Source organism: Manacus candei, unplaced genomic scaffold (assembly GCF_025592945.1).
Source record: "Manacus candei isolate 608988 ecotype Guabito, Panama unplaced genomic scaffold, ASM2559294v1 h1tg000015l, whole genome shotgun sequence".
In the NCBI taxonomy this organism is placed as follows: Eukaryota; Metazoa; Chordata; class Aves; order Passeriformes; family Pipridae; genus Manacus; species Manacus candei.
Genome location: NW_026138063.1, coordinates 12,660,925 through 12,723,479, shown reverse-complemented (window position 1 = coordinate 12,723,479; position 62,555 = coordinate 12,660,925). Strand labels below are relative to the sequence as shown.

At 55.4% G+C, this 62,555-nt stretch overlaps 3 protein-coding genes across 3 annotated transcripts; 2 read left to right on the top strand and 1 right to left on the bottom strand.

The window, feature by feature from the left end:
* The first annotated feature begins 2,583 nt into the window (after positions 1 to 2,583).
* On the top strand, positions 2,584 to 4,356 carry LOC127468304 (leucine-rich repeat-containing protein 15-like). The gene is made up of 2 exons (XM_051781306.1): positions 2,584 to 3,909; positions 4,222 to 4,356. The coding sequence occupies exons 1-2, from the start codon at positions 2,584 to 2,586 to the stop codon at positions 4,354 to 4,356; spliced, it is 1,461 nt and encodes a 486-aa protein (XP_051637266.1).
* Positions 4,357 to 6,779: 2,423 nt separating this feature from the next.
* LOC127468303 (uncharacterized) lies at positions 6,780 to 23,233 on the top strand. Its single transcript, XM_051781305.1, has 3 exons — positions 6,780 to 7,033; positions 7,798 to 9,423; positions 13,494 to 23,233. The coding sequence occupies exons 1-3, from the start codon at positions 6,794 to 6,796 to the stop codon at positions 16,161 to 16,163; spliced, it is 4,536 nt and encodes a 1,511-aa protein (XP_051637265.1). The 5' UTR covers positions 6,780 to 6,793; the 3' UTR covers positions 16,164 to 23,233.
* Positions 23,234 to 45,419: 22,186 nt separating this feature from the next.
* On the bottom strand, positions 45,420 to 47,403 carry HES1 (hes family bHLH transcription factor 1). Its single transcript, XM_051781386.1, has 4 exons — positions 47,191 to 47,403; positions 47,016 to 47,111; positions 46,847 to 46,934; positions 45,420 to 46,158 (listed from the first exon to the last, which is right to left on the bottom strand). The coding sequence occupies exons 1-4, from the start codon at positions 47,296 to 47,298 to the stop codon at positions 45,674 to 45,676; spliced, it is 777 nt and encodes a 258-aa protein (XP_051637346.1). The 5' UTR covers positions 47,299 to 47,403; the 3' UTR covers positions 45,420 to 45,673.
* Between the last annotated feature and the right edge of the window lie 15,152 nt (positions 47,404 to 62,555).

The following is a 62,555-nucleotide window of genomic DNA, read 5'->3' as shown; positions in this document are numbered from 1 at the left end:
ACCAAGGGCACCCTGGTGTACCCAAAGGGGGGTGGAGGGGGCAGGGTAGGGGTGGCATCAGGTGCCCCTGAAGAAGTGGATGGGATGGCTTGGATGCTTCCCAAACACCCCTGTGTGCCAGGCTCCATCACCTGCGTGTCAGGACTGCTGAGGGTCCAGAGCAGCGGCAGCTCCTGGGAGATGGCAGTGTGTGCTGCTCTGGAGTTGCAGGGATGCCTGCAATGGGTGTTCCTCAGTGCCCAAGTGTTCCTCATGGCTACTGGGAAGTGCTCTGGCTTAGCCTGAAGGCTCTCTGAAGCAGCCTGACCCCTGGTTGGCACCTGCATAGCCACTGGTCCTGGCGTGGTGCCTGTTTCCTGGCAAGGCTGGTTGAGGTGCTCACAGGACAGAGCCTGGAGTGTGTGCTCGTGGGTGCCTGGCCTGTTTGCATCTGTGGCTGTAGGGGAAATGAGAGCTGTGACATGGGCAGAGTCGGTATACTGGGGGTCTGCCTGGACAGGAGGTCCTGTCCAGCAGCCCTGGACAGGAGGTCCTGACACTTGCAGGGGCCATAGATGGGGAGACAAATTCTGTGTTTGTGCTGAGGTTATGCCATAGAGCAGCCCTGGTGTGAAGTGTGCCAGTGAAGGCACACAGCTGTCCCACTGGGGACCAGGGGGGTTCCTGGGGCCAAGCTGCTACACTGGCTGACATGAGCAGCATGTTCATGGGGCCATCTTCTTGTCTTCAAACAAGAGCACGGGGGTTCAGGAGAGGGAAACTCCATCCTTGAGATGCTTGCTCTGCCGAGGAAATAGGAGTTGGAAGCAGCTCTGCTCCAGCGCTTTCCCTAACCTCGACACTGCCCCTGTGCTGATTCATTGATTTGGACGGGTTATATACTGGGAGGGGAAGCGTGAACCACACTCAGCTCTCTTGCCAGCACGGGGCTGTGCTCACTCGGCGTTCGTGGCTGCAGGACACTCGGGTAAGTCTCCTCTCTGCTATTGCCTCTGTGAGCAGCCCCGGGTCTGGGGGACTCTCAGGGCAGCTCCGAGGGTTGGTGGTGCATTGGTGGGATCTGCATGTTCAGCACCTTTTGTTTTGATGGAGATGTTTATCTTGCAAGGCTTCTCCAAAAAAAAGTGAGACCACTTACACGCTGTGGGAGCTGAGAGAGTTACATGGGCAATGTATCCCAAAAAATTATCAATAGAGAAAATTAAGGGAGGCAAAGTAACATTTTGGGGGGCTAATGTTAGGAGCAGTGTGATGCTGAGGGGCTGAGCAGTAGGGAATATTTGGCCTCTTGGTCTGCAATTTTTTTGTCCCTAGAAGAAAAAGGGAGATCAATTGTTTCCAGCTGCCTTTCCTGAAGGTCTCTCCAGTATGGATGCTCTCTGCGCTGCATTACCAGGGAGTGACATGAGCTGGGCTTTTGATGTGCTGAGCCTTTGGGGAAGTTTATAAATGGCTCACTATAAACAAAGCTGTTCTTGGATGCAGATTGTTTCCATATGGGAAACATAAACTGCTGGCTTATGGAGGGTTCCTCCCTGCCTGAGAGCAAGCATGTTCCTTGGAGGGAGTGTAGGGAGGGGGGCAGGGGCTGTGCTCCAGCACCCCAGGGTGCTGTGCCAGCTGGGGCACTGTGGCCACACCCCTGTGCTGCTGGACTTGCCTGTTTGGCTGAGCTGTGCTCAGGTTTTCCCCCCTCCCTTGTGCCCTCAAAACTGTTAGAGGGGGGCTGCCCCATGCCAGCCTGGCACAAGGCTGCTGCTTTAATCTAGGAAGGGAGGAGAGGGTGTCCATGGTGTCTGTGCTTATGGGGGAATGGATAACTTCACTGTAAAGCTCTTGCTTCTCTGGGCACCACCCCTGGGACCAGCCTGCAAAAGGTGCCCACAACAGACACCCTGCTCTCATGGCAAAAATCAGCCAGGGCTCAGACCTTCTGCTGGGAATGGGGTGAAGACAGGGCCACCTCTGTACCCAGCCTGCGCTGGGGAGCTGGCAAGGGTCCTGTTGACCCGAGCTCCTGCAGGACTGGAGCTAAAGCGTGCCTGGGCAGTGGGGGCTGGCACTGCTCTTGGCTCTGCAAAAGACGCTCAGGGCCGCTTGCTGCCAAGGCAGAGCTGGAAGGGTGCTCGTGGATGCCGGGGGGAGCACCCAGCACCCTGGGTGCTGTGTGGCTGTGGGTGCCCCAGGCTGGCTCTGGTCAAGGTCTGGGCTGTTTGGCCATGCCAGGAGGCAGTGCTGCTGGCAGCAGCTCATCACACTCTGTAAAACAGGAAACCATGCTCCCGGCTGCCAGAGGAGCCAAGAGAGGTGGGATGCCAGGGATGCCGCTAATAGCTGTGGTATGGCAGCCAGGCACTGTGGCCCCCAGCTCTGTCTCACTTTGCACTCCTGCCTGGGCTGTGCCAAGGCCTGCCCCCAACCTTCCTTGCCTGCCCTCCTCTGCCTCATTGCCATGCTGGGGACAGAATGGCCACAGACTTGGTGGCCTTTTGCAGGGAGAAAGCAGCACCCACCCCTGGCAGTGGCCCTGGGAGCTGGAAAATTGCAGGGGCTGAACCCCCCACCTTTGTTTTTGCAGGCCCAATGGAGCAGGGAGACTGGCAGCGGTGGCTGCTGCTGCTGGTGGGCATCCAGCTGGCCAGTGGCCAGTGCCCAGAGCAGTGTCAGTGCGTCCGCAGCGCCCAGGTGGAATGCTCTGGTGCTGGCATCACCACGGTCCCCAGCCCCATCCCTGCGAATGCCATGACCCTTCAGATCATCAACACGCGCATTACCGAGCTGGGTGAGGCCTCCTTCGGCAACGCCTCCCTGCTCATCGGGCTGCGCATCGAGAAGAACAACCTGTCCCACATAAGCCCTGGGGCCTTCCAGCACCTGCCCGACCTGCGCTACCTCAGCCTGGCCAGCAACAAGCTGCAGGAGCTCCCTGTGCAGGTCTTCGAGCCTCTGGACAAGCTGGAGTCTCTACTTCTCTCCAGTAACCAGATCCTCCAGGTTGAGCCTTCCCACTTCACCCACCTAAGCAACCTCAAGGAGCTGCAGCTGCACGGGAACAACCTGCAGGAGCTGCAGGAGGGGGTGTTCGACCAGCTCACCAGCCTCACCAAGCTCAACCTGGCCAGGAACAACATCGACCGCCTGCCGCCCCGGGCCTTCGAGCGGCTGGCACGGCTGCAGGTGCTGCGGCTCTACGAGAACCGGCTCCGGCAGATCCCAGCGGGCACCTTTGATGGGCTGCCAGAGCTGCAGGAGCTGGGGCTGCACCAGAACCAGCTGGAGACACTGTCCCCGGAGCTCTTCGTGCACAACACCAATCTGCAGAAGCTCTACCTCTCCAATAACCTTCTCACCACTCTGCCGAGTGGCATCTTCTTGCCCCTGCACTCCCTTGCCAAGATCACCCTGCATGTCAACCGCCTGCAGGACATCTCCCCCAGTGCCTTTGGGCCCATGCCCAACCTGCGGGAGCTGTGGCTCTACGAGAATGAGCTTTCCAGCCTCCCCACTGGCGTCTTCAGCAATCTCACCCAGCTGCAGCTCCTGGTTCTCAGCAAGAACCGGCTGCGTTCGGTGGCACCGGGGGCTTTCCAGGGCTTGGGGGAGCTGCTGGAGCTGTCGCTGCACTCCAATGCGCTGCGCCGCCTGGATGCCCGGGTGCTGGAGGGGCTGCCCAAACTGCAGAACCTCTCCCTGCACCACAACCAGCTGCAGGCACTGCCGCGGAGCCTCTTCCGGGCCACCCCTGGGCTGCAACGCCTGCAGCTGCATTTCAATGCCCTGGAGTACCTGCCCGCCGGCATCTTCTCCCCCCTGACTACCCTGCGAGAGGTGAGGCTGCACAACAACTCCTGGCGCTGTGACAAGGGCATCCTGCCCCTGCAGGGCTGGCTGGAGGACAATCCCCACAAGGTGGGTGAGACACCCCCGCTGTGTGCCCAGCCTCCTGCCCTGCTGGGCACCCCCATCGCTGAGCTGCCACGGGACCAGTTCCTCGACACTCAGTCCCCCACTGCCTCCTCCCATCCCAGCACCCACCTTCCTGCTCACAGCTCTGAGGCAGCATCGCCAGAGGGCGCCTGGACGGAGCCCCCGGCGGGGCTGCCGATCTCCCCACGGGAGGAGGAGGAGAGGGAGACGGAGGGAAAGAAGGAGGAGGAGAAGGAGGAAAAGAAGGAGGAAGAGGAGGAGGAGAGAGGGCAGTGGGGGCTGACACGCATACAGAGTGGAGTGGTGGTGGCAGTCATCGTGCTGGTGTGTGTGGCCCTGCTTGCTGCTCTGGTGGCACTGGTGGTCTATGGCTGTAGGAAGAAGAGCCAGGTCGTGCTTATGAGGATGAAGGCACCGAATGAAGCCTGAGTGTCCGGCAGACCCTAAGGGGAGAGGTGCTCATGGGGCATCCCCTCTCTGTGGGGCCAAGGGACATGACAGTGGCTCTGCATCAGCTGCCCTTGCTGACTGGGATGGGACAGCATCACCCTGTATGCTGCATGTACCGACCACTGTCCTCCTCTGCTTTGCCCTGCCCCTGCTCTGCAGCAGGGCATCCCCCTGGGTGATCTCCTGTGGCTGCCCTCTATTTCCAGTCCTTCTTGCCTCCAGTGCATCCTCTGTGCTCATTCCTTGCCCAAGATCTGGCAGCTAGGGTGTGAGGTGCTGAGAGGGATCCCTTGAGCCAGGAGCCACAGCCTGGTAATGATGGTGCTTACCCCAAATAACAGGACTTCCCCATCCTTCAGCTTGCATCCTTCCCTGCAGTGCTGCTGCTCTCGTGTTTCCTGCTAACCTCACCCCTGCCCAGCCCCTCTTCCCCATCCTCTGCCCCTGTCATGCCTTCCCCTTGCCCCTGCCTGGACAGGCAGTGTGAGCCATCAGGCCGTGCCGAGCGAGCACCTTCGCCCCGGGAGAGCTCCGTGTCCTTGTGCTGCGCCGTCACTCGCCTGTGCCCGGGCAGGGTTCCCCGCGGGGCAGGGCTGCTGCCAGACTGATACACCCTGAGTGTCTCAGCCGCGTCCCAGCTGCCCTCCCTGCCTGCAGGCAGGGCATGCCAGAGCACAGCCAGCATCCTCTCCTGCTCCCGGCATCCTCCTGCTCCCCTCCTGCGCTTCCAGCCAGGAGAGTCACGGGGCAGTGTGCTGGCATCAGTGGGGTAGGGGCAGCCCCCCAGCCCTCACTGCACGCTGGTGCTGACCGTGCCATGGCCCTGCCTCAGGCCCATGAGGTGCTGGGGGGCCTGGCACTGGCCCCACTGCAGAGGGAGTGAGAGAAGTGGGACAGTGGGTGTGAAGTGTCTGCAGGGCCTGGGAGAGACTCGTGCTTATGTCCCTGGGCACCTGGAGCATGTTTGGGCTGCTCCTGCTGCAGCCCATCCCTGGTCCTCGATACTTCATGCATCCTCCACCAGCTAGTGAGCAGCCTGTTCCTCTTGTGCTTGGTAAAGCTTCTTCACACTCTTATTCCTCTCTTGAGTGCCCTGCCTGTATGTGCCCAGTCTCCCTGCCTGTTCACAGCCCTTGGGCAGTGGGAATGCTGGCAGCACACAGTGGAGGGGTCAGCAAGCACTAGCTGCTCTGCAATTCATAAATGGGTGCCACACCATGCCCGCCCAGCACCTGCATCCAGTGAACACCCAGCCTTCTCCAGCTGTAGCATAGCCACAGAGGAGTCCAGCTCACCTCCATGTGTGCTGCAGTGGCACCAGGTTGCCTGAGGATTGCTGCCATGGGACAAGGGTCACACTCAGTGGCCACCCCATAGTGCTGGTTGCTCACAGTACCTCAGGAGGCAGTGCTGGCACAAGCAGCTTCACGCTGGTGCACAGGACTGTGTCATGGGGCCATTGGGTGCTGATGTGTGACCTTTCCATTAAAGTACTTTTGTCCACCCTCAGTGCCAAGAACTGTTTATTCACTCCTTCATGGTGTACAGCAGGGGAATGGCCCAACAAGGACAGGGGCTGTGCTTGATTTCCACTCCTAAGAGGTTTTTGTAGTGTTGAGAGAAAGCCCGTACAGGCTGGTGGGGCTGGGAGAGGATTAGTGGATTGCTGTTGCAGAGTCCTTGCTGGTCCCTGGACTCCAGCCTGGGGTGAGGGACTAAGAAGGGCTCAGCCATCCAGCAGCAGCAGATGGCTCTTGAAGTGAGCTGAGACCACAGGAGCTTCTCAATGGAGACACTGACTGCGTCCTGTGCAATCCACTGCTGGGGTGGGGAGGAGCTTGCTTGGCTCCCTTCAGAGCTGGCTGCTGCTGGGCTGTGTCAGCTGAGTTTTTCTGTGTATCACTGTCTGCTCCATCAGGCCAGCAGTAAAGTGACACCCCCCCTCCTGACCCTCCACGGTGCTGCCACCCTGCCCTGTTCCAATACAGGCCCTTGCAATGCAGCCCTTACGGTACTGTGTGCTGCTTCCCCAGGCAGGTTGAAATTCCTAGTGAGTGCAGCTGGTCCATGGGTCCCCTGCCATCCCATTGCTGGCTGGGATGCAAAACACCTGTTGTCACCATGATGGTCCCACAGTGGTCCCCTCCCCACAGAATCATGGAATCATTAAGGTTGGAAAAGACATTAACATCATAAAGTCCAACCTTCATTTGCCTTGCTAAGCTGTGCCTAGTCCCCTCTCTTGTGACACAGATGCTTCTAGCATCATTTCCCAGTGAGATTAATAAAGTCCTGGGGCTCTCCTAGGGGGTTTCTGGAAGCAAGCCTGCTGACCTCAGTGTGGAACTGGAGCCACCCTTGCCACTATCCCTGGGCCAGTGGATGTCCAGGGCCAAGACCCCACTTCCTTGCCAGGATGCTCACGGGCGGCTGCCTCTGGCCTCACCTCCAGTCCTCCGGGGTTGGGTTATTTTTCAAAGTGTTCCAAGGACACGGGTTGTTGTTGCCGATAAGCAGTGAGAGGCAGCTCCACCCCAGCAGGAACAACTCGTCTGCTGGCTTCCCATCCGCCCCAGAAAACACTGTCCCATCTCAGCAAGCAGCATCCCTGCAAACCTGCACAGGTTTGCTGACCATCTCCACGATGCCACATTCGGTAAGTGGTGGGGCCACAGTGCTTGGGTAGTTTGGGGGGCCTGGGACGGGTGGGAGCCACTGCTGGCTCTGGTGAAAACAAGCGAGGTGGTGGAAAGGAAACGCCAAGCCCAGCGCTGCTCTCAAGTGTCAGAGTAAGTCCAGGACAGCCCCACTGGTAAGCGGTGTCTGCAGGAGGTGGGCAACATCCCCCACCATGAGGCAGCACTGGCGAGTATCCCAAGTAAGGAGGGACTGGCAGAGGTCTGGAGGTCACTGCCTCAAAAAGTGCCTCCCATGGGCTGGGAATAGGCATTTGGTCAGGTTGAATATCCCTTGAGGATGTTTGATGCTGCTCTAGTTGCTTGTGGCAAAAGAAGTACCTGATGGGCAATTGGAAATACAACTGCTGGAGCCCACTTCTGTTGCCCCTGATGCAGAGCAGCCCTTAAGCTTTGTTCCCATCACCCACTGTGTGCAGCACAGCCCTGTGTTTCACATGCTCCCCTGCCCCAGAGCCTGGCTTCATGCCCTTGGAGACATTTCATGAGGCTACAGGTTCCCACCAAGACAGTTTCCTTCCACAGACCCACATGGGTCTCACCTCAGTCATTGCTCCGCAGGATGTGGGGATCTTTGGTGAGGGTGGCACCACTCTAGGGCAGGCTGAGACAGAGGGTAAGAACCCTGGGGAGAGATGTGGGAGGGAAGCACTCCCCATTCCTGCCTGTGGGTGCAGATTTCTGCCTTGTTGAGGCAGGGGGTGAGGCTTGGATCCTTCTACAGTGCAGGCTGGTGATCTGCGTGCTGCTGGGGCTGGGGTCCCTGCTGGTGAGGGGGCTGCCCCCATCCTGCCCCCATACCTGCCAGTGCTACGACACCTCCAAAGTCTTCTGCTCAGACGAGAGGATGCGGGAGATCCCGGCGGGCCTGCCAGGCAGTGCCACACAGCTCTTCTTTGTGGAGACAGGCCTGAGCAGCGTCCGCAGGGGGGCCCTGGGCACCAGTACCACCCTCACCAAGCTGGTCTTCCTCAACAACAACATCCAGGAGCTGGAAGCCGGTGCCTTTCAGTGGCTGCCCAGCCTGACCGAGCTGGAGGTGTCAGGAAACCCCTTGCCAGCAGTCAGCCTTGGGGTGCTGATGGGGTTGACCAACCTCAGCAAGCTCTCCCTGGGTGCCAATGCCATCAGCACCTTGCAGCCAGGGTTCTTCACTGCTGCATGCAGCCTGCAGGACCTGCGCTTGCCAGGGAACAGGATTGTGGCATTGCCCCCTGGCATCTTCCACCCACTCCGGCAGCTCCAGGCCCTGGACCTCTCACAGAATGTCCTGGTTGAGCTGCCAGAGGGGCTGCTGGCCCCACTCACTGCCCTCCGCCTCCTCAAACTCAGCGACAACCTGCTGGTGCGGGTGCCCCCCGGCGCTTTCAGGGCACTTGGCCAGCTGACTGAGCTCCACCTGGATGGTAACCGGCTGGAGGAGCTGCCACCCGGCATCTTCACCGGGCTGGGGGGGCTGCGGCGGCTGCAGCTGCAGCACAACCCCCTGGGCAGCCTGGCCCCCGACATCTTCACTGGTCTCCTCAACCTCACTGTCCTCAGCCTGGAGGGCAACCGCCTGGCCACCCTGCCTGCCACCCTGTTCACTGGCACACCCGGCCTCCTCCACCTCTCGCTGGGTCGCAACCAGCTGGAGACGCTGCCCCGGGAGCTCTTCTCCAACCTGTCGGCACTGCAGACCCTGGTGCTTTCACACAATGCCATGGACCACCTGCCCACTGAGGTTTTCCAGGGACTGGCAGCACTGACAGCACTACAGCTGAACCACAACAACCTCTCCAGCCTGCCAGCAGGGCTCCTGGCTGGGCTGCCCCTCCTCACTGCCCTGGCACTGGACCACAACCGCCTGACCCACCTGCCCCTGGGGCTCTTCGATGCCAATGATGAGCTGGTGCGTGTGGGGCTGTCTGACAACCCCTGGGCCTGTGACTGCCGCCTTGCCTATCTCCTGCACTGGCTCCAGGGCTTTGCCGAGCCCCTCATCCATGGGCAACCCTTCTGTGCCAGTCCAACTGCTCTCCAGGGACAGTCCCTGCTGCAGGTCCCCCGGGGGCAGCTGGAGTGCCCGGGAGGACCTGGTGTCCCCCCAGAGGAAGGCTGGGACAGGGATGCTCCAGGACAGTGCACCTACAGCAACCCTGAGGGCACTGTAAGCATGGTCTGTGATGCCACAAGCTGCCAGCAGCTCAGCCTTCGCCTCCCTCCTCCTCCTCCTCCCGAGCAAGTGCAGGGGTTGGGGCCGGCGTACCAGGGTGCCTGGGTGCTGCACTCCCACTGTGGCACACTGCAGGTCAGTGTCCTTGTCACAGCACAGAGCGGGAATGAGGCCACATCGCCAGGTGTCCCTGCTGTGCCCTAGAGCTCAGGCAGGTGCCAGCTTCTGCACTGGAAACCTCTGAGCCAGCCTGGGAAACAGCACCCAGTCTTGCTCTGCTACCCCTGCCTTGGTCACCAGCCATCACTGAGCTCTCCACAACAGCTGGCCTGGTGGTATTTATTCTCCAAGCTATGTGTTTCCTGTATATTTCAAATATAATTAAAATGTATATATTATTTCTGTGCAACCAGTTCCTATGGCAGAGAGAGGAATCATTCTGTTCCCCCACGTCTGCCTGTGTACCTGGGAGAGGCAGTGACGGTCGATGTGATCCACTGGGGTCTGGTCTGGGGCTGTGCATGGCATGGTGTGGGTGCAGGTGCACTGTGGTGAGTAGGTGGCTCTTTGGCACGCTCATGGTGTGCTCATCTCTGCCCACTGCAGCCCACCAGCCCCACCTCCTGCCCTGCTTCCCTTGGCACTGCAGACACCCAGCTGCAGCCTGGCAATAACTCTCAGGGCGTGTTTTTGGGATGTCCAAGGGAAGCAGGGGTGAGTGCTACTGACTACCCAGCAAGGGGCATGGGCTGCCTGGCTGCAGGGTGAGCTCCAGCCCAGGTATCCACTGGCTGGTCCCCCCATACCCTGCCAGGGCTTGGTTTGCATCCCTGCAGCCTGGAGCTGGAATGCAGGAAATTCCACCTGAACAGAAGGAAGAACTTTACTGAGGGGTGACTGAACAGGTTGCCCAGCAAGGCTGTAGAGTCTCCTTCTCTGAAGATACTCAAAAGCCACCTGAACAGAGCCTTGAGCAATGCACCCCAGGGAGCCCTACTTCAGCGGGGAGGTTGGATTAGATGACTTTCAGTGGCCCCTTCCAACCCTCATCTATCCTGTGATGCTGATTCTGTGACCCGTGGAGAGACACAGAGTCCCAGCAGCGCTGCCCACGCAGGGGGTGGCAGGTAAGGTGGGTGCTCCCGCGGGAGGAGTGGGTGTGGGTGCACACACCGGGGTGTAAGTGCGTGTGTGTCTGTGCGTGGTGGTGGGGCGGTGCTGCGGCACCATCTCGCGGCGATAGGGACAGGGCTCCGCGGGCCGGGCAGCGCCGGGGGATCCCTCTCTGAGCCCCGCCGCCCCCTCGGAGTGCCCCTCCCGCCCCGGCCCGGCCCGACCCCACTGCTGGGCTGGGTGTCCTTGGAGCCCCTGCCCTGCTGCTGCCCACCTGGGGTGGGCAGGGTCTCCGGTTGGCCCCACCTGCCCTGGCAGTGGGCTGCGATCCCAGCCCTGCTTTAGCCTCTGGGTTAAAGAAATGTGTGAATGTGGCATTTAGGAACATGTTTTAGTGGTGGACTTGTCAGTGCTGGGTTAAGAGTTGGACTCGGTGATCTTAGAGATCTTTTCCAACCTACATGGTTCTATGACTGCCAGCCCCATGCTCCTGGGAGCAATGCAGACAGGCAGCACTGCTTCCCAGATACAATTCTGCACAATCATCCTGCTGTCTCTCCCAAATGGGGGACTGCCACTGTGCTTCAGACATCTCCCAGGTGATGCTGGCATGGCCACCTCCAAGCGGGGACCAAGGGTACTACAGCTGGATGCAGTTCCCCAAACCCTGGCACAGTTGCCACACTGTGGCCTGGGGTGGCTGGTTGCAATCCTGTTGTGAGCTCTGTTCCCTCATGCACTTCAGCTCCTGCCACTCTGCAGCTTCTGGAACAACCTGGCACCAAGTGGGTACCTGGATGCATACGGCATTGATGTTGGAAAGGAGTAAGGCTGTTGAAAATGTGCAGTGGTTTGTTTTTAAATTTGCCAAGTAAGGTGCAATGAAGCCCAGCAAGCACAAGCTGAGCCTTAATAAGTGCAGGTGAAAACTAAAGAAGACATGTTTAAATGCAATCAGTGCAGTTACCCGTTGGGAAGTGATGGATACCCAGTCAGTTCAAGTCTTTGCATCAAAAAGGGTGTTTCTTCCCACAGGATGCCCTGCACCAGCCAGCAGCCCTGGGTGTCCCTGCAGGAGGGTCTTTGGCCTGTGTTAGGGTGCAGGACAGGACACTCAGCCCCAGCCCTCTGGTGTGGAGCTGTGGGGCTGAGCACAGAGCGTGGACATCGGCATATCTGTCCAGCCACAGATGTTATCACTATTATGAGCATAAACAAATGGCTCCAGAACTGCACCTTTAGCTACATAAGCTGAATCCTGAGGAAGGAAACAGCTTACTGTTGTGTCGGTGGGGGTGGTGCCTATGACGCTGGTGGGTTATGCTGCTGGAGATATGGGACTGCAGAGACCATTGGCTGCAAAACAGGCTGGCCTGGAAATCTTCAGGTTTCCCTGGATGTGACTAGTCAAGTGGAGCCAGGAGATAACGCCTGGGAGTACGTGACTGAGTCCTCTCCGAGGGGTTTCTGCCATGGCCTCCCACACCGGGGCACAGCTCTGCTGCCGCCTCCCCGGCCATCCCTTATCTCCCCACGCAGACCTGTGCCCTGAACTCACTTGAAACCAGGCCCTGGGCAGATAAAGAGCTGGCCAGGTGATGGGACCCCCATCCGGTGTCCTCACTCCACACGTGGTTTGTTCCTGCAGCCTGGACTTGTCTGTGAGTGCTCCGCCAAGTAAGTGATACAAAAGCTTTTTTTGTTCTTTAAAATGTTCTGGGAGGGGCCCTGTGGGGGGTTGTTGATTGTTTCCTTGCAGCAAGAAGCAGGAGAGGCTTCAGTGCCATGAGCTGGATGGGGACGCCCCTTCATGACCCTGCACTGCTGGAGGGTGGGACAAGCAAGGGATCACACTGAGGGTTTTAAAAGAGCTTTGCAGTTCAGAACTGTCTGTTTTCATCCCCATGCACCCAGCTGTTTCCACCTGCACATTTCACCCACTGTGCTGCTCCTGCAGCTGAAGTGAAGCAGGTACTTTTACACCTGCAGCCCCAGCTCCTCCACCTGAGTCTCCCTGAGGAGAGGATGGGCAGGGATCAGCAATGGCTTCTGCCCTGGGCAACCCTGCAGGGCAGCCGGCACAACCAATGTCACCACCTCCCATTGGTTTCTCTTCAAACCCAGTGGCTTTCAGCCTCCTGTATTTGCTGAGCTCTTAACATTTAAAAAAACCCCAAACTTCTCACAGCTAATGTACCCTCCCAACATAAGGTTTTTGCATGTCAGTTTTGACGGACACCAAGAAGCAACCTATAGCTCTTTTCCCTGCTCCCACCCATGGCTGCAAATCAAAAGTTGGAAACTGCGATCCCAGTGCAATGCTCACGGCCGTTAAACCCCAGCTAATGTGTTAGCTGAGTGTTTCCAAATGTTTCCATGGAAGTGGTGGGCTCTACTAATGGGTGTGCATCAGTGACTTCACTTTCTACCTGCAAGGCCAGAGCCCTAAACCTTAGGTAATAAAGAGTTCATCTATGGACATTTCATAGTGTTTTAACAAGCCTTGCTCTAAAGCTTGGTTGCTGCTCATTTCTGTCCGACAGAGCTGCACAACTAAGGCCAAAATATGGTGCAATTAGCAAGAATCCTGAAAAGGAGATGCTTAGGAGCCATGTTTTAAATGATTGCCCTGAACTAAGAGAAGCAGCAAGGAAATAGCAAGTCCACCCAGCATGGTGTGGAAATTCCGAGTACACAAGATCCTCTGGTCTTGGCTGCCTCCTGGGACCCTTGTTGATCCCCCATTAGCAAGTGCAGGGCTGACTGCTCCTGTTGTTGCATGAATGGGCTGTTTCCCTGCTGACTAACTGGACCCACTGAGGCAGCACTAATGGGCAGCAGCACTTTGCCTTCTTCACCCAGGCAGACACCAAGCCTGCAGCTGAGACATGGGAGAAGGAGGGCAGAGAACACACTGTCCAGCCCTTGTCCCCCTGGAGCATCTGCCAGTGCCAAGTCATGAGCTGGCTCGCTCTCCCTCCCCATCCCTCTGTACCACAGCAGTGAACTCATCTAAATGCAGTGTGTGTTTGCTTGTATGGTCTCTCTTATTGAATGAGTTATGATATATGAGTAGAAGAGTCCCAAGAGCTGAACAACAGTGTGATGCCACAATTCATGAGCTGTGAACACAGGTTTTTTGTTCTTCATAACTGATTTTTTTAAACCCTTTTTTTTTTTTCAAGACAATGTACCAGCATTTCCTTTTCCTTTTCTTCCTCTCCTTCCATCCCCATAAATGCCAAGATCAAATCCTGGGTGAAGATCCATATGAAATGCCCAAAGACTACCAGCAGGTCTACAGAGGGACAAAAAATGATGTCAAAGAGATCCCAAAGATTGCAAAGCCCTTCGTTTCTGAAATGATCTTTGTGCAAACCAGCATCACTGCTATAAGGAAAGGTGCCTTCAGGTACATGCCCAATCTGATCAAGATTTTGTTTATTGGCAACAAGATCAAGACAGTTGAACCTGGAGCCTTTGATAACCTGGACAAGCTGAGGGACTTGGATATCTCTGGTGCCTCATTAGAAGAACTATCTGTGGGCACTTTCCAAAACCTCCCAAGCTTACAGAGGCTGGAGCTGAGAGACAGCCAACTCAGATACATCCCCAAAGGCCTCTTTGATGGGCTGGAAAATTTGGGAGAGCTCTCCCTGCACATCAATGCAATCCCTTCTCTTCCAGAAGGCATTTTTGATTCTCTCATCAATTTAACCTTTTTGGACCTGTCTAGAAACAGGATCACAACTCTTCCTGGGAATGCTTTTAGCAAACTTACCCGGCTGCAGGTCCTCCGGCTGTATGAGAATGAGTTGCAAGACCTCCCAGAGGGACTGTTGGACAGCCAGATGGAGCTGCTGGAGCTCAGCCTCCAGAGCAACAGGCTCAGGGCGCTGCCACCCATGTTCCTGAGAAGCCTGCCTCACCTGGAGAAACTCCTCTTGGACAACAATCTCATCAGGGTTCTCCCACCTCAGGGCTTTTTTGGTTTAAACAAATTGAAGCTGCTGACTCTGGGTTCAAACCATATCATGGAGCTCCCCTGCTGCCTTTTTGACACCATGCCACACTTACGGGAGCTGGACCTGGGCAGGAACAGTTTGGCCACACTTCCAGATGGCATCTTTGTCAACCTCACATCCCTTGGAAAACTCATCTTGTCCCACAACCAGCTGTTAGCCCTGCCAAGAGGAGCCTTCACTGGGCTCAGCAAGCTTCTGGACCTCCAGCTGGACACAAATCAGCTCTCTGCTCTGGATGAAGAGGTCTTTGCTTCTCTCCCAAATCTGAAAACCCTCAACCTTCGAAAGAACCAGCTGGAGAGTGTTCCCCGAGGGCTCCTGGACCCCCTGAAGAAGCTCAGCTCAGTGTATCTGAGTGGTAACCCATGGAGATGTGATTGCAACCTCTGCTCCCTGCACAGCTGGATCCTGAGTAACAGTGAGAAGATCAAATTGTCCACCCAAGTCTCATGCAAGAGCCCACCCCATCTGGCAGGGCAAGCAGTTACATTGCTGAGGGATGACCACTTAATTTGCCCAGCTACTCTGCCTCTTTCAGCTTCTTTTATCCCATCTCTGCCATTTAACTCCACATCATCACAAAGGATGTCAACTTTGCCATCACTTGGAGGCTTGTCCACAGCAATGCCAACCTTGCTGTCATTGGCAGCCTTTCCCATCAGGACATTGACAACTGTTCTGTCAGCTGTGGTCACCTCTGCTATGTTGCCAACTGTCCCAACGGAGGGCACCTTCAGCACTCCATTGCCAACTGTGCCATCTAAGGCCTTTGTCACCACCCCACCATCAGCTGTGCTTCAGAAGGCCTTAAGCAACAGCCCATCAACAACCAACGTGCCCAAGTCCTTCATCACCACACCATCAACAACCATGGTACCAAAGGCCTCCATCACCACCCCATTACCAACTGCACTGCCAGAGACCTTCGTCAACACCCCACCAACAACTGTGCTGCCAACAGCCTCCATTGCCACACCATCATCATCAACCATGACGCTCAGGGCTTTCATCACCAGCCCATCACCAGCTGTGCCAACTTCAGCCATCGTAAGCCTACAGTCTCCTGGGGCCACCCACCCAGAACCTGTGCCATCCACTCTAGCTTCTGCCACCACGCAGGTGCCAACAAGCCCGCTGGCAGCCACCACCAGACATGTGCTTCCTGTTCTTCTGGTGCCCACCAGACCACTGGCAACCACCACCAGACAAGTGCCTCCTGCTCTTTCAGTGCCCAGGGAGAGGCCAGCCACCATCCCACAGGGAACACCCAAAACCTCCCTTGTTTCAGCCCCCTCCATGGCACTCTGGCCATCCCCCAAGACTGCTGCACTGGGCACGGTCCCACTGGCCTCACACTCCCCATCCCACCATGCTCCTGCACCAGGCAGGGAGCAGGACCATGCCACCACATGGGACTTGTCCCCAGCTGGCACCCAGCCCACCCCCAGTGCTCCCCAACATGCTCCTGCCCCGGCAGGCACCGTCCTACTCCCAACGCCTCCCACCCCTTTGCCGCCAGACCACACGAGCCCCTGCCCGGCCTCCCCACCCCTGGCCCCCAGCGATCATCGTGCCTGGGGCTGGTCCCTGCGGGCCAGTCCACGGCAGTGCCGGCTGTCCCTGGCGCTGGGGCTGGCCGCGCTGGCGCTGCAGGCAGCCTGCACGCTGCTGTGGGGGATGCTCGCCCTTCTCCTTCACCAGGACACACGACACCGCCCCGGGCCGCCTGTGAGGCTGCTGAGCCTTCAGGCTCTGGCTGATCCGGGGACCCCCGAGCCAGCTCAGGCACCACTTTAAGCTTCGCTGCCCCTGTGTGACCTGGGCTGTGCCTGTTGTCCTTCTTTGGGATATGGAGCCGTGCTGGCCGCAGGGTGTGCGTATCCCTGGGGCTGGGGACCCAGCACTCAGGCTGTTCCCAAGGTGGGGGACCCAGCACCCAGGCCGTTCCCAGGGTGGGGGACCCGACACCCAGGCCGTTCCCAGGGTGGGGGACCCGACACCCAGGCCGTTCCCAGGATAGGGGTCCCAGTAGCCAGGCCGTTTTGGGATGCCTTCCAACTGACGCCCGGCGATGCTCGCAGACTGGAACCCTATACGCGATGTCCCTGCCTGACGGCCCTTCTGCCAAACGACACTAGATGGCATCCCGACACAGGCAGTGGCTGCCACCGCCTTCCTGCGGCCACTGAAATGCCAGAGCCCCCGCACACTCCGGCCAGGACCCACTGCACCGCGAACACGGCCACTCTTGCTCGCAGGGTTAGGAGCCCGGCCCGAATCGACTCGCCAGCCCTGGAAGGTACCTGCGGTCCTTGGGGAAGGACATGCCAAGGCTTCCTGCCCCGCGCCCTGTCTTCTTCCCCGTGCCATATTACGGGATGTGTCAGTGCCTGTACTCCTCTTCCCCTCTCCTGTTCCCCTCTTCCCCTCTCCTGTTCTCTTTCCTCCTCCGTGATATTAAAGCCCCACCTGCACCTCTGGGCTGACAAGAGGATTATTTTCATCCCAATGCTTTTCTTGCCATGACCTGCTGTGGGGTGTTCCTGTTGCTTGCTGGAGTGTGGGGTCCCCAGTCAGTGCCAGCCATTGGAGACTGGTGTAGGACCAGGGCTGCACACCCTCCACAGGCAGTAACACAGTGAGACAACAGATGTGCTTTTCTTCCCCCTCTTAAACCTCATGTCCCCCAAAACCTCTTGACAATGCTGCTTGCCCTGGCCCCTCTGGTAGAGTGATGTTTCAGCATGGCCAGCCATGTACTTTTCTACCATGACCTCACCTGATGCTGAGCCCCTGCTGCAGGCTGGACACTGGCTCTTGGGAAGCTTAGGAGGAAGGGGCTAATGCTCCTTACAACTGAAGGGTTGATGTGCACCTTCACCTCCAGTCCTGGGCTCCTGCAAGGCCTAGGGAAGTGCCAAACTTCAACAAAAGAGAGGTTTCTGCTGTTGCAGAAAGTGCTGAGACCTTGCCTGGGAAGCTTTATTCCAGAATTTGAGCCAATGAACACAGGAGTTGTTCCCTGATTTCGGTCTCTGGGTAGCTTTTTGGCTCTAGGCTCAGTGTTGACTTTGCCCTGTGCAAGGTAAGCTGCTCCCAAATTCAATCACTCCAGTTTCTAGAGTTGCAGGTGTCTGTCTTCAACTCCTTGCCTTTGCCACCGGCACCTGCTCTGTCCTGTCCTGCCTTTGGATGCCCTTCCCCTGTTGTGGGGCTGCCTGGCTTTGCGGGGTCCCAAGGGGAGAGTCCCTGAAAATCAATAGTCTGGACATGTGTTTTGCAAGATAAAACAGAAAAGCAGCTCAGAAACCTCCTTGCCAGCAAGCCCTGAGCCTGGTGCCCCGTTCCCTGGGCCCAGTTCCCTTGCCTGGTGTAAGACCGGGGAAGGGGGAAAGGGGCTTTGTGTTAGGGTATGTGCCTGCAGCTATGCATTAGGGACCTGGATATACCTCTTTGCTAAGAACCTGTGCAGTGTTACAGGCCCTTCGGCTATTCCTTGAAGTCCTGCTGACGGCTGTGAAATACGGGAGGCGAGCAGGGCAGCACATCTGGGCGGGATGGAGCGAGTGGCTCGGGGACTGGGGCTGGCACGGCAGGTAATGAGATACAGATGAGGGAGAAGGAGTGTTTTTTCTGGCAGTCCAGATGGACTCGGCTTAATACTTGATTTAGAGGGTTTGAAAGTGGGGCCTGGCTGCTGGGGAACAGACCCCGAGCACTTCCCGGGGCAATGAGGGGGGGTCTCCGCTGGCTTTTCAGATATTTAATGGCCCAGCGCAGTCTAAACAGGGAAGTACTTCGGGGTGAGATTAGCACAACATAATCACATCTTAAAAGGTCTTCAGAGACACAAGGCACGTCCGCTCTCGTATTAATTACTTGTTATTAATAAAGCTGGGGTCAGGCGCGAGGTGTTCTCTCCGGAGCGGGCTGGTTCCCTCTTTGCAGAGTGGTGGTGTATCTGAAGGCAGCACAAAGCCTTGCAGCCTCCACCTGTGCCCATCCGGCTCTGGAAACCAAATGGCTAACATTCCTACAGCTGCCTTTAAAACTAATTTGCCCCATAATACCCCAAAAGGGCCATGTCTTTCTAAGTGCCCAGAACACCTCAGAGTGCTGTAAAATAATGACAGCCAAGGGTGTTCTCAGCACGGGAATTTCCTGCTATGATTGATTTCTAATTTGCAATGAAAATACAGCCGCCCATGTTCCCGGGGCCAGGCTGGTGCAGCTGGCTCACAGGCAGGAGTCACCTCCCTCCATCATGTTAGGAACAATCCTTAGAGGGCTATAGCTGGGCTGGAATGCCCAGGATTGCCCATGCACCGAACGAGATATCACCTCCCTTCACTCTCCCTCTGCTTGCTGCTCCTTGCATAGGATGCCCCTGGTTTTTGCTCTGGGAAAAAAAAAAGTGTGAGCATCCCTGTGTGGCATCTCCAGGCTGCTTGTGGCACTGTACACCTCTTCCTGGTTACTGTGATTGCCCGAGGTCCTCATAGCTCACCTCAGGCGACCAAAGTTAGAAGCAGAGACAGGACACCATGCATGTGTGTCCTAGAGTAGTGCTGGGATCAGGGGTCTCCAGCACGACCTGGAAGTTTCAGAGCTGCCACTGGCTCTCTTCCTGCCCTGTGCAGGTGAGAAGTGGTTCCCACAGCTCTGTCACTCATGCTGCAGTGCTGACCTATAACCCCTCTGCCTGTCAGCCCTGCTGGGAGACCCTCACACTGCGGGTGTGTTCCTTCCACCTGCCTCTGTTCCCCTTCCTGCCCCTGGGGCACCCCATGGGCAGGAAAGGGGCTTGTGAGAAAGAACTCTTTATTGTGGCTGGTGGGAAGTGGGGCAATGAACACCTGCATGAGGGGATTTGCACAATAACCTGGGTGAGCAGCAAGCCTGGGCTTTTGGCAGGCAAGTTTCACTGCTGGCTTATGATGGGAACATGTCCCAACTCGTGGCCACGCTGCCATGACTTCCTCATGAGGTGCCTGCCTCGTGTGCCTGTCCTGAACACGTGCAGAGCTGTGCTGGGAGCAGGGTCTCAGTGGCTGCTGGTGTGGTTTCAGTTGGCATGGAAGGACTGGGGACTGGCTGCTCCATGTACTGTGGGCAGGGCAAGAAGGGGCTGGTTTGGCACCTGATCCTATAGGAGCAGGGAGGTGCTGGTGGTGCTGCTGGAAGAGGTGGGATGGGTGACCTGGGACCTGCAGGTTGAGGACCTGAGCCAGGGTAGCTCTCTGGTAGGGGCAGCTGCAACTGCTGCTATCAGCCTAAGGACTAACTGGGCAGGCAAGTGCAATACTCATTCACCCCCTGTTGCACTCAGCAGAGATGGCCCTGGGCTGGCAGTTGTTGCTCAGTGCTGCTGTGCCCCCTCGATGCTGGTGTTGGTTTTGAACACCAGCACCACTCCTCCATGTGTCTTCTGGATGGTTCGTCTCTCCCTCTCCATCCTTCATCTGCAGCTGCCCTCCCCACACCCACTCACAGTACCCATCCAGCCACATCAAGCTGCCCCTTGCCAAGGAGCCCCGTGAGACGCAGGGGGCAGGAGCTGAACTGGGACATTCATTCATCTGCTTTGGCCTTGGCATCTCACAGCCCTCCTGCAGCGGGGGCCCGACCTCCCCCAGGGCACATGGGGCAGCGAGAGGACACCCAGCATGGGGGACAGGGCTCAAATGGGGGGGGGGGGCTGGCACCGCCAGCACTCCCATCCCGCCTCCTCATGCCTTGGGCTGCCCAGGCTTTTATCCAGGGTTTGGGGCAGAGCATGAGAGCGAGGGCAAGAAAAACAAGCCCGGTGCATCCACCCTCGAGCAGTGGGAGAGCCCAGAGGGGCGGAAGTCTCTGTTTGTTTAAGGTGCAAACAAGTGCTGTTAATCTGCTGCCTGTTTGTATTTCTTTAGAGTCTCTGAGTGTGGGGGGGAGCGGAGATGGGGTCTCCCCTTTGTGCGGGGGCAGGATCAGGCTATTGGAAGTGAAGGTGAGAAAACACAGAGGGGCAGCTGGAACCTGCTTTGGGAGGGAAAGATTTTTTTCGGCTATTTATGATAATTAGTGGGAAACGTTCCTCAAGCGTTTCAGATGATTCTGTAATGAAGTTGGGCCGAATGTTTCCGCTTTGTTCCCCTGAAACCATTAAAAATCCCTCTTCTTTGGCTGCCTTAATGCAATGCTGAAAAGGCACAATGGCATAAAAGTGGCTCTGGGCAGGGCGGCATGCCTCCTGCCCCGCCAGATAGAGCCCTTCAGAGCCCAGATTTTCTGGGTTATAAAACCTGAGCACTCGCAATGTTCATGCAAAAGCTGCTGTGGATCCCGTGCCCAGGGCTCCTTCATATCCCTGATGTGGGTGGGTGTGTGTGAGCGCCAGCTCGGTGTGCTCTGGGGGAGCACAAACACACCGGAGTGAGAAAGGGCAGGCACAGCCAGGGAAGCCATCTCTCCTCTGTTATAGAAAAGCTGCTTCAGCCCGTGGTTGTTCTGGGAATTTGCTGGGGTGAAATGCTGTGCTGGGAGAGGACCAGTGTCCGTGCAAGGGGAAGTGGGGAGTCCAGCCCAAAGGAAAGTCCTTCTAAGTCAGTGCTGTTCTGGGCCAGATCCTGCTCTACCTGCTGGGCTGGGCAGCATCCAGGCACCAGCGGAGAGCAAGGGGCCTGAAATCCAGCCATGACCCTCTGGGTGAATCATTATCAGTCTCCTCTGAGCTGGCTCAGTCTCCTCTTGCTTTTAGCAGTGGAAGGCTTTTCCAGCATACGTGATGAAAAGAAAATCCACCTGCCTGATCTCACACATCTATCAGCACTATTTCCCCAGGGATGATGTATAAAGCTAATGGGAGCTCTCCTGCTAAAGCTATGATAAAAGAGGAAATGGCAAGAGCTTTTAGCATACCGGTGGGGGCTGAGCATTATGGATTTTGGTGTCCCCATCAATATTCTCATGTGGACTCCTGTCAATTAGCTTAGTCTCCTAGGCTGGGATATGGGGCTACAGCTGGTCAGGGGAGCTGTTCCCCTTCTGCTTCACCTTTGGCTGGGCAAGAGTGGCTGGGGAGCACTTGGGCACCCAGTGTGGGCACCCGGCAGCAGCACAGTCCTGCAGTGCCCCACTAAGGCACTAAATTATCAGGCTGTAGAGGAGAGGTTAAGGACTGGGAGCATGGCTTCCCAGGAGCTGCCTCATCCCTCCGCCTCTCGTGCTCCAGTCATAATCAAACAATCATATCAACCCCCTCACTCCTTTCAATAGGGGAAAATTTGCAGACAAATTCCTGCTAGTGCAATGCTGGAGCTCTCCTGGGTGGTGAGATAAAGATACCTGTCATCTCTGCCCATCCCCAACACCGGCTCATGCTGGGAGCATGGCTGGGGAGCTCCATGCTTTCCACAGGCAGTGTGGGAATGGATCAGGAGGGCTCCCTGGAGGAGCACATTCCCTAAGATAATGCATGGCCCACAGTGATACAATGAGCCCTGCTGTGAATAAGCTGAAGTCCTTACCTCTGGTTTCTGTTACGGCAGGTCCTGAAGCACCACTTGAATTGTGATGCCTTTGCCAGTCCCCATGTCTGTACCGCCAACCTTTTCCCAGGAAAAATCTCTAGATACACAGTAAATTTTCTGTGGGAGCTGGGGTAGAGGTACTGGGACTGAGATGGAGTATTTGACTGGTGTATGTCCGCAGGCAATGGTGATGGGTCCTGGGCCAGCTGCAGTGTGTTGTCTCAGAGATGGGGACATCAGTGCGGGTTGCTCCCTGCATCATGCTTTAACCCTCCACATTGAGCCAAATTGCTCTCTTGGCAAAGTTTGCAGTGGAAAACCAGCTATCATAATGTATAAAAGTGATGATATTAAGCCTCACGGAACATGGCAAGCCCATGGCTTCACCAGCAGCACACCGCAGCTCTGGCCAGGACGCAGTGTGTTTGAGGGACCAGGTAGCTCTGGTACCACCCTCATCCCTGCCAGCATATCTCCACCCCTTCACTCTGCCTCCCTCCCAGGTCCAACGATTGCTTTCCAGTGAATTATTTACATAAGCTCTCAGCAGTGGCTGGAGACAAAAACTCAGGTACAGAGCAGCAGCAAGCTCCTGACCTTTCCCACCGCCGGACAAACGGAGCCAGCAGCACGAGGCGGGCGCACAAAGGCGCTGTGCCGGCCGGAGCGCTGACCCCGCCGTGCCACAGCTACCTGCTGCTCTGCCACAATGGCCCCACGGCCCCGGCCGGCCTGCCGGGGCGATGAAAAAAGGTCTGGGATAATAATGAGCCTGACTACCACTGCTCTCTTCAGAGAACTGAGTCAACTCCTTGGGAAGAAAGAAAAAAAAAAGAAGGAAAAAAAAAAAAAAAGAAAAACCCCTCTTGGATAATAAAGAAGTAACAAATGAAGACTGAAAGCCTATAGAAGGCGTCTTAACCCAGTGAAGAAAAAAAATGTCAACATCTGTGGAGCTGTCTGCAAAAACAGACCAAACCCCTAATGAATACCCTCTAGAAAAGACATTCACTCGAGGAAAGGCAAAAGGCTACATTTTTCTATGGAAGGTATAAAGATTTTGATGAATCTGCCCTTTCCCTTTCCAGTGCAGTTGAACCAAGCACTAATGTTCATCTTCAGCTGTATTAAAGAGTGCGGAGGGGGGCAGCGGGGGGAAGAGTCTTGATCTGAAAGCTTATGGGGAGGGTGGATTTAGGGAGCCTGGATAGATGTCTGAGCATTAAACCAAGGAAGAAAAGCAACAGGCATTAGAGAAAATACTGTTTAACAAGAGTTTCTTTAGTCAACCCATTTGAGCAGAGATTGGTGTGCTATAAACATAATCCTCTTAGTGCTGACTTAAACATGTTTGTACAAAACAGGGAAATATAATATGAATGTAATAGTCACGTTTGCTAAAATGCTTAATAAAAAGACAAAAGTCCTTTATTTTGATCTTCAGCTCTGGTGCGGGCTTGGGGCACAGCAGATGTTTTCTCAGAACTCTGTTTGAAAAAAAAAAAAAAAGAAATTGAGAAGATGGTTGTGTCCTGGCTGGCTGTGTCACATGGCACTCCAGTGTCTTCCCAGGGTTTGTTGCTGGACAAGCCAACCCTTGCCTAATGAGCCCCCCAGCTCTCCAGTGTGCCAGGTGAGCCAGGGGTTTGAACCTAAAAACACTTGGTGAGGAGTGGTTGGTAAAAAAGGCATGTGTCAAGTGGGAAGGCACAGGCAATTTTCTTTGCTGTGCCCAGATTTGCTGAGGGAAACAGAGCTAAGGAATAGTCCCCAACTGGTAAGGGTGCAGACAGAGTTTAGGTCCTGGGCTGTCAGACTCAGATCCAGCTGGAGCTGTTGTGGAGGGACCATAACAGTCATCCTCAGGTGCATCCTACCTTGTGCTACAGACACAGTGGGAAAACGAATGGGTAGAGTTGCTGTAGTCACCATCCTAACATCTATGTTAATCAGAGACGAATTTTAAAGACATGGATGAAATGTTGCAGGTCTGTTCTCATTTTTTTTTCTTTTCTACAGAATAATCATAGAAAATGCTAAACTGAAATGGCAATGTTTAGTTTTGACTTCGCTTGATAAACTTGCAATTCATGCTGATGCTGTACAGCCATACTGACTAATGTTAAACACATGTTTATCTTGGGCATTCTTGGTACTTCACACTGTGAAATACCAGCAATATGGGCAGAAGATATGGTGATAAAGTCAGGTCACTTTTCCATGTCTAATAGTCAAACATCCCTATTCCACAGTAAATTTCAGACCTTTCTAATGATTTTGGCCAAACAGGGGTGCTGCAGTACGGGGCAGCTCACGTGGTGGGGCAGAAAAAGGCATCTCCATAAGTACCCTGGAGGGTGGGCACACTGTGCTCCCCTTGGCTCTCACATGGCACCAGGGAGCTGTTGATAGCACTAAAATAAAATGTTTTTCTCTGTGTTTCTCAAACAGGTATCATATTGCCCCAAGAAGCTACAGTTCCCCTTTGGGCTGGCTTGGGTAGGTATTGGTGGTTGGGACTTGGGCCAAACCTTGGGGCAATGCCAGGGTTTGTCCTGCAGGTTTGAGTACCTGGTCATGCCACAGTGCCACCTCCTGGAGATGGAGGGGTGACATGGGGACAGGGCTGCTTGCTTTCTGCTGCAGCCAGTGTCAGTGCAAACTAGGTAAAACTTGTTTCCTGAAGAAAATTTCCACTCCAGTAAGAAAAGAAATGCCCCGGCGGTTTTGGAAGCACATCAGATGTTTTCTGGTATGGTCCACAATGTGTACAGCGAATGCAAGGCATTTTCTGTGGAGAGCAGATATTTTCCACAATAACAACATATTTTTGTTTTTTAAAAAAAAATCATCTGGTCTCCCAAGTAAAAAGGAAGAAAAAGGGCTTTGAAAGCAGATATTTTCTGACTGCCAGGGTCCTGTGCTTGGGCACTGCAGCAGCGAGCAGGGATGGAACAGCCCCTCCAGCTGCAGGGGCTGCAAAGGGGAGCTGAGGAGTCAGGGGTGAGCTGGGTTGATACCCGTGCCTGGTGCCTGTTAGTGGGTATGTGCAGAGGTTTGATGCCATGGAGTTCAGTTCCCTGGCATCACCCATCACCCTCTCTGTCACTTGTCACCAGGTGGGGAGGATGACAAGTCATGTGTTTCCCACCAGGCACCTGCTTGGCAAAGTCACCCAGGCCACCAAAACAGGTGGCAGCTCCAGGGAGAAGCCAGGGGCATTTGGAGCCAGACTAATGGGGATATGCCTGAAATGCAGTTTGTCCAGCTCTGTGCAGCCAGACAGAAGCTCTGGTGCTGGTCTTGGACAAACAGTCCTGGTTTGGGTGTGAAATGGTGAAAAAAGACTTTAAACAGCCAACTTGCTGCCTGCAGGGAATGGATGCATTTTTGGTAGCGGGAAAACAGGAAATGGGTTAATTGTTAGGGTCCACTATCACTATTTTTTGGAGGCTGCTTCCTTGGCTAAAGGAAAATTAAACATAGATGATTTTTCCACAGGGCAAGGAGGCTCTTGGTGCTCAGGGCTGCTCCCTTGGGTGACAGTGCCCTTGTTCTGTTTCAGGAAGCAAACCTCCTGTACTGCATCTTCTCAGGTACTGTGGGAGGCAGAGGAAGTGCTGGAGCAAGGCAGAGCGAGGGGCACCAAACCAGAGCCAAGGAGCCAGCAGTTGCTAGCTGTCTCCCTGTCACCTCTTGCACCTCCAGTCTGAACTTCCCAGGCAGAGAGCAGGGTGTGCAACCCCATATCAAAAACCACCCACAGGCAGGCTGAGTCTGGGGCAGATAAATGCAAAGGGCTGAAAGGCACAGCAGCCCTGGGGGCAAGGGTTGCATCTCCTTGGTGCCTCCTCCTGCTTCCTCCCATGCCTGCTTTGTTTCTCTCTCTATTACCCCATTGGTGACAGCAGAGCCTCCAAAGCCTGCTATGTTTCCTTCCTGCACACCTGGTTCCCGAGCCTCGTGTGCTAAAGGCACATATCTTCACCGGCATTGTCGTTACTGTAACGGGAACAGCGCAGTTTACAGCCCAATAAACCCCAGGTCCTTCTGTGCAGGCTCCCCTTACGTGATGCTAATGCTTACAAGATGTGCAGCGCTGCGGGACAGCCCCGGGAACCAACGCCCAGCGAACGGCTCGTGTTTTACATCGCTCCGCAGCCGCAGCCTTTGCTAATTAATCCCAGGGACGCGCCTCCTGCTATCGGCAGCCCCACGGCCGCTGGGCGCCAGTGCCCACTGTGGGTCCCGCTCCCGGCGGAGCACAAGGATCTCTCTCGCCTGCAGTGGGAGCCCCTGGCGCAGCCCACCCTTGATCCCCGCTCCCGTCCGCAGCCCGGGGATGTTTATAGCCCAGCGCCGGCCGCGGCTCGGCGGGATGCCCGGGCACCGGGGGAAGCACGGCATTGTCTCTCAGCGGCGTTGTGATCACACACTGCGGCTAACGTGATTTACATCCCATATTCGACCTCTGGAGACTTCAAAGCTTGGACGAGAGGGGGATTAAGAGGAGGAGCTGGGGCCAAGGGAGCCGGAGGGGGGCCTGGCTCACCTTTGAGCTCCCGTCATCCCCTCCCCACTGGACCCGGGATAATCATCTCCCTTTGTGCTGCCGGGGAAAGCTGGGGTGCAAACACAGGGACCTTGTCAATATTGGTTTTTGAGAAGACTTTTTTCTATTCTCCCATGTCTGGAGTTTTTGTACCAAAATCCCCCTGGGTCTGCCCAGTCTTCCCCTGGGAAATCGTGATCCCAGGGGTCCCTGCTAACACCAGCCATTGATTGAAATTTCACACCCACCTGTTTGCACACAAGATTTAATTTGGTTGATTCTTCATGCCCTTTTCCTGCTTAATCGTCAACCTATTGACCTTAATATTAAAAGGGGCTAAGGGCGAGGGAGAGAGAGAGTACATTTCTGTAAGGGAACAAAAGCTGCCAGAGAATAAAGTAGGCACAGCCAGCCCTGAGCTAATGAGTCCCTGCTGCACACAGAAGCAGGAGGCCCTGTGTGCTGCCCTTGGCTGGTGCCATGCTCCTCTCCTGTGTGACAGGACACGTTTCACTGCCCAACCCTTTCCACATTGCCCTTTACAGGACCCACAAGTTTAAGGTCAGAGGGTTGGGAGACCACCCAGGCTGAGTCTGGGCACCTACCAGCGTGCTGTGGTCTGCTTTTCCCTCTGCAGTTGCGCAGGGTGAACGTGCCTTGCTGAAATGTGCCGTGTTTAATGGAAGATGCCAGGATGGAGGAAACTTCACTCCAGTGATGCAGCAAAAGTAGCAGCAGTGGACGGAAGTCAGGAGCATCCTGCACACCTGCATGGCATGCAGTGGTCTGTGCCTTATCCTGGTGTTGTCATGTGACTCTTACACACACATCAGAGCAGCTCAGTGCCGCTGCCTGCACCCAGGGATAATGCTGCACCCAGGGATAATGCTGCATCCAGGGATAATGCTGCATCCAGGTCCTGCTCTGGGCCTGGCCAGCATGCCCTGTGAGCTGGGCTGGGCACCTCTGCCTGGCACCAGGCAGCTGTGGTGCATAGCTGCCCTGGCCTGTGAACTAAAAGGTGCATGGGCGTGCTCAGCCTCGGGGCTGGCAGTCACCAGAGCTGTCCTGTGGCATATGTCTGTCGCCGTGCAGTGGCCGGGCACCCTCCCCTGTTCTCTGAGGGTCCAGCTGCTTGCTCTTCTTCAGAGCACAGGCCGGGAAAGGGTGGGAGAAAAGCCTTTAGGTGTCCATCGAAGTTGGAGGGGGGGAAAACACAGCCTTTAACATCCTGGTGGAAGGGAGGGTGGGATTGTCCATTCCCGCTGGCTGGGCTGGCAGGATGTGCAGAAACCCGTGGGATGTCAGGCTGTGCTGGGACTGTGGGGGCAGCAGAAGGGACTGGATCCACAGGTAAAGGCAGGACACAGTCCACGTGGCCCCACGTGTGGTGTGTGCACGCCCATGGGGAACGGCACGTGGCTGCTCCTTGCTGCAGGCATGTGTCCAGCCCAGGGGTGAGACCCCAAGCAGCAGCTTGGGATGGGGGATACCAGCCAGCCCAGACCCTGAAGGTCTCTGACCACCTTCCCTGCATCCCCCTGTTTCACGGGGTAGGGTTTTCGGTGGCTTCTACACTTGCAGATGTAATCTGCCTCCTGGAAAACCAAAACGGAAAAGGAGCTCTATTTTTTCCCCTGCTCTGCCTTTGCTGACATGAAACCGGAGCCGTGTGGGAGCGGGCGAGCGTGTGGCTGTGTCACATGTGTGCGGCGAGCCGCCCGTCCCGCGCCCTGGCCGGGGCCGTGCGGGGGGAGCTGTGGGTGCGGGTGCATGTGTGCCTTCCCCAGGGGCACTGGTTTGGTCTGCAGAGTGCGGTCGTGTTTATTTAATATCTGACGTCCCTTCTGTCTTCAGCGCTGACATTAATTGCCAGACAATGAGCAATGGAGCCCAGATGTTCCCTGGTGGTGGCCTCCCTTCCTTCGCCAGCGCTGTGCGGGTGTTAAAAAATCCAAGGGGGAGTTGTGTTTTGGCCGCTGTTGTTCCAGGGCCATTATGGGAGCACGTGTGGGGCTCAGGTCAACTGACCCAGTGGGAATGCCCATGCACAGGCAGTTCCTGCCCTCTGTGCCAGGAGCTGGGCATGGACAATGTGGAAGTCAGGGAGCAGAGGCTGTGCAAAATGCGGGAGGTGAGAGCCACTGGCAGATAGGCTGATCTCCAGGACCCCCCCAAGCACTTTCCTGCCCTGACTGCAGAAAGAAGCTTTTGCCGGCTGTGCCCAGCTGCCACACTGCTGGAGTGCTCCCTTGCCAAACAGAGATTAACACTGCAGCCTGTCATTTCATAAATACCCTCACTCACGAAACAAGAGACAGACATGGCCTTATCTGAGAGCCACAGTGCCACTGGGGCCCCCACACATCCAGCTGAGCACTGTGCTGTGGGTCTGCAGCTGCACAGGGGCTCTGGGTGCCCCCGGAGTTTGTCCTTTAGAGGTGGGGCAGGATCAGTGGAATACTGCTGATGGGTGTGTGAAGGCTGAAACAGCTGGGATGGGCACAGGAAGGCAGCATCCCCTCTCTGTCCTCTGCCATCAGTAGGACATGCCACCAGGGAGGATTGTCAGGTGGTCTGTGTGTGGAGAGTAGCCCAATTTCTTGCTCTGCCAGGGGCTTACTATGTACCCACCACTGATGATTAGCCATTATTCTATGATTGGGAATGAATAATTAGAACAAAGGGCACTGGAGACTAGTGCAGGGGGTGGTGTTATTCTTAGAAATTATGTCCCTCACAGTGGCATCACTTCCTAAAGGGACACGTGTGACAGGGAGCATAACCAGCAGATCAGCCTGACCAGCAAATAACCCCTTGCACGGTTTCCATATTGCCTTTTTAAACAGGAAGGGAACATGATACAAACGCTATGCGAATTATGATCTGAAAAGTTTTCCTGGCAGGTTGTCACATGAGTTGTTAGTGTCATTCTTTGACATGCACACTCAAAGCCTTTCTGAACCACTGACTTAACCCTCTCACCCCTTGTGAGGGCTGCCAGGTAGAGCTTTTTTTCCCCATCTTTTGAGTCAGCCCTTTCCTCAGGTACCCCAAGATACGATTTCACCAACGCCTGAGCCAGGGCTCCCCAGCTGCTGAATTTCGGGTGCAACTTAAGGGGATGGTAAGTCAGGGAAGGAAGGAAGACATGATGCCAACTGCAGCTATCCCTTCACCTTGGGGCTGCCAGGCTGGGAAGTGACTAAATAATCCCTCCTGTGCACCACTACCTCCTTGCCTCCAGAGCACTGGGGCATCCTCTTCCCCCGAGACCATCCCCAGGCCAGGCTGGGAGCATGCGGGGGCCCACTGGACCCAGTGGGGCTGTGCGTGTGGGCAGGGGTCCCTCCCTGCGCGTGTGCTCATCTCCTTCTGGGCTGCCTTAGCTACAGCTCAGTGCAGAGCCCAGCTGCACTCTGGCCAGGGAACATCCGCTGTGGAAACCTGGGAGGAGCTGACAATCCCCAAAGATTGGCTGCAGACCCGGCCAAGCAAGAGCTGCTGGCTCCCAGCCTAATTCATTGCAAATGTGCTTCCATGTGGTTCCAATCTGGAGCCCCTGCTCCCCGCCCCCCCATGCTGCCCCCCAGAGTTTGACAGGGCCTGGGAGCAGCCACGCAGGACAGAGCCAGGAGCAGAGCCAGGAGCAGCCCCCATGCTGGCCTGAGCATGTGCCAACCTCCTTGGCTCCCTGACCTGAAATGTGTCCCCCAGCCATTTCTCTCCTGGGGGCCACAGGGAACCTCTACCCCCATTATGGAGTGAGAGCAGCTCACACCAAATTTCTGCTGGGGACATGATGCCTGGAATGATCCTGACTAGCCCACACCCTGTGAAGGGGCTAACATCACTCCTTTGGCCCTTAGCCTGGCCCCAGGCACCGTCTTCCCGCTGGGTTTGATTTTCAACTGCCAGTGGGACATTGGTGGAAGGCACTGGGCTGGCAGTCACCAGTGCCCAGCATCCTTATTTAGGCTTTGCTTCACCCTGTGGTTGCCTCCTACCCGTCCTTGGGCACAGGTGGGCCCCTGGGCCACGGCACCCCTGTGCTGCCAGGGTGGCAGGGTTTGGGGCAGCAGAGAGACAGGCCAGGACCAGCCCCTGAGGCTGCTGACAGTGCTGAATCCCTGCCCTTGCTCTGTCCTGCCTCTGCTGTGCTGCACCCATCGGTCCCAGGCAGTGAGAGGGACACTGAGTCACCCCCACACACCCCTCACACGGTGACTCCAGCAGAGATGTCCCAGGGCAACGACGGGCTCTGAGACCCCCTGCCCCTGCAGGTCCTTTGTGAACTTTGTTTCCCCAGAAGTGTCTTCCCTAGAAGCAGGGCAGTTCTCTTAGCCCCCCAGAAGGGGTGCTGTGGGGACTAAGGACCAGAAGATCTCTGCCTACACTCTGGTGCACAGTCCCAGCACCAGCACTTCCAGGCAGGTCTTCCCCTTGTCCTGTGCATACACCTGGGTTTAACATCTCAAACTAGTGCAAACACCATAAATTCACTTCACATCTTCCACCTGAGGGTCTTTCCCCATCTTTTGGGGTCCTTGACTATGTCCTGCAATGGCCCTCCAGGGCCGCCAAGCAACTTTAAGCTCAATTTTAAATGAGTCCAGACTCCTCTCCCCCCAGGCTCATGCATTTGAAAGGAGATTGCATCAAAGTTTCAGAATAGTCAGTAAAAAATTGCTCATTAAGCAAAGTTGCAGGCCCTCTCCTTTCCCATGTTTATAGCAGGATTAAAAATGCCTGGCACAAGGTTAACCCTCAGAGCATTGAAATAAAATGGCATAAAATGAGTTCAGTTCTCCTCAGGTTTCAGGAGAAGCAGGGTGAAGCATGTGGGGGAGCGAGCAGGGTTGGGGCCGGCACCTGGAATAACATCTTTGGTGTCAGTGCAGCAGCAGAAAAGGAAATGAGCAGTCAAGGAGCCGGGAGCAGCACGGTGGTGGCCAGGCAGGCTGGGCTCGGTTGGTTGCCCCATCACCCCTCACCAAACTCAGAGCTCCCCACAGGCAGTGCTGGCACCCCAGGGTGGCTGCACTGTGGCCAAGGGCAGCATGGCCCTCCGGGCAGCCTGCAATGCTCACGGCACTGGGAAGAGTGACCTGGACATGTGGCTGCTGTGGTGGAGATGAGGAGATGGGGTCATTCCGTCACCCTTTACCTCCGCCATTGGGGTGGGTCCAGGTGCCGATAAAAGAGATATCTCCTTGGCAAGTGTTTTGGACCCCGGGGAATAAGCAGCTCAGCTGAAATGCAGCAGCAGCAGTGAGGACTGGGGAGGCTGTGGGAGGACAGGGATGATCCCTGCAAAGGCCTTTGCCACATGCTGTAACAGCAAGGTCGTGCTGGGATGAGCTTGGCCAGACCTTGCAGAGCACAGACTGCCTGGGAAGCCCTGACTCCACAAGGTTAGGTGCCCTCCCTCCACAAAAAGCAAAGTTAATCCCTTCGAGGGGGCTCAGGGCTTCTGTCAGCCTTGCAGGGGCAGTGTTAGGGTCTACATTGGGGTGGTGGGAGAAAGCTGATGCCTGATTCCCTACAAGGTGTGTAGCCCTCACTGTGCTGGAGTGCTGCTGCCCTGGTGCAGTCAGGCATTGTTCTTGTCCTTTTAAGATCAGAAAGGTTTTGGGGCTGACATTAGCTCTGATACATGGAGGAAAGTGTACAGCAGGGTAATTAAAGTGTAAGAGCAAGGCTGGGTTTGCCTTTAATGGCTTGCAGCTGCAAATATTTTTGTCTTCCCAAGTCCACTTGTAAGCTGTCTAGCTGTATTTCTCATCCTGGCCAATTAGATTCCCATGTGTGCTGCAGGAGTGAAAATATAGAAAGTAAATAATCCTCCAATTCTGCTCCTCGCTGCAGAGGCCTTTGAACCTCTGGCTGCCGGGGCTCCCTTCCACCCCAGCCCCATCACCACCCTGGCCAGCCCTCTCTGCACTAGCTCTGGCTCCCCTCTTTGCAACCGAACTTCAGCAAATCTGCCTGGGCATCACCATGTTTCATCTTCAAGCTTTTCTGATCAAAGCTGGGGACTGTTTCCCCTCCCCCACTCTTTTTGCTGAATTTTACAGCCATTTTCCCTTTTGGATGCTGGTTTTCTGCCAAAAGTTCCACTCTAAAATCAAAAGGGGCAGTCCATTAATACCAGGCAGCTGTAACAAGTACACTATTGTGTTGTCTCTTCCAAGGTACCCAGGATTTTTAATAAACTGTGGGGTGTGGGGAGCTGGTCGCCTGCAAGAAAGGGGGGCAAAGGGGAGGAAGAGGTTTCTGGCAGAAACTGTGGTACCATAAAATCCAGCCCAGTGGTGTGGAGCCCACGGCACATTCGGCACTGCGTGTCGGTGGGAACGGTGAAGGAGGCACTCGGCAGTCTCCCTGCTCCGTTCCAGCTCCAGGATCAGGTATCAGTCGGGAAATGCTGCTTGCTTTGATCTCTGTGGGCTGATGAGGCTCTTTGCCAGGACCCACGCAGTGGAAACAGGCTCACTGTCCTGGCTGCCCTGCACCAGGCGCCCACGGCTGCCGGGTCGGGTTGCTCCAGGGCACCCATGCACCAGCTGGGAAACTGGTGGGGAGCTTTGAGAAGTGCAGTGCGGTGTAAACCTGAAACAGCTATGGCCACGAGAAGCCCAGATCGTGGTTCACAGTCAGGTTTGGGTTTCTCTGGGAAATGTCCATGTTATTTACAGCCCAGCTGGGGAAAGTCCCCAAGACCTGTCTCATTCCCCACAAGGGACATCAGCCAGCACCTAGTGGGGCCACGTGAAAACTGCTTTGTCCAGTCAAGAGTCATGTGTGATTCCCCTCGAGACCCCAGCAACCTTGACCAATCTGCAGGAGCCAGGTGGCCACAGCAAACCCCAGCCAGAACTGCCACAGCAGCCAATGCAGTTAAGCACCCCTTGCTGCAAATCCCTGAGGATTCTGCCCTCTGCTCCTGTGGGGTGCAGGAAGCACACTACAGCGAGGTGAGCAGAGGGTAGGGAGGCAGGTTCCTGCACCAGAGTTTGGGAGAAGCAGGGCAGAGGGGCCAACTCTGTGGGCTCACCATTGCAAGTCAAGGTGAGGCTGTGCTGGGAGCAGATGGGACCTGTTCTGCTGGTGAAAGAGTGTTTCTGCTATTTATGCTAAGCGGTGGGAATGCTTCTCAAGCATTTCGGATGGCTCTGTAATGAGGCCGGCCTAAATATGCCAGCATTGTTTGTGCCGGACAATTAAAAGCTCCCCCTTGCCACATGAACGGTGTCTCTGGTGGCGGAAGGGCCCGGGAAGGCGCGGGCGAGGGCAGCCACAAAGCCCGCCTTTTGTTCCGTGCTCCTTTGAACCCGCTCAAAGCCCCCGTTTCAAGGGGTGGCTTTTGTTTCCTTTTCAGCGGGCCTGAACCCAGAGCCGCCTGTTGTTTAGCAACACAGAAATGTGACCTTAATTGACTCTGCTCTCGGGTGCACTGTGTAAATCACTTCTGGCACCCAGGGGAGTGTGTGACGTGCCCCCCTCCCTCCCCAGCCCCAATACACCCGGGAAGCATCCTCCCTCCGGCCTCTGATCCCTGGCAGAATGGACCCCAGCTCTGCGCATCCCCGTGTTGCAGGCTGGCAGAGGAGCGGGATGAGAAGAAGGGCTGGGAATACTCCTGTATCCATGGCAGAGGGTTTCCCATTTTCACGGGACAGCTGATAAAACCATTTCTCTCTCCTCTTCAAACCCCCTTTGCAGCCGATGCCTCCTGCTCGTGCTTATGGTCCAGCTGGGCTGGTAAACCTCTTCACCTGCCTTCCCCGGGACTCACCGGGTTAAAGTGTATTGCAAGATAAATGAAATGATGAGGATGAAAATGATTAAGTGATGAAAAGGTAACAACTCCTCCTGTGAATGTCTGACACACACTTAGCCAGACAACTTATTTGTAGGATACCAGGGGGCTGATACATTAACAGATATAATTTGCGGTCTCCCGAGGAGAGGTTAAGGGCTGGGAGCACGGCTCCCTGGGAGCTGCCCTGGCTCTCCACCTCGCCTGCCCCAGCCTTAATCAAGCGATCATCTCAGCCCGCGCCTCGCTGGCCCCCTCTCTCCTTTCAATGGGGGAAAATTTGCAGACAAATTCCTGCCAGCGGGACGTTGGAGCTCTCCTGCGTGGTGGGATAAAGATACCTGTCACCTCCACCCGGCCCCGCTGCAGGCTCACGCTGGGAGCGTCGTTCAAGGAGCACCATGCTGATACCCTTATTTGATTACGCCTCTTCATGCCTTCCTCTGTGCGGGAAGAGCTATTCAACAGCGGCACTGCTGTGCTCCCAGCACGGGCTGGCCCCACTGCTGGCCTTTTGCTAGCCCCACTGGCGGCACGCGGGGCATCAGGGCTGCCCAGGGGGACCCCACACCACCGCCTTGGGCCAGGGCTCTTTCCGAGGCTTTGCAAGAGGGCCTTGGACACGCCATTGATTTTTAACCAGAAAAACTCAAAAATTAAAGGAAAATGAGACTTAAATAGAAATATGAATGACTCCATGAGGTAAGGGCTCTGTTCTTCCTTCTGCTTCTCCATGTTTTTGGTGTGATGGAGGCACAGCTGCCCGGTACCTGTTAGCTGTGTCCACTGGGAGAGCCTAGGGCATTTTATTAGGATCAGCCCCAGATGCTGCTGGCTGCTGGCTGATCCAGCTCCTCTGTGGCCTCAGGAGTTTTTGGTCAATGTTGTGAGCTTGCAGAGAGGGGATCAATTGTTCCTCTGCTCAGGAGTTGGAAGATCAGTACCTAGAGATCTCTCAGGCACAAAGATCTGCAATCTCAATGGAAACACAGTTTTGCAGGTTCCCTGGCCAGAACCACCCACCCAATGTCACACTACCCATGGCTCCTGCACAATGCCACCTGTACCTGCCTTGTCCCAAGGACGAGTGGTGGCCACCTCACCAGTCAAGGAGATGCGCTCTCTGGAATCCAAGCAGAGGTCACCCAATGATGTCCCAGCTATCTCTGCCATCTCCAAAAGTTTCTTGTATTTTATGTTAAGGTAAAATACATTGCTCCAGGTGATGCTGAGGTGTGAGTCCCCAGCCAGCCCCGCAGCACTCTGGTGGAGGGCAGCCCGGGTTCCTCCCTCTCCTTCTGGAGTTAATCACCCAGACTGCTGGAAATGTGGAGCAATTGCCCTTGTTTTGCTTTTGCCTGCTAGATTAAAGAGCTCTTAAGTACCTGGTTTGTTATTTCTGCCAGGATACTTGCACACCAAGGTCCTTGTGACTGTAATCAAGCCGCCTCTTGATCTTCTTCCTGATAAACTAAGTAGGCTGAGTGTCCTGTCTGCCTCCATCGGAAATGTCCTTAGTCCTTGTCTCCCTCCCCCGGGGTTTCTCTGCAGGGTCTCCAGCTTGGGCAGAGCCTGCTTTGGCGATAGCCTCGAGCGTGTCAGGATTGGACCTTCTGTTGCAAAGTTACTACCCGGTGTCAGCTCCTCCAAAACAGTGCTTAAGTCTTGTAAAGCCAGAGGTGGAAGGGGCAGGGTGGCTGCACAAACCTCCCTGCACAGCTACAAATACCACCACAAAGCCTGCAGACTTCGGGCACCTGCCCCTTCTCCCTTCCCCGCACCGAAGTTTGCTCTGAGCATCATCCCCCCCTCAAATCTCCCTTCAGCTGATTGCTACCAGTTTCTTCACCTTAGCAGCTGATGGACCTACACATGGCTGACTGGAGACTGATGACCAGGGTGGCCACAGTGCAGTAAGGAAGACATCTGGGACCTTGGATACAACATGTCACATGCAGGAGCCCAAATCCTTGAGTCAGAGCCACAGTACAAGTAGCGTCTGCCCTGCAGGGAACATCCCCCAGTCCCCGGTGCCGAGCTGGCTCTGCCACCCCGTGCACGCTCACTGCCCAGGACGAAAAGTGGCATTTGCTGGACTCAGGTCACTGCCCCCCAGCAAAGGGGCTTTCGGCTGAGCCCCAGCAGCATGTCCTGCCACCGGCACCTCCTGAAAGGGACCTTCCGCTGCAGCCCCGGCCCATTGTCCAGGGGGATAATTGGAGGGAGAAGTGGAATGGGGCTGTAATGAATTCTGCTGCTATTCAGCAGGGCCGAGAGGCAGAAAGCTCGCTGCTCCTGCCAAAGTGCTGAGGCTGCTACTTCCATTCTGAGGCCGGAGGGGAGGTCTCCAGAGGGCAACTCGCTATTGAGGAGGCTCCGGGGTTGAAACAACACCCGGCATCTGAAGTTTTACTCTTTCTGCGCGAATGTGCTCCGACGTGGCTGTGCACAGGGTCCTTCCCTGCAGGCTTGGCAGGGCTGCAGCCGAGCTGTTGGTTCTCTCCGTCTCACACAGAGAGGTGCCAGGGTGTCCCCATGCCCATTACTGTGTTGTGCTGGCACCAGCCTCAGCTTTGCTACCCTTCTCCCTGTGCCGCCCTTCGGGGGGTCTGCCTGGCCAAATCCTCACTCCTTCATCCTCAAGGTCTCAAGCAAAACTCCCTTGGCCACAGTGACCCCAGCAACCAACACCTGACCCACCCCAGCACCCAGCAACACAACCACAGATCCCCCAGACCCCTATGAGGGGCTGCTTTGCCCCCCTTCCCATGTTTTTAGGAGGGATGGAGCAGCCCGGGAGGGAGACAGCTTGGGGGCGGATGGAAAATCTATGCTCTTCTTTCCAGGCGCCCCGAGGCTGCGAAGGGCCGGACGGCAAAGTGCCTGTGTGGTCCTTCCTGTGCAGGCAGAGCCCCGTGGAGGGCAGCTCCTCTCCCACACGCTCCCGCCGGTAGCTGGCCGTCTCCAGACATCTTGCATCGCTCTGCTCAGCCCTGCTGCAGCTGCTGCCGAGCTTCTGCTGGGGTCTCACACTCAGGGTGGGGTTCCCCTTTCTCAAAAGCCTCCCGGCAGCATCCGGCTGGAGGCAGGGACACTGCCAGGAGCAGTCCCCTGGGATGCTAGGCTGGCTCCAGCACACATAGCCTGAGTCCGCGGTGCCTCAGCCCCCGGGGAAAGCTTTCTGCCAATTTGATTGAGCTGCAGAGGGGTTGGTGCCAGAAGAGCTGGCAGCCTGCGCGGGCGTTGGCCTTCTGCACATGAAGCCTGGAGGGGGTGCGGGGGTGCCCCACTGCTTCCCTGGTGCAGAGAGGCATGTGGGGGCTGTGAACTGGTGTCACAGGGCAGACCCCAGGGATGCTGGTGTTGTCCCTGCCCTGAGGCAAACCAGTCTTATTTTACATCCAGAAGCTCTTTAAGCAAATGCCTAAGTAAATATCTTCTCCTTCACGCCCGTAGAGATGACACGTTTACAGACCTTTGAATGGGATTTAGGACTTTTGTCTCCACCCGGCAAACAGGGTGGGTGTGCAATCAGCAAACCACTGGCAATTGCAGCCATCAAAATTTTCTGCATCGGTTCCATAAACAAGCAGGAGGAGGAACCCAGAGCACAGCACCTTGAAGAGGAAGAGAAGACAAACAAGACTTTGTCTCAAGGTTTTGAGCAGGCTGCAGGCATCCCTAGGGCTCAATGCTATTCTTCCCACCCCATGGTGCTCTCATAACACCTTGGCTCAGCAGAGCTTAGCAGGCTGTCACAAGCCCCAAGAAGAGCCCTCCTGACCTCCCGGGGAAATGACTCCAGCAAGCAATAAATTAGGTCCTGTTTACTTTGAGGGGTGTCTTGTTGAGCTTTAACGCAGGAGGGACAGCTCTGAGTTGTGAAATGTGGCTGACACTGGAGGCATGGCTAGAGCAGCCCACAGCCGCCAGCATGAGCATGGGGCCAGCTGGGGTCTGAGCCTCCCCATGAAGGATGGGGGGCCATGGACAGTCCATCCCATCAGACCTTTTCCTGTCCTTTTTCCCATGGGTGATGGTTAACCAGCCCCAACTACGGCATGCTCCTCCAGACTGGCAAACACTGGGCACTATGGCAGCCCTTGCCCCATGTAAGATCTACTATGGGGGGAGGATGGGTGGGGGGAGAAGTGTGGCTATGCTGTGGGCTGACCCAGCCTGGGAGGAGCCCCCCTGTAGCAGGCCAAGCTCCTTTGCGACCCTCATGCTCACTGTGGTGCTGGGTGGGCAAGCACAATGCCGCTCACAGCCATGGCACTCTCCTCTCTGCCTATTTGCCGGCTCTCATCCCACTGCACTTATCCATTTGTTCAGCAGCTCATGGCCATGGTGGTCCAGCTCCTTGTCCTGTTGAGGAGACATGACCCCACTCAGCCTGTGCCCAGCACCAGACCTGCTCTCAAACCTCTGGGGAGAGCTGCCCTGAACAGGCAGTGCCTCAGGCAGGGGGCTGCCCACAGGCTCTGCCTGCAGCCTGCCCGCACGCAGCTGAGCCCAGCGGGGAAGGCAGTGAGCGCCAGCCCTGTCTGCGAGCACAAACATCTGCTTGGAGCCTGCTCAGAAACACCAGCCCAGGCTGTCCAGCTGCCAGCCCCTCTGTTTCAGAGCACAATAAAAGCTGAAGGATGGCTGAAAGCAAGTGCCCCGTGGGAAGGGAAGTGCGGAGCTCTGTGCTGTGGTACACACCAGCACTAATCCCATGGTAAGAACTGAGGCTTGGCTGCAGAGAGAAAGGAAGCATCCATCAAGGCCTCCAGAGTCCTTGCTGTGAGACCCTGTGCAGCTGCTGACCAACCAGAGCCCTCCCAGATGCAGAACTGGGGATGAGTGCTCCAGTTTCCCTGTTCATTCATCATACGTGGGATTGGTTTGGTTGGGAACATTGCCTAGTGGAAGGATTTGTCCTGATGCATCATCATCCCAAAGCTCCCCCTCTCCATCCAGGTTCATTGTCCCCTCTAGCACTCACTGAGATGCAGCCCAGAAGGATGTCCTGGTCCCTTCTCCATAGGCATGCAGGGCTCTGGTATTTCTCTGCACTTACATGTTGCTGTCGAACCCCTGAGTGTGATGGGCCATTTGCTCTCCCCCACCATAAACAGGATTCATTTCACTGCTGGGACAAAAGCAGGTTGTCTTCCAGGTCCGGACACGAGGTTGTTGCTGATGGTGGCAGAGATGAGACTCAGCCTGATACTGGAGATGCAGACAAAGCCAAATGTTTCCCAAGCCTGGCGGGATCAGCCTGTGTTGGTCCTGCTTTACATTAGTTGTAGCCTCAGTGAGGATGCTGCTGGGGAGTGGGTTGAGGCCCAGTACCATTTCCCTTGTTTGGCAGATGCCCCATGTGTGTCAGTGCTGACAAAAGAGGTGGGGATTTATCTGTGCCTGGGCTGCAACAGGGCTGTGAGGGCCAGAGCCAGGCAAGATACGTAACTGTGAGGTTCGGCATGTGTCCCTATATCCTGCTCCCTCCCTTGGTACAAACACTGTCCAGATTTCTGACGTCAGAGGGAGAGATACCAGCCAGATTATTTTACGGTTTCAAGAACTCATAATGTTTTCCAGAGAACAGAGCTGCAGCTCATCTTCTGCAGTGGGACAAGCTGTGGAAGCCTCCAGTCACTGCTGACAGCCCTCTTGTTAAAGAAAGGTTCCTGTCTGAGCATTCAGGAGCCACTCTGGGGGTCACACTCATGTGATCCTGCACTTTCACTGCTGGGACCAAAGTCCCTTTGCAGCAGGCAGCTCCAGTTAGCCGATGGGTGCCCTGTTTGACTCCCTGCACATCCCATACTCACACAATCAGACAAATTTCTCTCACCGACTCCACCCCAGGTTTACCATAGCAGAGTCTAGATCTCTGGTTCCTTAATTTAATCATGGTGATGTGATATGATAACAGGTAAAGCCATGTGCTGCCAGAGAGGGACCTGAACACAGGAATCCCTGAACACAGGAATACCCTCACAGTCTGTGCTGCACGTGCCTCTTGGTCCAGTGGTGATATTTAGTCATTTTTCATCGGGTCCTGCAGAATCTCTGGGTGACCGGCCACACCCCTGCCGGGCAGCACCACAGCTCCCCGTGTCGTTAGGCAAAGGATCGGTGCCCGTTCACAGCTCATTATCTGTAGCTCCAGCCATTTCCCCCCACCCAGGGCACAACCTGCAGGTCGCACACCAAGCTACCTGCAGTAAGTGTATTCCTCGACAACTCTGATCTCCTCAGCAGCCAAAACCACTGACAAAACAACGGAAAAAAAACAGGGCCCCTTTGGAAAGGCTCCTGCAAGACAGCCCAGTGCACCCACATCTATAGGGGTTGTTGCCATCCCAGCCCCGAGGACCTGGAGCAGGGGGCAGGCTCCTCCTGGCACACCCTCTGTAGATGTCTCCCTTGCAGGGCAGGCACCACTGTTGGTGGCCCTGGTGCCAGCGTGGCTGGGCACTGTGGCAGGAGGTAACAGTCTCGGGATGGTGTAGAAGGAGGGGCTGCCCACCTGGGCAGAAGGATCTAGCAGAGGCCCCACTCCAGGGGCAATTTTAGGGATGACTTTTGGAAAGGTGCTATGCTGCAGCAGGCTGGATAAGGGACAGGCTGTCTTTCTTTGGGGGGGGCTGTGAGGACACAGAGAGAGATGTGGCTTTGCAGGGAGTCACAGGGTGACCCAGCCCTGGCTCCCAGCCTCGGCTCGCAGCCTTTGGGCCACCTCATGTCCCAGTCCTGCGGTGAGGCTGAGTTCCAACCTCCGCTCCAGCAGAGCTGCCCGAACCATGCTGTTGTGCTGGCAGGCTCATTACAGCAGGTCTGCTTTTAATTAAGCAGGATGCTGCTTTTGTACAGCTGAACCCCTTGGGAGTTCGGGCACAGACCCTTCACCCCTGCGGCTGGGCTCCTGCTGCTCACCCCTGTGTAGAGGGCAGCAGGCGGAGGGAGCTGGGGCTGGGAGCTTTGGGAGCACGTGCTGGGGTGGTGTGTCCCACCCACCCAGGATGACAGCTGTGTCCTCAGGGTGACATGGTGCAGTCTGTGCTGTGCCCTGCTGTGGGTGTTTGTCCTCCTTGGGCCAGAAGGCAAAGCCCAGGGCTGTTATCACGCCAGGCAGATAAGGGTTAATGCCCCTACAGTTGTGCTGAGCTGGCTTTATTGGCAATAAACCCCGTCTGAGAGCAGCTTCTTAATCATTACGGATTGCAGGCAGCCCTATCTCCATGGCTGTCCTTCAGCAACAGTGCCTCTGCCCTGCCCTGCTGCCCCTGCACCCTCCTTGGCAAACACACCAGGGTCAGGCCCTCTCCAGCCCCTCACCCCTTCGGTGCCACAGAGCCCCCTTGTCACCCTCACTGTCGTGCCAACACAAAGAACATGTGCCCCCAGCCTCCTCCCAGGGCTCACTGTGGGTGTCAGCGCAGGGCTAAGCTATGGCTGTACAGGAGAACGGTCCAGAAGCTATGGCCTGCGTGGATCAGATCCTTGGACATATGTAAGGCACGGGAACGGGTAGCTGGTACCCCTGGGGCACAGCTCTGCTGGGGCAGAGACATCAGATATCACTCCTGCCACAGAGGCTGGGAAGGGAAGATGATTGTCCCAGCCATTCCCAGGACCAGCTGATGGCATGGCCGAGAATGTTTTCTAAATGGGAGTGGAGTCATTTGTCTGAGCTGACCCCCCCAGGAAGTCTGTGCTCCGCAAAACAAGCCAGGCTTTTGTTTGACTTGTTTTAAGTAAAACACATGTCACCCCTGTAAATCACAGGTCCCCTTCACTGCCCCAGAGGCAGCAGCAGAGCAGAGGCGGGTGCTGGCCTCGAGGTGCTGGTGCAAGCCAGAGCCACGGGCTGTCGGGTCTGGTCCCACTGCTGGGCTGTATGCCCCGGCTGGAAGCCATGGGGCTGGAGCATCCTGGCCCCCACAGCATCCAGCCACCCCAACCTGCTTGCACACCCCGTGGCATGCAGCTCCCAGGGAGGTTTGCAGCGCTGGTCCTGGGGCACTCGTGCCCTGGCACCCCCACAACTCCTGCCTTGCTCCCCCAGATCCTAACCCGGCTGCCAGGCTGCTTTTTTCACCATCCCACACTCCCTTCGGGCCGGGCGCCTGGATCCCAGCCCAAGGTCAGCCGCCGGCTGCGGGCCCTTGGCATGAGCGAGGACGATGGTTCGGGGCAGCCGGCCGGGGGGCTGTGCCGCCGCAGGGCCGGGTCCCGTCCGCGGCGTGCGGGCGGCGTCCGGCCACGGGCTGCCGGCGTCCGGCCACGGGCTGCCGGCGTTCGGCCACGGGCTGCCGGCGTTCGGCCACGGGCTGCCGGCGTTCGGCCTCGCCGCCTGCCAGCGGGGGCCGGGGTGGACTCGTGTGCCGGCGGCAGCAGCCGCGCTCCCTCCCGCGTTCCCCACACCGCTGGCAGCCCGCCACCGCGCCGGGGGTTCGCTCCTTTCTCACGACCTCTCAGGTTCCTGAGCTCATCTGGGAGCTATTCATTTCCTGCCAGAAAACAGCCTTGCCTGCTAAAAAAACCACCTTGGCCGCAGAGCGGCCCAGGGCTTGGTACGAGGGCTCTCCCGGCTTAAATCATAAAGCTCCGGCTGTCTGGCTGGAATCAAAGGCAGGGCGGGCGTGGGGGGGGCGCGGGGGCCTGTGCCATATGGTAGCACTTAAGAGCCAAGGAGGAAGCAAGGAGGGGCTTTTGCGCCGCTCACGAGGAGTGTGGGAAAAGTTAATTGACTTTAATGACAGGTTTCCCGGGACGGCAGCAGCGGCGGATGGAAGGGAGCTGCAGGGATGCAAGGGACAGCCGGGACTGTAAGCTCTGTGGTGAGTGGGGGGCAAGGCAGGGTGCTGGGGGAGGCAGGCAAAGCCCCCTGCACACAGACACCCGTGCAGGTGCGCTGTAGGCAGGGATGGAGCACTGCACCCTCCGGGCTGCAAATGCACCCACCAGATTGTGGCAAAGTGCCTACCAACCCAAGAGTGGTCATGAGAGGGACAGACCTGGCTCTAGCCCCTTCCCAGGGTCCTCTCCGTTGGCACACAGGGCTCAGTAAGGGCTCAGCAAAGTATGCAGGGAAGCCAACTGGAGCTGCATCCCATCTGGCAGCACTTAGTCAGGTTTCTTTTTCTACCTGTCCTGCACAGTCCCCTGCAGGTCACAGCTCAGCCCTGTCCCTTCCCTGGCACCCCCCATCTCTCCCTTCCCCTTGCCTACTCATCCCACAGCACCAGTTTGAAGGCACTTGCTGCACCTGAAGGGCAATTCCCACACACAATGATCCACAGACCCACAGCCTACATTTGTCATCCCAATTTGTCACGGGCTCAGTGAACTGGCACCAAGAGCACAGCTCCTGGGAATTGCTCTGATCCCCTTATAGCTCACAAACTCAAGCAGAGCTCTCATGTCAACAGGCTGTGGGATAGAGTAAACACAGAAAGCTTTGGAGAAACCGGTCCAAGCATGTCATATCTGCTTTATACTAGGCTATTTAAACTCCATTAGCAAATAGGTTCATCTTGTCTTTCACTCCTGGATCTGCTGTGTGTTCTCCATTAGCCTACAGCAAAGTCTTTTTTCTAATGTGCTTTCCAAATCAACTGCTTCAGCAGAAAAGGAAGACGCTGCTCAGCTGGAACAGCCTTCACTCTTACAGGTGATGCTTTACTGATCTACATCAGCTCCACATGGGCCGTCCAGCAGCAGGAGTTGGTCTGATGCAATTCCAAGACAGGTCCTGTGAGCACTTCTCTGAACACAAGGTGGGCTCAGTCCTACCCTCGATACCTCCAGTGCAGAAAAGTGACACTGTGGCTGCTGGAAGGGAAGGCAAGCTCAGCCTGCATGCCTACACACCTGCCTTGAGACAGCAAATCCAGTATTTCCAAGCCTTGCACCCTAAACCTGGCTGTGAGATGGCTCTGTGAGGGTGGCAATGCAGGCAGGCCACCAAGATGCCGGGAGACAGAGAAGGGAAAGCTCATCCCAGGGAGATCAGCCCCTTTGAAAAAAAGAACTGCCACTGGCTGCAGCTTCATCACTACACCCTGCAGAGAGAGATCCCAGGCATGCACCACCCCTCTCCAAAATACATTCGCAGAAGTACTTTCAGATCAGGAGAATGTGTTTCTTTACAGGGAGCAGGGAGGAAAGATGAGCAGTGAAACCCCAGCAGGTTTAATCCGTCTGGTCTCACACTCTCCCCAGCTTTCATTTCCCTAGCACCTGGATACAGTCAAGCACCTGGCTGATCCAGACAAAATCCAACAAGCTTTTGCAGCAGGATTTGGAAGGAAACCCCAGTGGATCTTGGCACATTTTTAAGCTGTCCGCTCTGAGTTAAGACTTGTTGAGAAGGGCAATGCAAGCTGTAACCTGAGACTGCTGCTCACCGCTATCTAGGGCTTGCATCTTGCCTGGAAATGGGGCATCCCCAAGTCACAGGGGTCAGCTACAGCTCATAATTATAGAGATAATCCTCACAGCCCCACATCACTCCCTTGGCCACGTGTTTTCCATAGAACAGCAGAGGAAATGCCCAACTCTATCAAAACCACATGCAGAGCATTAATCATCAAGCACAGCTTGGCTGGTGCTCAGGGCCGGGAGCAGCTCTATGCTTTTAAGTCCAGGTGGAGGTGGTGCCCAGCGCCTGCTGCAGCCCGTCAGCCAGGAGCACTCATGTCAGGCTTGTCCTGTGGAGACACACTGCTTTTGTAACACGAGAAGTTGGCAGGCACTGCTCTCTCAATCAACTGACTGGAGTCATTTGTGATTTACACCACAGCCTGCTCCTCCAGGTCCAGGGCAGGAGGCTCACCCAGGCAGAATCTGTCTCTCTTTACCACAGCTACTCTAACTCCGTCAGTGGGGGAGCCAGGAACAGAGTGGAGGTATCTCCCTCAGCACATGCACCAACTCTGCAAATACAAGCTCTTTTTAACAAGTCTGATCAATTGAGCTGTTCCCAAAGAAGCAGTAATTACATCTGCTTTGGGGCAGGGAGAAGGGCCAGGTGATTTCACAAGACAGAGGGGACAGAGGGGCTGAGTGACAGCTCCAGCCTGTCGAGGACAAGGCAGCCCTGGAGCAGCATGATCCATAGGCAGCCAGGAGCTGGGCTCCCTCCTATGCACACATGCTAGAACTCCAACTTATCTCCAAAGGCCTTCCAAAATGGAAGGGAAATTTTATTTTACGAGCATTTAAAAAGAAAGAAAAAAACCCAATCTTTGGCGTCACATAAGGAAGGGGAGGAAAGGGAAAAAAAGATCTCGTGTAAAACACGAAACACCGTCAAGGGAGTGCTATGATACAAAGGCACAATCCAATATGAACATATAACCTATGTACAGCCGTGCCAGCAGCACGGGGTGCAAAGCCAAGTCCAGTCCGGTGCCCACCACCCTCACCAGGGTCTCCAGACCGAGTCGGCTGTGCCGGGCGGTGGGCCTGGTGGCGAGGCGGCAGTGGCAGCTGTGGGTGGGCCGCCATACAGAGGCAGCACAGCTCCCCCAGGAGCAAAGGCAGTGCTGGGGATGAGGAAGGCAAACTGCCCATCGGAAGCCGGCAGCAGCTGGAAGCCACCATACACCTTGGCTGCATCGGCACCTGGCTTGCAGGGCATGCCTGGGAGTGGCCCCGCACCACTGCCCGGTGGCACCAGGGGTGGCCCAAAGGCTGCGGCTGGTGGCAGAGGGGGTGGTGGAGGGGGTGCAGGGTAGTTCATGGCGTTGATCTGGGTCATGCAGCTGGCCAGGTGGCCCAGGAGCCGGGTGCGCACCTCGGTGTTGACGCCCTCGCAGGTGGAGAGAAACCGCGTCACCTCGTTCATGCACTCGCTGAAGCCGGCGCGGTACTTGCCCAACACTGTGGGGTCTGTGCTCAGGGCGGCTGTGGGAGGAGAGGAACACAGGGATCAGCAGGCTCCACAGGGAGCATGGGTGAGCAGCCCACTGGCATTGCATCCTATGGCCCCTCTGAGCCAGGAATCCAAGTGGGGAAAGCAGCCCCTCTGGCAGTGTGTCTTGTGTGCCCAAGGTGCCAAGAATTTGGATGGAAGGCACAGCCTCTCTGCTACCAAATCCACCAGCATAAAGGACTCAGATGGGGAACAGACAATTCCCAAGAGTCCTGCTATGTCCCTATATTCCAGGGATCCAGGCTGGAAACACAGTTCCCCCAGAGGCTCTTGTGCCTCCCACACCCCCAAAACAGATCCATGTGGGGAGCACAGCTCAAGCTGTGACTGCAGCCCTCCCAGTGCCCTCCAGAACCAGGGATGCAGATAGCATCCCCAGCTCTTCTGTACGAGGAATACAAGTATGGTGCCCCTCACCACCCACCTCAGTAACAAACTAAGTCTCGCCACCCACCTCAAGATAAGGTGGTGAGCTACTGGCTCCTTGTACCAAGAATACAGGTACCGAACACGGTAGCCTCCATTACTCCCGGAGGATGCAGGTGCAAAGCCGGATGCTTCTTACCCTCCCTTCCGAGGATGCAGACAGGGAGTGTGATGCCCCCAGCCCCCGCGATGCAGACGCCCCACTTCCCCTCCCCGTTCCCTCCCGGGACTCACCGGTCATCTGGGCTCGCTGGAGGCTCCGCAGGTGCTTCACGGTCATCTCCAGGATGTCGGCCTTCTCCAGTTTGGAGTGCCGGGAGCTCTGCGGGAACAGGCGGGGCTCAGACCGGCCCGGCAGCTCCGTTTCCCCCCGCGCCCCCCGCCCCGGCCCCCCTCCGCTTACATCCTTCTTCAGCGCGTCCAGGATGAGCGTCTTCAGCTGTCCCAGGCTCTCGTTAATGCGCGCCCGCCGCCGCTTCTCCATGATCGGCTTAGAGGACTGCAAGAGAGGCGGCGGTCAGCGCCCGGCGCGGCTCCGCACGGCGTTGCTCATCCCATCCCAGCCCGGCCGCCCTTACCTTGCGGTGCTCCGCCGCCGTCTTCGGCTTGTCGGGCGTCGCGTTGACGCTGGCGGGGGTGGCGGCCACCGGCGAGGCGCTGCTCTTCTCCATCAGGTCGGCCGGCATCCTGCGCCTCCGGGGAGAGGCGCCGGGGCGGCGGCGGGGGGGCCGTGCGGGGCCGTGCCGTGCGGGGCCGTGCCGTGCCGTGCGGGGCCGGGCGGGCGCGGCGGGGCCGGCGGGGCGCGGGTGCCGCGCGCCCTTGGCCGCCCCTACTTATATAGCGCGCGCCGCACGCGCGCGGCTCGTGTGAAACGTCCCCCGCCGCCGTTCCCACACTCGCGCCCAGCCAATGGGCGCCGCCCGCACGCGGCCCCGCTCGTGGACGGCGCCCGCCCATTGGCTGCGCGCCGCGCGGCGGCCGCCGGCCAATGGCGCGGGGCGGGCGGCCGCGGTTTAACCCCTTGGGCACCGCCCGCGGGGGGGGCGCGGGGAGCGCCTCGCTAATTACCGGGTTAATTGGCGCCCGTGGCAGGCGCGGCCCCGCCCGCTCCCCCTCGGGGACCGCCGGCCCCCGGGGCGGGCTGCGCCGTGGGGGGCCGCGGCCCTCCGGGGTGATGGCCGGGACAGGGCGGGCCGGGCCCGGCTGTGGTGGCCGGATGAGCAGCTACTGTGTGTGGGGGCTGCGGCTGAACCGCGGGGTGCGCGGCGGGGCTGCGTCCTGACACGGGACCCGCAGCGTTGCCGCGGCCGCCCGAGACTCCCCAGGGCCGCCCGGGTGTCCCCGAGGCAGCCCGGGCATTGCCACGTGGTGCCGCCGCTGCCCTCCCGCAGGTGTGGCCGGGGCTGGGCACGGCCGGTGCCCGGGGAGCGCGGGGCACGGGGCACGGGGCACGGGGCAGGTGTGCGGTGGCACACGCAGGACCGGGGGCAGCCGCCACTGTGGGTTCCGCTCCCTGGGCTCGCACGCCGGGCTGTTGGCGCGGCTGCAGATGCAGTGGTGCGTGCGCTGACATCGCGGGGCACAGGCGAAACCGCAGGGAGGTGCTTGTCCTCGGCGCTGCTGCTACTGCCGGCTGGTTTGGACAGTTTGTGGGTTACTTTAAAAAAAAAAAAAGTATTTTGCCTGGGGACTTGAATCCTTTTTTTCCCCTCCGCTTGACTGACTTTCTCACACTCCTATTCCCATAGTCTGCCAGCTAAGCCTGAGTCATCCTGCCAAGAACTAGACCTGGCCTATTCAAAAATGTGCTCACTCGTTCTTTCTTTCTCTCTGTCTCTCTCTCTCTCCTTTTTTTCTTTTTTTTTTTTTTCCCGAGTATACACAGTAATGTTTTTCCACCTCCTCCTGTACCTGATCTGCACCTGTACAGGGCCAATCCCACACGTATCACCCGATCTCGCCTTTTCAGAGACCGTGAGAAAAATAAAGTTCAAGAAAGAAGAGACATGTTTGCAGATCTCACCGGTGCAAAGCCCTCGTCCCTGCAGAGGCTTGCCTGCTGAGCCTTCAGAGTTTAAAAAAAGGAAAATAAATAAAAGGGAGAGTGTCACGTTTAAAACTGTGGAAAAGTACAAATCCAGGCTTTCTTTCAGCTCTTTGATAGAGCCACAAGCTTTTTTATTTAAAAACAAAGAACAGCCTTCAGCGTGTAAGGTTTAACTTCAAATGAGCAGTATTCGATGTAAGCTTCAACTAGCTGGACAGCCGGACAAACCCGAGCAAGGAAAAGATCGAGGCTGCACTGGGAAGTCACTGCCGAAAAGTCTTTTCCCAGTCATGTTCGTGGGTTAGTCGGAGACACGGGATTAACATGAAAACTGCAGTACATTTTTGGAGAACCTAAAAAGTTCTCTGCTGGATCAATATTTCTTCTAGTGCTGATATTTGTGTATATTGGGAGGGAGGAAAGTGTCCACAATTACTGAGCTGGTGTTCTCCCTCCTGCAGGGATTTGCAAAGGGATGAGGAAATTCAGAGCTGGGTAGCCCGGTCCCTCCCGGCCGAAGTGAGAACAGGCTGCAATTATGTCTATGTTTGTGGTAGCCGAGGAGCTGCAAGCCGCCTGTAATTGCCGGCAACAGGTCGGTGTCTCTGGGGGATGAGAGTGGGACAGGCAGCGATAACAGGCTGTCATTAGGGGTTGCCAGCGCTCGCCCACTCCAGGGACCTGGGAAATGCCTGGCAGCAGCTTCCCTTGCTGCACTCCCTCCCTGCCGCAGCCCAGCCCCTGCCCGCTGCAGAGCCCGTCGGGAGGGTTTTGCTTCTGAGGTGTGCGAGGAGGCTGTGGGGAGCAGGGCCTCCAAAAGCATCTGCTTCTGTGGAGCTTTCTTAGATCCATCGGCCGAGGGCTGCACGGGGCAGTGGGAGGCAGTGACATTGGTGTTCCCACTCCACATCTCCTCCTCCGCTTGCCTGCTGCTGTGAAATGCTTTACATGTGCGAGGGTTGTGATCCCCCAGCGGAAGCACGTATACTTGTGAATTCCCCAGGGATCAGGAGAGGAAGGGGAGGATTTCCATGGAAGGATGTCTGTGGAAATGAAGTGGTGAGGCCAAGTTTAGGCTGTAAGGAGGTGGTGAAGGGGTTTGTAACTGTTGAGAGGACCTGCAACAGATCCTCTGGGCATCTCCAGCCCTGCCTTTCCTTGTGAAAGAGGTGTCAGGGGGAGAGGTGAAACCCTAAGGGGCTGCCTTGGGGACTGTGGTGTCCCTTGTCCCACAGTACTCCTGAACTGTTTTGTTTTTTTTTTTGTTTGCTCCAGCAGTCATCTTGGATTGCAAATTGGGAGTTGTCCAAAGTACATTTGGGAAGAACCTTTAGATAGCGCATTAGGGCATTACTGATTGGCAGAACATCTTGGAAGAAAAATGTGTTGGCAAGAAAATTTAGACTAGTCCTGGGCATGGGCCCGGGTGGGGGGAAGGAATAAAATAGGATGCTGCTGCTGGTGTGGCACGCAGGAGGTGGCAGGGCTGGCCGTGCCTGCTCTCTGGTCCTTTAGGAAGCAGCCAAGATGAGCAAAATGTGCTTCTAGAGATCCAAGAGTCTTAATATTGAAAACTTGAAGGATCCTAGAAAATACAGAAAATAGAAACCAAGTTGCTTGTAAGAACTGGGTTACAAGCTGGATCCCAGGAATGGCAAACCAAGCCTTTCCTCTTTGGGTCACGGGCTGAAAACCTATCCTGGCCACAGCTCAGAGTTGTCACCACCCTGAAGACTGGAAAACAAGTGCTGCGTCTCAGGAACACGTCCCTGGCACAGGTGTCTCCCCTGGGCAGCCCTGCACACATGCCTCCACTCGTAGTTCCCGTCCCAGAAGCTGTTGTGCAATCCATACCCAACCGGCTCCCTTGGGAGGGGTGATCTCAGAAGCTTTGAGCGCAGGTTTCTGGATTTATTTCTTCTCTATAAACGTTTGCCAGACCTTTGGGACAAGGTCACTTTCAGACTGATTTCCTGACATAGCTCCCTAGATAAAGCAAAGCTTTCATGGGCGTTGCTTCCCTACACACCAGATCCTTGTAGTAAAGGGGGCAGCTTTTGTGGAACAGTGTCACTGCCTGGCTCCCTCGATGGCAGGAGCAGCTGGTTTTAAGGCAGCAGCACTGTTTTATGGCTGGTTCTGCTCTCTCTTTCCACTGGGTACCCATTTCCCAAGGACCTGCTGAGACCCAGGATCCCAGCACTGGCAGACATGCTGTGTGGCAGCTGCTCCCCAGGAGTTCTTTCAGCTGTTCCTCGGCTGCCACTGCAGAGGAGAGGCTGAAGTGTTTATTCCTTTTATTCCTCACTGTGTGAGTCAGGCTGGGTGTGCGGGAGCTCTGGCCATTCTGTGGTGACACTCCCTGCATGGAGGGGGTCATCCTGGGCTCCAGGAACTGGTGCCCTTTGTTCTGTTGCCCACACAACCAAGGAGGCATCCCTGGGAATGGTGCAGAAAACTGTGGGATGAAGTGGCCAAGGCTTTGCTCGGGCAGCAAAGTGCGAGTCCGAGAAACTCCAGAGTCACTAAGGAAAAACCACTGAAGAACCATTTTCATCTCCCCATCCCATCCCAGCCCAGGCTGGAGCACGGCTCTGTGCCGAGAAGGGCTCTGGGACAAGAGCCAGGGTACCTGGATCTCTTGCTAAGCTGATTCCTCTTGGCAGGCTCCTATCCTGCTGAACCAAGGAAACGCTGCTGGGGAGCTGGCGGGAAGGGCATTTTGGCAGCTGTGAAATGCCACCCATGTGGATGGGAATTCCCTTCCTGATACCCACGGTGTTACTTCAGAGATTGCCGGTTGGGCTGGAACAGCCACATGTGCTAATGGGCATGAAATGGTGCAGCCCCGGCTTTGCCCTGTGTGCCCTTTCAGAGCCCTGGCTCCAGCCTGGTCCTCCGCTGGCAGTGAGGGCTGGGTGCTGGGAGGTGTTGCAGCTGGGAACAAGCACTGGGAAAATCCCTAAATTGCTTGCAGGGCTTGGACCTGTGTCTGGCACTGCCACTGCCAGCCAAAGGTTGCGAGCTGCCTTGTACCCTTCTCTTAGACATGTTCTTTTCATGAGACATGACTGGTGTTCATCACTGGTTCGCAGACTGCTAGCTGTGACAGGACAGTCTCTCTCCAGCACAACAGCCAGTATCTTTGGCAAGATACAGAAGCTCCAGGCAGAGGGACATACAGCTGAGCCCCTGAGAACCAGAAATAAATGTGCAGTCATTGCCGTGCTCCAGAGGGGAGAAGGAGCATCTTGGGTTTCATCCTCTCCCTGTGTGGTGGGAGGTGTTGGCAGTGAGAGACGAGTTATTTATTTTTTAAGATCCTACTTGTGTTTCTGCCTGAGGCTGCTGTCTCTGTGCTGAAACTGTGGTGCTTGCATGCTTGCAGGGAACGGAAAGAGTCTGCAAGCTGTGAAGCAGGGGTGCATACATGAAAATACTGTGAGTTTGGCAATGGTGAGGCTGGAGGAGACGTGAGAGCTCTTTGGCACAGAAAATGTCCCTGTCTCAAACACAGAGCACAAGCAACCCTCTTGAGAGCCTCCAGATGAAGGTGGATGTGCATCAGCTACACATCCTGAGTCCAGTCTTCAGTCATGCTGCAGCACTGGTGTGATCCCTGACGTGCTGTGGCTGCAGGAAGCCCTGCAGGCTTTTCCAGAACATGACTTTAAAGTCAGATCAGACCAGCAGTGTGGTTTACAGCCCAGCTGTGCACAGCTGGGTTGGTGCAGCCAGGGGGTGGGAAGATGTGGGCGGGAGTGTGGCAAAGTGGAGCCTTGCCAGCCGTCTCTGGCACAGAGAGACTGTGGCTGGGTGCGTCAGTGTGCCCTCAAATTCCCAGCACACAAGCCCTTGTCTGTGCCCCCTCTGCCCTCTTCCCCTGGCCCTGCTGGCACCTACAGCCAAGGGCAGGTGGGAGCCATGGCATGTGGCTCCCTGGGGACTCAACCTTCACTGACTGTGGACTCATGAATCCCACGGGGCCAGCCCTTGACTGTAGTGTCTGTGCTCCTCTGCAGAGTGATCAATCATATTTTCCAACACAATTCCTTCTCCTTGGCGTGAGTCAGTCCAAGAAAGCAGCCTGGACTGATCACTGCCATGGAGGTTTCTGTTAAATTCACCAGTTGATCGCCATCTCTTCTCCTGATGCCATGAATCGGTAGCAAAGAGGGTGGTGTGTACACTGCATGTTATCCTCAAAACCCTGGCAACTGCAATGATACAGCAAGAAAATATTTGGAACCCTTGGGAGGTGCTGCGACAGGCAGCCCTGCCTTGCACTGGGAAGCTCAGCTGAAGCAGTGTGGGCAGGACAGCCAGGACAGCTGTGTGCCAGAGGTCTCAGCCCCCCTGGTCTAGCCTGGTCCGGGAGCCCTTGGGACACCAGTCATTTCCTTTTGACAGAAGGGATCGGTCACAGCTTGCCAGCCCTCCCATTATTCCCATATCCATTTATTCAAGAAAACACAGGATACTTCATGGTGCAGCACTTTCCTACTGCAGAACGGAGCCTTTGCACAGCCAGCATCTTTCTTGAGGTGTAAGTAGATGGACCCTGATAAATCCAGGGTACGATGAATCAGTAGCACTTGGTGCCTGATCTCCCCAGTGTTTTGGTTTAGCTTGGCAGCGTTATGGAGAGAATTAGCCTATCTCACTAATATTGAAATGTATGCATAATTTGAATGTTGTATTCCTAAAATCAATATTCATTATCCAAGGTGATAGGAAAGCTAAAATTAGTCCTTTAGCTATATCAAGAATATCAGGATGATCGCATGTTATTAGGATTACCGACCTCAAGCAGACACACGGCTTCAAAGACGTGGGTAGGGAGCAGGGCACGGTGCTAAGGTGCTTGGCAGTGCACTCTCAGCATTGTCCCTGCCGCCTCCCTGCGGAGCCGGATCCTGCCCTGCCTCCTGCCCGCGGCAGTCCTGGAGAGCCACCTCAATTACGGCAGAGTTCATCCGTGATGGCAGGTGAGGCGATCCGGGGAGGCGTGCCAGGGGGACACAGAGACGGTGGATTTTTGTTTGTTTTTCTGCCCAGGGCGATCGGACCTGACGTGGGAGGTGCGGATCTGAAGTCCTCAATTAGCACACTTACGACAGCAGAGCAGGGTGTATGCTGGGATGGAGTGGTTTCTCCCTTATTTTTCTTCTTCCACTTGCTGATGTGCAGCCAAAACTCTCCATTAGCTTCTTGGCCATTGACATGTGTTAGCAAGGGGTGAGATTTTTGGAAAACTCCTGTGCATACTCCATTTGCTTTGGTTGTGCACGGCTTCACATGTGCTGGTCCAGAGCTGTGTGCATGCCCGGGTGCTGGAGATGACACTGGAGAATCATTCCCATATGAACTAATATGAGATCTTTTACAAGCTAGTCAAGAACTGATGTGTTACTAATTGCTGTAATACAAAACATTATCCTTCAGAGGATGTTGTTGTTTTATAAACAAGGGGATAATTTAGAGCTGAATTGCTTAAATCACGCGTTAATTGCTAAGTGTAATGAATAAATACATTTGCAAGTACAACATTTAATTTGCACTGATTCCAGAAGTCTAGGCATTAAGAGGCAGATCATTATTTGATAAGTAATCTAGAATGTCGTATTAAATGACATTTATTTTCACATGATGAAATGTCCTGAAATGAGATTTCAAGGGCCTCGTCCTTCCTTCCCTGCAATGAAGGGCAGTGTTGTCATCGGCTGCCTGGGAGCACACGGGCAAGCAGGAATCCTCCAGGAGTGACATGGAAAGGAGAGTAACAAGCCTAGGCTCATGCAGATGCAATTTTTTTTTTAATATTACAAAATGTAAAGAGAGAATATAGAGCCAAAAATGGGGGACATCTGCAGGGGACTGGGAGGCTTCACATCAGTGCTAGTTGACGGCAATATGACTGCAGGGCTGTGAAAAGCACAGGGAGGACCTGGGGAGGTGAACAGGGAATATTGGTAATGAAAGGAAGGCATTAGTGATTCTGCCTGAGCACTGGCGAGGCCTCAGACCTGTGTGAAGCAGCAGCAAATAAAACCAGCAAAGGGATCTTTTGCAGCCTGCTGCTGTCCAAGCATGCCCAGTGGCCATTGCTTTTGCTGCAGGATTTTTTGCAGGATTGTGTCCTGTTCTCCAGGGAGTGAGGAGCCCTGCCTGCTGCCTGCCCACTGCTGTGCTGGCTGCTGGAGCTGGGGCTGGCTCCTGCTGCCCAGAGTAAGAGGCCCTGCAAACAACAGGCACCTGTGCTTCTGTTGCTGCTTTTGAATAATCTTGGGCTACTGGTGCCCTTTCGCAGGCTCATATCTTTATTGGAGGCTGTTAAAGCCAAACCTCCCAAAAGCAATAACATGACTACAAAGCATTTCTAAGAATAAAGTACGTGGGAATAAGGGAGATATTGAGATCCCAGCCAATTTCAGTACAATACAAGCCTGAAATACCTTATAAAGTTAACAAGTCAAATTTAAATGTGTACAAGGCTCAGGAGCATACAGGAAATAGGATCAGCCAAACCTTCAAAGGCCCATCATTATCTTTCAAAAAGTCCACTAAAAGGCTCATGCCATAAAAAAGGTGTATTCACATGGCTGATACAGTGATAAACCTGGTGGAGAAATGCCAGCAGCCAGAGTGGGCAGGGATGCTCGCTGCAGGGATGCTACAGTGGCCCAGTGCGTTTTTACGGAGTGCTTTGCCCTGCTCTCTCTGCTGCTGCCCTGCAATAAAATGGGGGCCTTCTGTTGTAAATCTGGGGAGTGTTTGGCAGGTGGCTGCCTCCCAGACAAGCAACAACCCTTGTTATTGGCTTTACGACAGGCGAGCCAACTCTGCAATTTCACTGCTGAAGAGGTAAGAAAACAGTACTCATTGCCTTGCCCACACCATCTCCATCACACTCCTGAGCAGCACGAGCTGCAGCACACGGTGGTGGCTTCCCTGTCCCTTGTGACATAAACACCCTGGATGCCACAGACAGGAGAGGACAAGGAAAGAGGCTACTTGTGCTGCATGCCCTGGAGTTTGTCCCTGCTTTCTTCTCAGAGCAGAAGTCAACTGTGGACTCAGAGCATGTCTGTTGTAGGTTCTTGGAGAACACCTTGTTTCAGCAAGGGGAGTTGAAGGATCACAGTGGAGTGGAGCATTCCAATGTGAAAACCACGCCAAAAGATCCCAAGCTTGCCCCTGTTTAGTTCCCTTAAGTACCAGATTAATAGACAAATGTACTCATTAAATGCCAGAGCCCCAGAGCTCCTTCAGCCTGCCTAGGTAGTATTGGTGTGGTGAGCTTACCATGGCTGATCTTTCCTTCTCCTGTGTGTTATTTGTGTTCAGCAGGCTGTATGTGCCATTCATGTTTATATTTATGCCTTTCATCATATGCCATTGTGTGTTTATACATTTTACCTGTTCATTTGAAAGCAAGAACCAATGCCACAGGACTTACCAACCAGCCATACTCTCTAAATAGCAGAGCATCCAAGGAAACTGGATTGCAAACCATCCAAGGGCTGTAATAGAATGAGAGGAAAATGCCCTGCTACAAAGACATCGGAAAATCAAGGTTGTTTCATGGCTTGTTTGTGAACGGGAAGCAAAACCGCCCCGATTTGGTGCCTCTGAAGAGGCCAGCAGATCTGGGATGAGTGTTGCAGGACCTGGCGTGCAGGAATTCATGAGCCATAAGGCCTTGTCAAAAATAATTTTAAAATGAAACGCAGTATCCTAGCAAAACACATGCCTGAGAGTTAAACCAAAACCAAAGTACAAAATGTGGTGTTTAGAGGCTGGGTTCCATCTCAAGTGGATAGAAGCCACATGCATGCATCTGAGATCAGATTTTGGCCTGATCTGAAGTTGTGTTTCAGATGAAGAGGCTGCAGTGAAAGCAGGCAGAGGAAGACTTTGTCACTTTTTACAATCCTCTAGACAAGATCAGCCTTTCTGTGCTTTCCTAGAGTGAAAAGGCTTCTAACATCAGCCCCTACACACATGCTCCCCATTTGAGGGAGTGTCCCAGGGCTGCTCCAGGCAGCACAACAGCTCAGCTGCCTGCTCCACACTATATGCAGGCAGCAGTGAGGCCACTTCTACCTGCCTGAAAGCCGGGTGCAGACCTGCATCTCTGTGACTGTGCTGCCCATGCTGGGTTTCAGGCCATGAGCTCCCAGCAACACAACTCTGCACTGAGTGTCCTTTAAAAATGTTGGTACCGAGGCTTAACCTTTATTAATTGGGGAGAGGAAAAAATAATGCTGGCAAAATATTGTCAAATACTTCAAATTAATGATTAATTCTAGATGGAGTGATACTGTTTGATGTGGTCTTTGCTGGTTTAAACAGGAGAAGGGTGATTCACTCTAAAGGAATTTATAAAAACACAAGTATTTGCTCATGGACAATAAATACTGGAGCAGATAAAAAGGGGGATGAAGTGTTTGGTGTTGTGATAGCAACTCCGCTCAAGAAAACTTTTGACCTTCTCACATCTTAAATCAATGCGCCCCCCCTCGCTTTTCTCCAGGCCTGCCCTTGAGGCAGAGGGAACAGGGTATGTGGGAGCGCACCAGGCTCACCCTGGGCTGTGTCACCGGCAGGTCCCCCCTGTTTCCCTCCTGTTCCCACAGAGGTTCGTGCACCCACTGGCGCCCAGTGAGGGGCATGGGGCAGCACCACCAGCAGTTTACACAGTCTGTGTACACAGCGTAATCTGTCAATTTGCCTGTTGTAAAGGTGAGCATATAAACCTGGTGCTGAAGCTGCTGCGGTTTACAGACCTGCCCCGCCTGGGAAGCTGAGATTTACACAGCCTGCTAGTGAGCCAGGCATCCCATCCCATCCCATCCCATCCCATCCCATCCCATCCCATCCCATCCCATCCCATCCCATCCCATCCCATCCCATCCCATCCCACCATGTCCCCTCTCGGCGTGGGAGGCAGGATGCCCTGAAGGGCTGGCTGCAGGCAGCAGAGCCCATTAACAATCCCGTCGGAGCTGCAGCAGAGGCGCTGGCAGTGCTACACGTGCCCCACAGCGCCTGACAGCCGGTGGATGGGTACCTGAGGGAGGGAGCCTGCTATCTACCTTTCCCGTGGGAATACGATGCAGCCAGGATAACCCCCAGACCTCGCTGGGACTCTGCCAGTGCCATTAAAGTGTTGACATCTGATAACCCTGACATGATGCTGGTTTTATTGAGACAAGATTAGCCATTCACACTTTGACGGGAGGCTGGGCACACACCACGACTGGCTGTCCCCTGTCAGGAAGGGCTCCAGAGCCTTTTTTCGCTCTGGTCTTTTTTTCTTTACAAAAATCCAGCTATTTTTGCCCTAAAAATAATAGCGTGGGAGTGAGCATGAGGAGCAGATGGAGCAAAGTCCCTGAGCTGGTGTTCAGCCTTGCCGTGTCTGCTGTGGGTTAGCTGACGGTGCAGGGTGGCCCTGGTCACATCACCTGTCAGTGCAGGCTGATGGAGCAGAGCTGGTACCCACGGAGGGGCCGAGCCCCTGCCTGCAGCCGTTCCCGCGGCATCGCCTCGCAGGCTGTCAGCGAGCCTTTCATCGCAGCCCCTTCTGACATCAACCTTTCCACAACACCTGAGCTCTTTGCAGTCCCTGTGCTCGTAACACTTGGAAGTGACAGCAGCTTCTGGTTCCAATTAACCCAGGGGCAGTTTGGGGACTATCTGATTGCACAGCAGTGGAGCAGAGAGGAGAAAAGACCTTTCTGAGAAGCGATGGAGTGTGTGGGTGAGGAACTTCTGAAAAAAAGCAGATGGTTTCTCTCTTTCCTTCCTTCTTCTTTTCCTTGACTTTTTTTTCCTCTGAATTCCATGAAACAGACAACCCAACAGCACATTTTTCACCATCAAAGCTTTGCTGAAAGGAATTCTCCACTGCTATTTCATTTCTTCCTGATATTCACAGATTGTAAAGCAAACAGCCTCTGGAGAACAGGGAGAGCTGTCCCAGGATGACAGCAGAGGAATGCCCTGATGTCTTTGGTGAGTGACAGTCTTTTCCCAGTGGCTGGCAGCCACAGGAAATGAACACACATCTGCTTTGGGATGCTGGGTACCAAACATGGCACCACAGCTGGCTGCTGCTAGCTTGGGATTCTGGGACACAGGGATTTGCCAAGGTCCATAACTTCTGCCTTGGACACCTGCACAAGGCTAATAGCCGTGAGCAGAAGCTGCTAGCAGCAGGAGAAAGCAGGCACCAGTTCCAAGACTGGCCCTGCTAACCCGGTTTGCTGATGCTCTCCTGGGAGGAGACACACTTGCAGACCAGCAAAGGCGGGTCCCACCTGCAGCCTTCCTCCCACAGCCTTCCCACGGTCACACCACAGCCAGACATCCCAAATCCTGTATCTCTGGGAGAAACAGGGAGGGAGGAAGCCATAATCCCATGAAATCCCAACCCACAGTGTGTCAATCCTTTAAATTACTCTCACTCACGTGCAACATTTTCAATGCCTTTTGGAAGTAAGGTGGCTAAAGGAGGAGATGTAAATGGAAAATAAGAGCTGACAGAGCTTCAGGGTTCTGTCTTGTTAACATGAGATCTGTTTTTCTCAGACACCATTTTTAGACCTGGCAGTGCTAGTTGATTGGTGCCCATTGCAATGCATGGCAGTGCTGGCACACTGTGGGAAAATGGTGTTTGAAAAGGAAGAGTGAGGATTCACCCAGGAGCTGCAGCACAAGGAAGGACAGGAGCAAAGACAGCAGCCAGTTGTGCTTAGAGGGCTGGAGGAGAATCATGGAGTCTCTGGTCTTCTTTCCCCAGTGACTTGGACACAAAAAGGGAACATTTGCTTGCAAAATGTGTATCTCCAGCCAGCAAAGTGAGATGTGGAGGCTGGCGTGGGGCTGCGAGCTGCTGCCCAGTCCCCTGGAGTTGGCAGGTGGGTGGACAATGTGCTTGCTACACGTGTACAGCTGAGTCAGAGGCTGAGTCTAAAGTGAACTTTAGAAGGGAATGACAAAAATGCTAGGAAGACAAATGGGATTGAAATGACCACTGGGACTGGGAGGGTCTAGAGCAACTCTCAGCAGGAGAGGCAGCAGCCAGAAAATTACCTCACTGCTCACTGGAACCTGAGCCACATGTGAGAGGGACGAGCTGTTGTGGGCTGGTGAGGGATGGGCACCCCCTGCACCATGTCTCCATGGCCTCACTCACCACTGCTCACACAGGAGCACAAGCTTGTTCCTTGCCGTGAGCTGGAGGAGGAGGCGCTGGAGGCAGAGGCGAGGAGCAGCCAGCCCCATGGGGTTTATCACTGGGTATGTGTCATGTTTGTCACCTCTGACATCAGCTCTATGCCTTGAAGATGTTGTTTGCCTAAGGAGAAGCCACTTACAGACTCCAGACCTGGGATGGTGAATGCCAGCAACCCTGGGCTGGGATGTGGGTTACACTGAAGGGATGATGCACAGTGATGTCACCCCACACTGTGATGCTGCTGGTAGTGCAGAGCCAAGCACTGAGCTGGGCCTGTCCCCACGTCCTGGGCATCCAGAGAGCTGCTGACCCAAATTTGTCAGGTTTTGGGTGAAAGCTGCTTCAGCCTCGCTCTCCTCGTGCCATAGGGATGCCTGGTGAGAACAAGGATACTGCTCACTTTCTTCCTACCTGCACCTCGGGAACCCATCCAGCCCCCCCACTGAACCGGCAGTGGGGTTGATGTGGTGAGGACAGACGTGGGGCTCGCTGGCAGCCCGACAGAGGCCGGCGGGGCAGGAGCCAGCCCAGCCGAAGAGCTGCCGGTTTTCACACCCCGTCAGCCTGATGAACGGCCCCGCTCCCCCGGCGCTCAGCGCCTGCAAGGGTCAATTACAGCGATTACTTCAAGGAGTCAAACCGGCTGCCGGCAGCGCTGGGGAAAATCTTTGTTTCGGGTTTGCCTTTGTCAAAGGGAAGGAAAGAAGTGCCTGGGCATGCGGCGGGGGGTGAAGAGCCTCTACTGTACACAAGGCAAAAGTCAGTGGGTGGCTGGGTGTTTGGGGAGAGGAGAGCTCCCCCGGGACAGCTGCCCTGTTCTGTTAGCACCACTCTGAGCAGCACTCCGGGCTCGGGCAGCCCCCAGCACACTTGGTCACTCAAGAAGGGCCTTCAAGCAGCCCAGTGATTGTAGAGAGAAGAGAACAAGGCAGTTAGTGGTGGAGACAGCCTTTAAAAGTGAACGTGAAACCTTGGCAAAAGTAAAGTCACAATAAAGGGAATTTAAAAGTTTGGGGAAGAACTTGCTAACGGTATGAAAAACTAAAATTAAGCACATTTGCACATGTGCCAGGAGCAGGAAACCAGCCAGCAATCCAGTGGTTGTGCATGATGGAGGAATGAACAGAGCACCCAGGGGAGGCAAAGCCCCAGTATAAAAGCTGAAGAGTGTCTTGAAGACTGGGGAGGATGCTCAGGCAGTGTCCCTGTAGTAGCCTTCCTGTGGGGCTGTGCCAGGGGCCTGTCCCACAACAGGGGCCTGCTGGAGATGTCTTCCAACAAAGAGAGGAGCTGCAGAGTGGCACATGTGTGGGACCAGACAATGCCATCTCAACTAGTGTTGGTACCCAGCTGCTCCTACCAGCCTAGGGCAGAGGGTGGGGAAAGAAACATGAACTGTAGCCAGAGGGGTTCAGGGGATACATGGGCAATTTGGATAAATCATCTATAATAATCTGGGTCAATGCAGCACTTAGGAAAGACTCAACACTACCTTGCAGGAGGAAGCCATGCTCACAAATTAGCCAGGTCACTAAACATGGGGAGCAGAGTGTTGTGTTGGTCATAGAGCAGTGACACTTCTAAAATGTTTTTTTGCCTTGACACGTATCCAAAACCCCGAACACCCAGTGCACCAGAGGGAGATTTGCCTTGCATGGGGAAAACAACTGGTTAAAAGAATTATGGACAGCAAATGTAAAGGTGACTTCTGAGGAGGAGCTTGCGGAATTAAACTTCAGGCTGGTAAAATGGCAGATGAAATTCAATATTGATAAAGGCAAAACAACAGCCCATAGATAAGCAGTCTTCACTAGCCCTTCAGCAATGCTGGGAGAGAGTCAGGACAGCAAACATGGTGTATGATTAGGGAAGGAAGAGAAAACAACTAAATAGATCCTCTTCTGAAGTAGTATGTGCAGCTTTTTATTCTCAAAAAAGGACATAATGGGAATAAAGGCATATAAAAAAGGCCTTAAGGATGCTTGGGAGTGGAGTTTGGAGGCATGGTGCGAAAATATCAGAAAAGACCAGATGTCATGGTCATATAAGCTTGGAAAACCTGAAAGAAGGTGATAAAGGTCCTAGGAGTCAGAGTGGGAGGTGGAGGGAGAAGTGGCATCAAACTGGGAACAGTGAAATTATGTTGTGAACATGTCCAAAACAAGGAGGAGGAAGCCTTTGCCTTCACCAGGCACTGCTCAGCTGTCAAACCCCCTGCCACAGGTGTGGTGGCAGCAAAAGTGGGGAAAGCTGCACCCAATGATGGGAAAGGGGTGAAGGTACCAGGATACCAGACCATAACAGTGAGCTGAGTGCACAGAGGCACCTTCTGAGACCCAAAGAATCAGGCAGGAAGCTGTGCCCTGTTGCTTTGTTTTCCACGTACCACACTCTGGCTCTGAGCTGCCAGGCAGAAATGCTGCCCTGTCTGATGCTGCTGCGTCCACTCCACAGCACCTTCACCCCTCCCTGGCTTTTATGAGCAAGGATTGACCAAGATTTCCTCTGTCAGATTGGCAGATGTCTTGAGTCAGGAAGAAAAAGAAGCTGAACCTGCCTCTGCATTGCACGCTGTGGCTGTCATAGGATCATAGAATCAATGGTTTGCATTGGAAGGGACCTTAGAGATCATCTACTTCCAACTCCCCTGC

Coding starts and splice junctions, on each gene's coding strand:
- LOC127468304 (XM_051781306.1), top strand. CDS start 2,584: ATGGAGCAGGGAGACTGGCAGCGGTGGCTGCTGCTGCTGGTGGGCATC. Junction 3,910..4,221: donor TGGAGGACAATCCCCACAAG/GTGGGTGAGACA, acceptor ACACGCATACAG/AGTGGAGTGGTGGTGGCAGT.
- LOC127468303 (XM_051781305.1), top strand. CDS start 6,794: ATGCTCACGGGCGGCTGCCTCTGGCCTCACCTCCAGTCCTCCGGGGTT. Junction 7,034..7,797: donor TCTCCACGATGCCACATTCG/GTAAGTGGTGGG, acceptor ATCCTTCTACAG/TGCAGGCTGGTGATCTGCGT. Junction 9,424..13,493: donor CATCGCCAGGTGTCCCTGCT/GTGCCCTAGAGC, acceptor TGTTCTTCATAA/CTGATTTTTTTAAACCCTTT.
- HES1 (XM_051781386.1), bottom strand. CDS start 47,298: ATGCCGGCCGACCTGATGGAGAAGAGCAGCGCCTCGCCGGTGGCCGCC. Junction 47,112..47,190: donor CGGCGGCGGAGCACCGCAAG/GTAAGGGCGGCC, acceptor CCTCTCTTGCAG/TCCTCTAAGCCGATCATGGA. Junction 46,935..47,015: donor TGGACGCGCTGAAGAAGGAT/GTAAGCGGAGGG, acceptor CTGTTCCCGCAG/AGCTCCCGGCACTCCAAACT.